This window comes from Peromyscus maniculatus, chromosome 2 (genome assembly GCF_049852395.1).
Source record: "Peromyscus maniculatus bairdii isolate BWxNUB_F1_BW_parent chromosome 2, HU_Pman_BW_mat_3.1, whole genome shotgun sequence".
Taxonomy (NCBI): domain Eukaryota; kingdom Metazoa; phylum Chordata; class Mammalia; order Rodentia; family Cricetidae; genus Peromyscus; species Peromyscus maniculatus.
In genome coordinates, this window is record NC_134853.1 from 36,239,268 (window position 1) to 36,311,356 (window position 72,089).

Below are 72,089 nucleotides of genomic sequence, written 5' to 3' on the forward strand. Positions count from 1 at the left end.
AGCATGCGGCTATCTGACCCTGTAGAGACATGGAACAATCATATTGACTGGGCTGGTCCATGTCAACTTTATCAAGTCCGGAGCTCATAATCATCCAGAGCAGTGAAGTCAGCAGCTGAGGCTTGGAGATGTCTGCCAGCCAAGTCTAGTTTAAGACAAACTTAAAATAGAAACAGAAGTTAAAATTTATGAACTTATTTGGAACCCTTAGGACCATATTCTTAGTAACTGGGAAGAGCAGGAGTCCCAAGACCAAGAGAGAGAAAAAAAAATATCATTCTTAGGACTGGACAAGTGGGGAAATTTTAAATTGTACTTATCTGGGGTCCTTACAATCTCTGTGAAGTGGATCCAAGTTTTATGACTCTTTATCCTCTGAAGCCTATATAAATTATCTTATAAAGTGACATAAAAGTTTTAGATCCATTAGTATTACCAATCTGTGCTGAAATCCATATTGTAGACAAAGCATGTAATGGGTATCTTCAAAACAGCAGAAATGGACTCGTATCTTTGAGTCCCAACAAGAACTACAAATTTGGGTTAAAAGCATGTACATTTTCCTTCTGCCCAGAAATCCAGGTATGAAGTAGACAGAGATTTTTGGCCTGATGAAAAGCACTTATAGGTTTATATTTAGATATATTTAGATGACAACTAAAATAAATCTAAAATGTTGAGCTTATGACTGAACTGTCATTGCTCTACTAGCTTATCAGAACTCCATTAAATCTTAAGCTCTGAACTGATATATTATAGAAGGAGAGAGCAATCTGAAACACTTCTCATATTCTAAATTCTTTATTTATCTCTTTATAACTTACATTTATATCTTAAATCATTTTCTGAGATTCCCAAAGCTTATAAGCTTTCATGTCCTCAGACCTTTCTTAGAGCCATATTTAAACCTTTATGACTTATCTAAACTCTTATATCTTTGAACATTTTCTTTAAAATGAGCTAACAAGTTGGCTATAGGCTTGTGGAAGGTTGTCTGCTGCCAAGCTGACAAAATTATAGCTAGCCTAACCATCAGTACTATCAGAGATCTGAGAAGGATAAATTATATCTTAGTGCAGGCCAAGCAACTTCAGATTCTATAAATGACAGGGACTAGTCCATACCCAGATCTTCATAGTGTTGGAGGCACAAGTATCAGAATGGCATCATCTTCTTTGGCCATCAGGATCATAAGGCAGAGTTTTTCCTATGGAAGAGGGACACAGGGAAGACTGACTAATCTTACTTTGTCTAGACAAAAAAAAGGGGGTGCAATCAATTCCAGTGTCCTGCTGCTTGTCCACAGTCTGGGCTGGATCTTGGTGAAAGGTATTCCATGGGGGCATTTTCCCCTATGGTCAGCATTTCATTATCTAGGTGGAGACCTTGCAGTTCCCTGTGTATAGTCTTCTTTAGAGACCTTGGGTCACTGCTAGGATCTGAGAGTCTGTCTGATATAAAAAGCTTTTAGATCAACATTTTAAATGCCATATTCTGCAGATCTCTGAAGTATAAAGGCTGTCCAGGTATATCTGAATAAATAAACTTTGTTTCTAGTTACTTGTTTTAAGCTCAACCCTGAAAACATATGCAAGGGACTGAGTATATGAAAACATATACAATTATCTCTGTAATTAATTATATCAGTACTTAGAATGACTATAATTAAAGAACTTTATTATTTATAAGATGACTATTTACTTATGTTCCCTAACAGCCTACAATGATTTTAAATTGAAGCTCTTCCAGTATCAAATATGGGTTCAGTAAAGAAACAAAATATCAATATAAAACATTTATATGACTCAGGTTATCCAAATAGCTTAATGTTAACAAATTTAGCAAAGACAAGCAGGCTAGGCATACATTCTTAAGCCTTGCTAGTTCTCAGCTTTCTCAATGCTATTTCATAACTGCAGCTTAGCTATTGTTATGAATCTCAATGCAAATATCTGACATACAGGTGGTCCTAGTTTAACCCTATAAAAAGGTTTTTTCAACCCCTAATGGGTCAAGATTCATGGAGTCAGAAGCTGTTCCAAGCCCTTTGCCTAGTTCATTGTCTTGCTGCATCACAGAAAATGAACATCCCAGTTTTTGGTTAGTATTTGGTGCTTATGGCTATGACCCTAATTTTTAGCCTTTTAAGTCCAAATATTAACAATATAGAGCATTTTATAAACTTAAAATGTCCCATAGCTTTATAAATTTAAATATTTTAAAAATTGTTCTTAAAAGGGTTAAGATCTCTCAAATGTCTTTTTGCAATATTAGCAATAAAGTTCCTTCTTTTATTTTAAGAGGAAGAAAACATGCCATAACCACAATCTGTGTAAAGTAAAACCAAGCTCCAAAGTGCAAACAATCACAAAGTTCAATATCTGGGATTCATTCACAATCCTTTTGGTTCTTTTATTTAGAGGCTTGGATCATTTCTTTGGCCCTACCCTTGGCAGCATATACATAGCCTGCCTTCTAGATCTCAGCCTGCTCCATTACATTGTGGCTGGTGCTTCTGGTAACTATCACCTGGGTGACTTTTAAATTACAAAATGTAGCTGCCAAAGCAAGGTACATTCTAGTATATAAAGGCATTAAGGTGCAGCTTTAATATATTTATTGAATACCTTATTTATCAAACACATGTTGCCATCTATTTTAATTCTCTAAAAGCTTACTGTTGAACACTTAGCAAAGACAAACGTTTTTTTTTTTTTTTTTTTTTTTGGTTTTTTTATTATTATTATTATTATTATTTTACAACACCATTCAGTTCAACATAATAGCCACAGAATCCCCTGTTCTCCCCCTCTCGCCCACCCCTCCCCCCAGCCCACCCCCCATTCCCACCTCCTCCAGATCAAGGTCTCCCCCGAGGACCGGGGCAGACATCCACGGCTGGGCCCCTGGTGGAGCACTGGGAGTCTAATTAGTGAGTATGAAGAGGATTTATATGAGCGAGAATTGTTGAAGCCAAGGTTGGATAAAGCACCGGGATAAATAACCAAATGAATGGAAGCACAGGATCTATGAACCAAAGGCTGAGGGGCCCCCAACTGGATCAGGCCACCTGAACGGGTGAGACAGTCAGTTGGCTTGATCTGTTTGGGAGGCAGCTGTGCATTGGTGCCAGGTCCTGGGCTCGTTGCATGAGTTGGCTGTTTGAATCCTGGGACTTATGCAGGGACACTTGGCTCGGTCTGGGAGGGGGGAATGGACCTGCCTGGACTGAGTCTACCAGGTCAAAGACAAACGTTTTTAGGTGTAAATCTCTAAGTTAGCTTTTGTTAATCTCAGTAGATCTTTATAACCTTAGTAAAAGATGGCTGCCAGTCACATGGTTGCTTACATCATGATGAGGTCACCAGGATGGAGGAAAGCCACATGGTTGCTGTTTAAAACATGTTTTTCTAAATAATAGTTAGTTGCACACATATTCACAGTCAGATCCAAGTTATATACATATACATACAGTTAAAGCTAGCTTACATTCACACATATAGTTAAATCCAGTTCATATTATATATATATATATATATATATATATATATATATATATATATATATATATATAATCTCCCCATTTTTACCAAACAGTTTGCAGAATCATCAACTAATTTTAAAATGACAACCAACCAGAGTTAACTTTTAAATTCAGTATTTGCAGGTATAAGAAATCACAACAACCATAGTTCACATTCCCTCTGACCTTCTACAACCTTCCATGTAAGAAACCAGAACAACCATAGTTCACATCCCCTCTGACCTTCTAGAACATTCTATGTACCCTCAATCCATTCCTTTGATTCCTTAGACATTTATTTTAAATTTGTTTTTCTTTCCTTCTCTTTATTATTTTAGTCTCCTGCTTTCTCTCTTATTTTTTTTTAATGCAGAAACTCTTACCAAAGTCTTTCTCGTAATTCTCCTCAGTAGTCTAGGATATATTGTACGGCCACAATATTTTAAAGAAGAATAGAAATACATGCATATACCATAAGGAGAATAACTCTAAATTTGCATCAACATTGTACCAATGTGAAGCATCTGAAACTAACAGTAGTTTTTTTTTAATGAATAATAATTTATAACCAACCCCTCTAAATGGTGACAAATATTTATAATCTATTGAATCTGACTGATCAAAGCAGCCCAGGCTACAGCATTATAACACAGCCACTGTAGCTTAGCAACCACAGGCAGTGACACTCCACTCCACCCTAGAAGTCAATCCTCCTTCAGATTTGGCTGGCAGCTCCCAGGGCAGGTTGTGGGAACCCCACCATTAGCATGGGTGGGGAAGGCAGGCAGCATGTGGACAAAATATTATTACTAACCCCAGATTTTCAAGTGCACCTGAGCAGCAGACTGGAAGTGACTCCCTGACCCAGTCAGGCCCTCTGCGGGGAGGGGCCCTGCAGGCCACTCTTAGGGTGGTGACCCGGAAAGGCAGTTCTCCACTAGCCCCAGTCCCACAGTGTCCTTGGGTCAGGTGTGCTCTGAGCCTCCTGATACCCCCTGCTGGCCCCGACCTGCTCTGCACTGCAAAGTCTCCACCCTGAAGCTCTCTGCTCAGGGGCCTGGCCTCAAATCTGCTGTGGCCAACCCAGCAGTGCTCATGGTCCAACCCAGTCCAGGCGCTAAATCACCTTGCGTCCCTGCCCCAGCCGCACTTACCTGACATGCAGCACCACAACGGTGCCCTCCCCTGTCTGCTGCATGTGCTCTGGGTCACAGAGCAAGAAGCAAGAGGGGACAGGAGTCCTCTTAGTCTGTCCCAGTGCAACCAAAGGAACCGTCTGTCCCTTCTGCTGGCCATCTGGACCCAAAAACTGTCCACGTACAGTTACTTATCTGGAGTCACAACACATGCATAAGCTCAGACATAAAACACAAGAACTTGTGGCCACATTTCTCATACATTCACACATTCATATAGGCAGGACCTTCCAATAGAAAGGCAAACAAACTTTTTCTAGGGAAACAGTGTCAGCTGAACAACTCAAAAATCCTAAAATAAGAGTCTATAGTTTTCCTCAGTCAGGAAAAGAACAAAATTACAACACACAAGACAATAAAATAGCTCTCCTGGGACCTGGAGACAAAACCAAAAAGAAGACACTGGCCTCATGCCAGTCCCATGAGAGTGACCGTGTCTTCTATACAAATCAAATACAAATCAACCGAAGGGATCCGAACCCATCCAAAGGACCCTCTGCAACTTCTTCAGGTACTTACAAATTTTGGGCCCCTTACAAAAGATATTCAAAAGACCAAAAGGCTCACTTACAAAGCGATATCGCAAAAGCTCATTTACAAAAGGCCACTAGATATTGAGGCCAGAAAATGGTGGTACACATGCCTTTAATCCTCTCACATGGGAGGTAGAGATCCATCCAGATCTCTGTGAATTCAAAGCCACACTGGAAACAGCCAGGCATGGTGACACAGGCCTTTAATCCCAGGAAGTGATGGCAGAAAGCAAAAAGGTTTATAAGGCGTGAGGACCAAGAACTAGAGCTGGTTAAGCTTTTAGACTTTGAACAGCACAGTTCAGCACATTTGGATGAGGACTCAGAAGCTTCCAGTCTGAGGAAACAGGATCAGCTGAAAAATTGGCAGGTGAGGAAGCTGTGGCTTGTTCTGCTTTTCTGATCTTCCAGTGTTGACTCCAAAACCAGCTCCTGGTTTGTTTTTATTAATAAGACCATTTAAGATTGTGTTACACTCAGGTGTGGCAGAGTTTTTTATCATAGCAGAAGTTGGGGTGAGGGGATTTCCAGGGTCCAGAACCCTGATTGGCTGACAATTGTCTGGGGGCATCTGTAAAACAAAAAATAGGTGTGAGCTAGACTCAAGGACATCTGGTCACCTTATCCAATGGTTGGAATGTTTGGGATGTCAGGTACTTCCTCAACGCTGGGTAGATCCCTGGGTGGTATCAGCTTAAGGCTTTTCCTGGATCTGGGTGTTGCCTACCAGTAAGACTGCCAGTAAGAAGCTGTGTCTAGGCCCCTAAGCTTGTCATGGCTGCTGTGTGGTCAAGCTATTTTGGGACCCCTCCCCATATATATATATATGTGTGTGTGTGTGTGTGTGTGTGTGTGTGTGTGTGTAATGTATGTATATATCACAAAAAATACATCAGGTCTTATATTTTACAGTCTGTGATAGAAAATTAATTTATATTAGGTCATTAGAAAACAAAGAAACATTAACTAAGCACACAAAATTTAATCAAATGAAAATAGACAGCAAATGCTTAATCAATGCAAAAGGAGCCCTTGTAAATAGCAAAGCAAATCTGCTAAAGTTACAACCAGCAACTCATTAAAAAGGAGATCTTTAAGAGATCCAATGTGTTACCTTTGAGTGTGTGTGTGTGTGTGTGTGTGTGTGTGTGTGTATTTGATTGCATGTGTGAGAGCTCCCATGTTTTGTTCAGTGTGGTGATATTTTATCTGTGTACCCCAATAAAACTAACCTGGGGATCAGAGGAAAAAGTCAGCCACTATATTAAACATAGAGGTCAGGCAGTGGTAGCACATGCCTTTAATCCTAGTGCTAGTTAACCATAGGGAGGTCTGGACAGACAGACAGGAAGTGATAGAGCTGGGCAGATAGAGGAAGTAATGAAGCTGACTGGAGAGAGAAAGTAAGATGGCAGGGCACAGAAAGGTATATGGGTGTGAGTATACGAAGTAGCTCTCTCTGGAGGCTGAGGAGTTGATAAGGTGAGGTTGGCTGTGGCTTGTTCTAGTCCTCTGATCTCTCAGTCCCGTCCCCCCCCCCCAATATCTAGCTCCAGGTTTTTTATTAATAAGACCACTTAGCAGTTTGTCTTACAGTTCAGAGGTCAGCACTGGACACCTTCCTCTATCCGTCTCCATTTTATTTTTATTTTTTGAGACAGAGGACAGAGTCTGTTGTGGTGGTATTCTAATTGTACTGAAATGTGATTTTGATTGTATGTTAATAAATAAAGTTGCCCAGGGGTCAGAGCTATTAGAGCCATAGACAGAGTGTGGCGGTGGTGGCACACGCCTTTAATCCCATAGATCTCTGTGTGTTCAGAGATACAGCCAGCATTGGAGACATATGCTTTTAAGACCTAGGGGGCTGTACATTCAGACAGTGACGAGGCAGTCACGTGTTTGGGTTTACAACCAATGAGAAGGCAGAATGACTGGAAAATCGACTTACACACAGGAAGTAGCTCTCTTTCGGGAAGCTGGGACCGCAGGAGGAAGGGTGAGATTTTAGCTCTGAGCTCTGACCTCTTTTACATTGTTTCTGTGTTTCTTATTTAATAAGATGGTTGGTTACATCAACAGTCTGTCCTTGAACCTAGAGCTCACTAATTGGCTACATTGGCTGGCCAGTGAGTTCCTGGAATCTGCCTGTCTCTGTTACACACACACACACACACACACTCACACACTCACACACTCACACACACACACACTGTTACAGACCCTTACCATCATGCTCTGCTTTTGTGTGGGCAATGATCTATACTTCTTTTCACGTGGTATTGATATTTAATTGTATCATCATGGTTTGGTCCTCATCTTGGAATAAATTATCAGAAAAGTAGATTGACAACAGAAACATATGTGTCTGCTGTTTCTACTTCAAAATTGTACAGATATAGAAGTGAATCTTTATGTCTACTCGTCTTGCTTTGTGAGACCAAAATGAGCCATATTAGAAATAAGACCAAAATGCTTTCACCCTAAAATTAAGGCCTAAGATTTCTCCTTTTGGGAATAAGCCATTAGTTACTGAAACCAGTCAGTTCAGATTCCAGAAACCAGGAAGTGTAAAAGTACAGAGTCACAAGATAGTCATGAGGTAATGCCTGCCAGACTATGGAATGTCCTCTCCCTGGTTTCCAGGGTAACTGACCACAGAAATGCCCCCACCTGAGGGCAGCCAATGAGAAATGGTGGTGGGCAACCACTCCCTTAGAAGTAATTTCTAGAAGTTCCTAGAAGCGAGCCAATCAGAACTGTACCCATGCTAGCACCCCTAAATGATGTGACCTTGTGATTTTTCCCTTTAAATGCTGAGCTTGCAGATAGGTGGGCACTTCCTCCAGCCTCCACTGCATTGGATGTATTGGACGAAGTCCCTGCCTAGGCTTGTATTGCTTTTGGATATCCAGAATTAAACCTTGCTTTTGCATCTCGTCTTTGGTGGTCTCTCTGTGGGTCACGATCTTGGCACAACAGCTTCTCTGAGGTTTACACTGATAGTTTAAAAAGGGTAAACTGTATTGTCAATATTCTATACCTGTCATAGGTGTAGCCCAAAGGGCAGCATTACACTGTAATCATGGCAGGTAATATTGAGTAGAGTCTGAAACTCAGTGTTTCTGCCACTATGATGCTAATCGGCATGTTCCCTCCTTATAATTACCAAAGAAAGGGTGGTATCTGACCAAGGCCCCTATTGCTTCCCATTAGCATGCATTTTGCCCAGTTGAGAGAACTCTGTGACTTCCAATTTAAATTTAATTGGACAAGGTAAATTAATTGTCACTGTAAATCAAGTGAATATTTTATTGTTGCTCAATAGGAATTCCACCCTACTCAGCCTGAGGTCAAAAGGCTTTCTGCAAAGTGTTGATACTAAATGGCAGCCTTGTTGCTGTTAAAGCTAAGGTCTTCTGTTCATTGGGGGCAGGAACAGGATGACACAGACACTAGGGTAGTGTTGTTGGAAGGCTTCTCTCCAGGTTCCACCAAGCCCCGCAGTCCCATAATCCATGTATCAAATAATCACTCAGATGCTTATATTACTTATAAACTGTATGGCCATGGTAGGCTTCTTGCTAACTGTTCTTATATCTTAAATTAACCCATTTCTATAAATCTATAACTTACCACGTCACTTGTGGCTTACCAGCGTCTTTACATGTTGCTTATCCTGGCAGTGGCTGGCCATGTCTCTCTCTCCTTTTTCCTGTTTTCCCAATTCTCCTCTCTCCTTGTCCTGCCTATACTTCCTGTCTGGTCACTGGCCATCAGTGTTTTATTTATATAGAGCGATATCCACAGCACTTCCCCTTTTCTTCTTTTTTTTAAAAAGGAAGGTTTTAACTTTAACATGGTAAAATTACATATGACAAAACAATTATCGAACAAGAATTACAGTTACAATATTAAAGAAGATGTCCTATCTATCTTATATTTGTGAGTTTAAGGTTTTATACTTAACTTACCTTTTATCATAACTGAGGAAATTACAACTATCTAGTCTTTAACCACATCAAAGACCTGAGAAGGAACATAATGGTACCTAAGAAATGGTAGATGGATGCAAGCAACTTTCGGGAATCTTGCAAGAATAGACCAAGACAGCTGGCAGCCTGGACAGTCACCTAATGTTTCTCAGCATTGTTGTTGCATTCAAATTGGCTACAGGCCTAGAGTATATGACAGACCATTTTTAGAAGCAGGAGTTCTGAAAGACCATCTTACTCTGTCTTGGCAGAGTACAGTGGTGGCTTTCCTTGTGTCCCGCTTGTTCAGGAAGGACAGCATTGCATTCGTACTGTCAGCTCTCAAGTCAAGGGCAGTTCTTTGCCCAGTAGGCCATTTTGTGCCAAGAAGACAAACTTCCAAATGGAAATGTCTTAGAAGCCCAACATTCTCTTGGGATCAAATTGGTGCAGCCAGGAACAATTGTGTCTCATGTCAACAGAATTCTAAGTTATTTAAATGCCATATTCTCTAGGTCTATGAAGTGTTTGAAGATTACCTGTCCATCTGACCTATGTATCTGTAAATCTGGATAACCTAACTAACATAACTATAGAGATGACAGGCATAGGTGACTATGAATCTATAAGTCTTATCTGCCGAAATAAACTAAGGATTAAGGCTTCATGTAAACAAGGTAAACAGTCTATAAGCAAATGTATGGTGAAGAACGATGACTTCAAAATTGTGACAATACACAAGATATTTATAACAGAGGAAGGAATATATAGTGCGATATGCAATATGACAATAATCTTAAATATATATCAATATACCGAATATCCTAAACAGAAGTAGAACATACATAAAGTATGACAGACATAAATTTACATTTGTATCAATATAAAAATATTTCAAAGCCGGGCGTTGGTGGCGCACGCCTTTAATCCCAGCACTCGGGAGGCAGAGCCAGGCGGATCTCTGTGAGTTCGAGGCCAGCCTGGGCTACCAAGTGAGCTCCAGGAAAGGCACAAAGCTACACAGAGAAACCCTGTCTCGAAAAACCAAAAAAAAAAAAAAAAAAAATATTTCAAATAAGAGTAGAAATATATGTACATTATAACAAATATAGTTCTGTATTTGTATCAATATACAAATTACAAATGGTGCCCAACGGCAAGAGTTTCCACCTAAAACCTGAGTAAAAAGATTATAAAATGGAGCTATAAACAGTTCCTAGTTGTCTCTTTCAAGTTAGAGGCAGTGTTCGTGTTTGAGCTACTATCTACTATGGCAGGTTCCTGGTGTGCTCGACCTGCAGTATGGCAGGAATGAGTCCTCTGCAAGTGGCACATTGAGCTGCGTGGTGGATTTAGCCTTTGCTAGTACAAAAAAAAAGAGGTTTCTGGGCTGCATGCTGCTTTGATAGAAGCATAGACCTACCATTTCTGAGAATTGATGGCTCCCAGAGCTGGCAGAAATGTACCACTACCATGTTGGGAAGCTGAAGTGGGCAGCCACAGTGCCATTTCAGGCTTAGAAGGCTGCAGTTTAAAGCAATAGGCTCAAGGTAATATAAAAAATAAGCCACGTAAAGATGGCTACCACACAGAGAATCTGGATTGTGTTCTCTTTGATTTTCGTAACTGAAGAAAAACATTTGATTACAAAAGCTGTTGAGTTATGCCAAAATGTGTATTTTAAAGGTACCTTGACTTCAAAATTTGGATATAAGGATATGTTGCTTTGGAAAAGAGGCTCTGCTTTTCTTTCTACAGAAAGCCAGAGGCTGTGGATTTGTTCCAGATTAAGATACATCAGGTTTGACCAGCCAAGATCCCCTGAAAGGTCTCTGAAGACACCATGGCCCAGATGATCCAACATCCAGAATCATTTCAAGGCAACTGGCTCAGATGATACACCCTCACGGACTACTCCATAATCCTAAATATTTCTTTGTGTCCCCATAAGATACAGCGCCCCCCTCCAGCAGGAAGTAGTAAGAGAAGCTACGCCCAAATTCCCAAATATACCAAGCTGGCTTTGTAGATGTGTAAAAGTTAAAACCTTCCTTTTTGAAGAAAAAAAATAGGGGAAGTACTGTGGGATGGTCTGTATGTCAAATCTGTTGCTCTGATTGGTCAATAAATAAAACACTGATTGGCCAGTGGCCAGGCAGGAGGTATAGGCGGGACTAACAGAGAGGAGAATTGAGAGAACAGGAAGGCAGAGGGAGTCACTGCCAGCTGCTGCCATGACAAGAAGCATGTGAATACACTGGTAAGCCACAAGCCATGTGGCAAGGTATAGATTTATGGAAATGGATTAATTTAAACTATAAGAACAGTTAGCAAGAAGCCTGCCACGGCCATACAGTTTGTAAGCAATATAAGTCTCTGTGTTTACTTGGTTGGGTCTGAGCGGCTGTGGGACTGGCAGGTGGCAAAGATTTGTCCTGACTGTGGGCAAGGCAGGAAAACTCTAGCTACAGGGTAGTGCATCAATGACAATCTGCCTCATCACTGCCAAAGCACCCACAGTTTCCATCTTCCAAGGACAGAGCTTTGTTTGCTGGGTGTCACTCTGACTGGCTGGTCTGAGGCTCATGGAAGAAAGAGAACCCAGGGCAACCAGGGGCGAGGATACATGTTTTTTGTCAAATCATATGTAAAAATGCTTTCCCTTGTGCGCAAAAGTAGATTTCTTCTTATCAAGTGTAATTCAAAGAATTTGTCCAGCCTTCTACAGTATGCTATGTATCTCTTCCTCTCAAATGATAACAAATTAATCAGAAATGAGTTGGCTACACCATTCTTAAATGTGTAAGTTTATGTTGTCTCATCACAGTGCTTTGGTAGAGACTTTGTTGTATCCCAGACTACGGTCCAAGAGGTGTTTGGGAAAGTCACTGTCACCACAGGCTCTCCTCTCCAGTACCTGTCTGCAGGATCACAGAGCACCAGAGCCATCTATGAGCTCCTAAATCAGCTGCTGTATGCTTTCCTCAGAATCAGAAGTCTCCTAACTCAGCAGCGTGTTTATACTCAAATGAACATGGAAAGAATGAGCATTTCTGGAAGAGTAATTATTTATACTTAAATAAGACAATCTCACAGGAAATGAAGTTCTATAATTTCCATGTTTAAAGAACAAATTTCTCATCAGGAAGATTTGTGAAATTGGGGCTTGAGATAATGTCTTCTTCAAAGCCCAAAAAATGTAAAACAAGAACAGAGAGCCACAGTCAGGGGAAAGTCTAAGCTCATGCAGTTTATTTTTAGAAGAGACACTTCTACCTAGAAGAAAAAATGCATATTCAGGTCAGAAGGAAAACAGTCCTCTGAGGAAGTTTTACAGCCAGGTAAATCACGTGTCCTCTGTACCTCTCTGTACTGTGGATTTTCTGTCATTTCTTCTAGAACAAGTATTAATTTCATCTCAACAAGAGAAAGTGCATTTCTGTGCATGCCCCATTTATGTGACAGGCCCAGAGACATCCCTCACTCTCAGATTAGGTGTCAGTGACGCTAGTGACTTGTGAGGAACCACTGAATTTAATCTGAACAGTGAGTTTTTTAAGATGATACTTCTTTTTTCAAACAGGAAGACAGGATCTTGTAGGCTGGGGCTGGGGCCTGACTTTTGGCCTCTTTCATTGGTGAGAAAGAGACAGAGACCACAAGCAAGAAAAGCAGACAAGCACGGCCACAGTGTGGTTTTGGTGGGAGTCTTTACTTCATCTGCTGGGTCTTTTCTAACTACTACAAAAATGTCCATTCTAGAAAAATTCTTAAACCCCACCTATATGTTTTTATAAATTTCAGAACTAGTTTTTAAATGTCTTCTTAAATTTTAATCATTTTTGTTTATTTGACATTTGTCTACTTTCGTCACTTTCCAAAAAGTAACCAGAAAGAAAAAGAGTGCCACTCAAGAAAAGGGGGCCATTATTGTTGGCAGCTGAGCATCAAGGGGTAGCTAAAAATAAATAAATAAATTTAGATTAAAAAAAAAACTTCTTTCATTGTCTGATTCCTGGGTGTAAGAGAAAAAAACATGACTGTGAGATAATCAAATCCATAATTCTGGATACAGGGAATTTTTTTCTTTAAAAATCCTCTACTCAGAATAATGTATCTCAATGAAAGATAATTCTTTAAACCATGTGTTTCTATAGCTCTCATGGAGTCTCTTATCTAGTTAAATGAGCTTAAAATTAAGTAATAAATAATTCTTTTGCCTTTTGTTCAATTCTAAAAGCAATGATAAAACTGTGGGGGTTTTCACTTCTTTTTCTAACATTTTCAACAATAACAGTTTAAAAGTTCACAAGTCCATAAAATTTAGTTTAACAATTAAAAAAGTTCTGTACATTTTCATATGTAAACATACAATCCTCATGAATAGGAATAATTTTAAATTAGTTTTGTTTTAGTCTGGAGAGTTGTTTCTGAAGTCAGGAGCATGTACTGTTGTGGAGGACCTGAGTTTAGTTCCTAGCACCCACACCAGGCTGATCATAACTCCATGTAACTCCAGCTCCAGGGAAATCAGATACCTCTGTCCTCCATGGCCACTCACATGCATGCGTGTGCACACACACACATACACACACACACACACACACACACACACACACACATACACACACACATGATAAAGTAAATCTTTAGGAAAAATGACTTGTTTTTCAAATTAAAATTGAAATAAAATTCTTATGGTAGGGGACTAGAAATAATTAGGAAAGATGTTTCCAACTATGAAAGATTGTTAGCAGAAGTTTTCTGTGATTTTAACATTCTATATATGTTCTTAATCTAAGATGGAGTAAAATCTGATTTCCAAAGATTTCTTCCAAAGCTTTAGCTTAAAGATGCATGGCACTGAATTCTATCAGTGCTAACTGACATAGCCTAGTGCCCTGTTATTGTACTGGGTGCTGGTTGGGTGCTGGCTTACATCGCAGCTGTCCAGCTGTTCTGAGCCCATTAAGTTTAAGCCCTTCTGTCCTCCTCTACGCCAGGGGCATAAGAACAGCTATGTACAGTGGTTGTCATGATGATAAAATGATGTAATGAAATGAATCATATTCTCAACAGGGAAAGTGCTTAATGAATGCTATCAACTACTTGGGGGAAACTCCCTTGTCTGTGTGTTTGTAGATCTCATAACCATTAAGAGATGGTGAAGTTATTTGTTTGTTTCTATCCATGCTGCTGAGAGTTGTTGAGGTTCTAAGTGCCTCCAAATGTTCCTTACAGCCATGGAAATTATGAACAGTTGTTTCTGCCTAAGTTTTACAAATCTCCTCTACTATTGCAGTGCTTAAGTCACAGAAACATGTAATATTTTTCTTTATCCCAAAGGATTAACAACTCATAAGTAGAAACCTCTACACATATGCATGTGTATGTAAAGTTGTGATGTCCCAGATGCTGCATTCACTGCATTGGAGTTCCTGTGTCACTGATGAGGGTGGAGATGAAGGTCACAGTCACACACAATGCCAGTGCAGTCTCTGGAGTAGTATTACACTCCACTCTGCCCTGCTGCTGAGGCTGGCACTGTCCTTCCTCTCTACTCAGTTCCATGGGTCATTTCACTGATCTACAAATACTTATTATTCATTGTGCTGACTTCGCTTATGTATCGGAGAAAAAGATAAATTGAAAAAGAAAGAACAGTGGACTGAAGAGGCTTTTTATTTATGTTTGTTAACTTGAAAACTATTAAGTACTCAGTGGAAAATGCTACAGGTCATCCTTATGGTTTTGTGCATAAATACACACACACACACACACACACACACACACACACACACACACACACATATGCACACAAGTTCCAAGATGACCTGCTGTGCCACACCAGTGGGCCGAGTTGCTGACAGTCAAATGGTAGGTGAGATCCTTAAGGAATCTAGAACAATGTTAGCTTCGTGTTTCAAGCAGGCCTTTCTGACCTGCTGCTGTTGGGGCATCTAATGAACACAGCTGAGTGAGAGTGAGATGACAGCAGGAAGAGGCTAATTAAACACTTCTGAGGTAACAGTACTGAAAACGAGGCCATCTGCTTGATTGGCACAGTGGGCAGCACAGAGTGCTAAAATACTCTGAACACAAGGAAGCCAGGAGGGGAAACAGAAAAAATGTGCTAAGCATGACATCCAACTTTGTCTTCTCACTTGTCAACCAAGCAGAAACATTTCTATTGACCTGAAGATCTTCTTAAGAAGCAGTCAAAGCTCCATGGAAGTCTGTGCTGTGTGTGGTGGAGATCAGCTCTGTAGTGCAGGGGCATCTTTAAAACAGGCCACTGTTCAGGAAGACACTCTCATTGAGGGTGCAATCCAATCCAATGCAATCCAATCTTTCATTTGACTTCAGGACCTTACAGTTCAAAGATTTAGTTGAAATTGTCTATGAACACTAGTTTTCAAGTTTGTCCAGGTCTTGAACAATGTCTCTGATTACAATCAATAAAACTGACTGGCTAACTAAGGGTGAGGGGATGATAACAAAATAGCAGATCAAATAATGAGAAAGACAAGAAAACATCTGTGATGTTAAGCTGTCAAGAGTATATGGAACCCCACAGTGCAGATCGAGCACCCACAAGGACAGCTGCTCTCCTTCATACCCAACTCCTCCAGATGTGGGTTGCAGCTGCAGAAAAATTAATTGGCAATTGGCTTTCACCCCAAAACAGAAATCTCAAGGAGAGCCTCAAGTTTCTCATCTGCACTGCATGTCACATGAAAATTATAATGTTTTCATGATCCTGCGTGGGGGTGTGGGTACTTAAAATTTTCCAGAGACTTCTAAGAAGATGTGGTAGATGGAATACAAGTCATCTAATACAGCAGCCATCTAATCTGTCATACCAAATGAAACTTCTCACGGTAGGTGAAGGGCTCTGTTAAATAATTATCCACCCACAGAGGTGTGAGCCTCAATATCTCCAACAGAAGTTAGCAGGGGTATGGTAAAGTGACAAGTACTTGACATGCATTTCCCTAGCTAATTAGCTACCAAGTCAAAGATTCTAAATTTTGCCAAAAAACTTAATTTGTGTGCTTATCACACACACATGTGTGCTCTCTCCCCCCCCCCCCCCCCCGTCCCCTTCATACATACATACTCACACACATCAAGAACTTCAGCTTCATTATGATAGTAATTGTTGTGGGCTTTTTATGTTAAATGGGTTTATGGTCCTCAAGTATACAAGCTTTCAAAAACGCAAAAGTTAGGGAAAACCCCAAAGCTACAGCTTTTAAAGTTCTAACTCTTCATTATTATTATTATTATTATTATTATTATTTACTATCATTATTATTTTTTGGCTTGTGTTTGTGTGTGTTCCTCATTATATCATGACAATTATCTTTTATTTTCTTTTTGGTTTTTTTCAAGACAGAGTTTCTCTGTATAGTTTTGGTGCCTGTCCTAGATCTCACTCTGTAGACTAGGCTGGCCTCAAACTCAGAAATCCTCCTGGCTCTGCCTGCTGAGTGCTAGGATTAAAGGTATGTGCCACCACTATGTGGCAACTATTATTTTAAATAGAGTTAGACCCTTTTATCAATTGATAATCATTCTGTAAAATTTTATCTGTTGCTTTTCCAAGTCTTTTGTCTTCCAGTTTTGATATTTCTTCAAGATTTACAGTCAACCTCTTAAAAATAATTCTAACAAGGACTTTTAAAATAAATTTTCTTAAAATATTTGCTCTTATGGTTTGTTCTGTATTGTACTTATAAAACTTTAGAACTATTGTCTGAGATATTCTACAGAAGTACAAGTTTTAACAAAAGGACCTAAGCACTATTCTTTGAGATGTTAATGTATCACCAACAGAACAGACAGAATTAAACTTGGGAATGAACTCCAGGTTACTCAACCTAAGGACTTTTAATTACTCTAGTGTGATAAAAAGAGGGTGGGAGATTAGCACTAACTTTTTTGGGAATTGGTAAAAATTATGGCTTGATAATTTCATGAATTTATACAACATATTAAAATCAATTCTTTCCCTTCTAACTCCTCCTGTACCCTACCACCACATTTCCCTTTTAATTTCATGTACACTCTTTGTAGCTGAGTCCTCTTAGTACTGCCTTCAGGTGCATTGGCATAGAGCCAACTGCTGGAACCTGAGCAAACTACCAGGGGCTGAGTCTCCCTGCCCCACTAGCCATCAATTGCCAACAGCAAGTCATCTAGGAGCGGTGTTTCCTGAGCACCTCCCTAGCCCATATCAGATTTTTGGCCGGATTAATATTGTACAGGTCTTGTGCACACTCTACAGATAACAAGTTAATGCATGCAACAGGTCTGTCATGTCTGGAAAACATTTTTTGCAGCATTCATCTATAAGTTTTGACTCTTAGAATCTTTCTTGACTCTTCTTTGTTGACTTATGAGCACTGAAAAAAAGCCATACTGTAGATGAATTTGTAAACAGTCTTAGTAAATAAGAAACATGGAGCCAAATACAGAGGAAATAGCCAAAGAGATCAGAGCAATAGCCGCGACTAACTTTAGTTTACCACCAAAAGTAGCTTCCCCAGAGAAAGAGCTTCTTTCTATCTGACTTGTCTTTTTACTGCCTTTCTGTTCTGCCTTCTCATTGGCTCTAAACCCAACCACATGACTTCCTTGTCACTGCCTGTCTATACAGACCTCCAGGTCTCTATGGTTGGTATTGGAATTAAAGGTTCGTCCTTGACCACAGAGACTGCCTGCCATGTGATCGGATTAAGGGCATGTGCTACCACCTCCTCACTTTGCTTATGGCTTGTTTTGACCTCTGATCTCCAGGCAACTTTATTTATTAACATACAAATAAAATCACATTTCAACACAAATAAAATATCACCATAGTGTATAATATCACCATCCCATTTAAGGCTGAGTAATTCACAGTCCCTTATTCTATGTACTTCTACCAGTTGTGAGTTTCTGTACCAATTGCTATCTACTGCAAAAAGAAATTTCTCCAATGAGGGTTGAATGCTGCACTAATCTATGGAAAGGAATATAAAGTATTTAGAAACTAGTTTGATACTATGTCCACTTAGCAGTATAATAGTAATAGGTTCTTCCCTGAGGCATATGGCCTATCCAACCATGGGTTCTTGGCCAAGGTAACAGTAACATGTGGTGATATATTATGAACCCCAATAAAGCTTACCTGGGGATCAGAGGACAGAGCCAGCCACTAAATTAGTCATAGAGGTCAGGCAGTGGTGGCACACACCTTTAATCCTATCACTCAAGAGGCAGAGATCTGTCTGGATCTCTGTGAGTTCAAGGCCACACTGGGTTACATGAGAGAAACAGAACCAGGCAGTGGTGACACACACCTTTAATCCCAGGAAGTAACATGGCAGGACACAGAAAGGTATATAAGGTGTGGGGAAGTAGGAACTCGCTCTTTTGAGGTTGATGATTTCATACAGGTAAGCTAGTGGCTGGCTGTTCTGCTTCTCTGATCCCCAGGTAAGCTTTACTGGGGTACACAATACATCATCACAGTAATGGGCATGAGTTCTATCTTGTGGAGCAGGCCTATCATCCAATCAGAACTTGGCTGGCTACTCTCCTAACATTCATGCTCTTATTGTACTCCTGTGAATATCTTGCAAGGGTGATCATTATTATAGCTCAGGAGTTCACAGCTGAACTTAAGGACTTTTCTCCTCTAGTAGTGTTCATAGCACCTTCTGGAACTATGAAAACTAGCTAGCAGGGGTGAAGATTTCAGGTCAAGTATGTGTGTCTTCAGCAACAGGGATTTCATCAATTTCTGAAAGGTAACCAAGAGCAATGTTATAGGAGGATCAAAGGAATTTTAACAAGATTTGATGCTGGGATTTTTGTTTAATAGCCTGTGGTGTTTGGTAGAGATTATCCTCCATACAAGGCAAGTGCATTTAATGACATTTTATATATTTTGTATAAATATTCACACATATTTGTATATGAAACTCATAAGATAGGTTTCCATATAAATTTTTCAGAGATCTTTAGTGTCAGTTATCACTTCCATGCCCTATCTACCCTTCCTTCCTATTCTCCACCTCACTTAATTCTTTCTAACTCATCTTTCCTCGTGGTACTGATGTTTTATTATTTCCCTTACCTTAAAACTCCACATGTCTCCTTAACAGTTTCCTAAATTATACTTGTACCCCACCTTAAAGACACATATCTGAAGATTCAAAGTGAGGATACACATACGACATAGACCATGTAGTATTTGTCTATCTGGGTCTATGTTACCTTATTCAGAATTATTATATCTAATACTATCCATTTACCTGTAAATTTTATAATTTCAGTTCTCTTACAGCCAAACAACATGACATTCCATAAATGTACTACAATTTTATTACCCATTCATCATTTGACAAAGATTTAAGGTATTTCCATTTCCTAGATCTCATGAATAGAGCAGCAACGTGCATGGATGAGCAAATATGTCTGTAGTAGGAGAGAGTCCTTTGAGTATGTGCCCAGGAGAAGTTATAGCTGTGTCATATGATATATATACATATATATATTGTATATAAAACTTTTGAAGAACCTCCCTATGGATTTCCAAAATACCAGTAAGTGTTTCCCTTTCCCCATATCTAGGCCAGCATTTCTCATCAGTTTTGCTTAGTCATCCTGACTAGAATAAGACAAAAACTTAAAGTAGTTTTAATTTTTGTTTCCCTGATATTCCCTAGATATTTGTATTTTTTTTGAGAGCTCTTTGTTTAGTAGCTTATTTTTTAATCAAGTGTTTTATTGGTGTTTGATTTCTTGAGTTACTTATTCTAGCATTAATTCTCTATCATATGTATAGAAGAAAAAAGATTTTCTTCCCTTTTGTAGATGCCTCTTCACTTGATTGATAGTGTTCTTTGCTGTACAGAACCAATTTAATTTCATGTGGTCCCATTTGTGAATTGTTCATCTTGATTCCTATGCTACTAAAATCCTATTTAGAAAGTCCTTCCATTTACCTACAAGTTGAAGCAAACATTACTTTTTTCTCTAGCTAGCCAGGGTATTAGGTCCTATGTTGATGTGTTTATACATTTGGAGACAAGTTTTGCACAGAGTAAGGAATAAGTACCTAGTTTCATTCTTCTACATACATGTAGCTATTCAGTTTTTCCAGCACCAGTGGTTGAAGATTCTGTCCTTTCTCTAGTGTATATTTTTGGCCTCTTTGTCAAAATTGCTTTTATTTTTCAGGATTGTTTTGACTATCCTGTGTCTTTTGTGCTTCTATAAGAACTTTAGGGGGCTGGAGAAATGGCTTAGAGGTTAAGAGCACCGATTGCTCTTTCAGAGGTCCTGAGTTCAATTCCCAGCAACCACATGGTGGCTCACAACCATCTGTAATAAGGTCTGGTGCCCTCTTCTGGTCATACATGCTGTATACATAATAAATAAATAAATCTTTTTTAAAAAAAAAGAATTTTAAGACTTTTTTTCAATTTCTGTGCAAAAAAAAATGAGTTCAAATTCTGATAGAACTGTACTAATTTTGCAGATTGATTTTGTTAAGATGGGCATTTTTCAACATTAATCCTACCAATCTATGATTATGAGAGGTCTTCCCACCTTCTAGTATCTTCTTAAATTTCTGTCTTAATGTTTTGAAGTTTTCATTATACAAGCCTTTCACTTTCTTTGTTGACCTGGACCAGTGGGCCATTCTTCAGGGACAAGTTCTTGAGCGGGAGAACTTAGGATGGGGAAAATAAAGAAGACCGGAAAGTAGGGGTATGAGGTTTTACACAAGCTGATGGCTCATGCCAAGCAAGTTTATTAAGAACTATAGCATCATATATACAGTTGTGGAGAGGGGGGCGAATGGGAGAGAGTCAGGAGAGAGCTATCATACAATGGGATAAAGTTAGTAGGAAGTTAATCAATCAATGTTGCACAAAGGGAACACAGGATATCTCATGTATGTCACAGGCTGAGTTATCAGTGGCCTTGAGATTGATAATGCATGTCTCTTCAAGGAGAAAAGTTGAGTTTTTAAAAACAGAAACCTTAACTCTTTGGAGGTCTTAACTCCAGCCACAGATTAGATCTTGTCAAGTTTGTTTTAGTCAAGGACACAGAAATATCATTCCTTTTGTCCTTTAATCAGGGCCTCTGAGAAAGCCTTGGATTGGCCTGTCTCCCAACACTTTGATATGTTTATTCCAAGATATTTAATTAATTTATTTATTTATGTGAGGTTGTTATAAATAAGGATGTGTCTCTGATTTCACCTCAATATGTTTGTCATTGATAACAAAGCTACTGATTTTTTTTTGTGTGTGTGTGTGTTAATTTTGTATTTTACCACCTTGTTGAATGTGTTCTTTAACTCTAAATTTTTGTTGGTAGATTCTTTAGGGTATTTTATGTGTAGATTCATATCACCTACAATGAAGGATATTTTGACCACTTCCTATTTGCATCTCTTTATCTCTTGTATTATTTTTCTGACTAAAACTGAAGGGTTCACAACACGCCCCCACGGTCGCATATACCAGTCAGACACTTCCGCCTAGCCAGTTCCAGGTCAAGATAGCCATTTCCGGGTCAAGGCGTCTCGCGTAACCAGGATCCGTGACGTTTCACGGCCACGTAAGCACGCAACTTGACCATGTGATCTACGCACACGCATGGAGTAGTGATGTGACCTGGCCACACCCAGCCAGTTTTAAAGCAGAGTGCCATGTTTCTGGTTCCTTCTTCTCCACGCACGTGTCTCTCCCACAGGCCTGCACACTCTCTATCCCTTTATCTCTAATAAAACTCCTATAAGCGGATTCTGTGGTGTTTCGTGACATTTCCTTGCAGGGTAAGAACACAACGCAGCTAAATAACTAACAAAAACTGCAATCATTATATTAAACAGGAGTAGAGAGACAAGACATCCTTGTTATATACATCAAAAGTGCCAGGGTTTTCTCTGTTTAACATGATGTTGGCTATGGACTTGCTGTATATTACTGATACTTTTATTATGCTTAGTATGTTGTCTATATTCCTCATCTCTCTGAGTAAGACTTTAGTCATGAAATTATTTTGTCAAAGGCCTTTTCTGCATCTGCTGACTTGATCAAGTGGTCTTGTTATTTGGTACATTATGTGGTAGATAATATTGATTTATGAATGCTGAAACATTACTATAACTCTTGGATAAAGACAAATTGATATTAGTGGGTGATCCTTTTGGTCTTTTCCTTTTGTTTATAGGTACATTATTGAGAACTTTTGCATCTATGTTCATCAGAGAGATTGCTAGATAATTTTTCTGTTCTGTTCTATCTTCATCCAGCATAAGTATCAGTATAATGTTGAATTCATAAAAATAATTTGGAAAAACTATTTTTCTACTTTGTGAAATAGTTTGTTTGACAACTGTCAATTTCAGTTCTTTAAAAGTTTAATAAAATTCTGTGATGAATCCACTTGGAACTGGACTCTTTTGATGGGAAATGTTTTTAGTTTTCATTTGATTTTTGTTTTTGTTTTGCTCTTTTAATATCATTGCCGGTGATGTGTCTGTTTAAATATTTTATCTCTTCTTGTTTTAACTTTGCCAAGTCATATGCATTGATAATCTGTTCATTTCATTCTGGGTTTCCAATTTGGTGGAATAAAGGTTTTAGAAGTACACCATTGCTCTCCTCTGGATTTCACTGGTATTTATTTTTCATCTGTTTCATTTTTCATTTCGAATCATTTGGGTCTTCTTTCTTTTGTTAATTTGGCTAAAATTTGTCAATCTGTTATAATTGTTAATATCAAAGAATGAACTCTTCATTTCATTGATTTATTTTTTCTCATCTCTATTTTGTTCATTTCCTTTTTGATCTTGATTATTTCTTTCCATTTATTCTTTTAGGATCTTGCTATTCCAAGGCCTTAAGACACACCATTAAGTTGTTAATTTGCATTCTCTGTGATTTTTTTAACAGGCATTTAGAGCTATAAACTTTCCTCTTAGGGGTGCCTTCATTATATATCCCATAGATTTTGCTACATTGCATTTTAATATTTATTCAGTACTAGGGATTTTAAAATTTGCTTTTTATTCCTTCAGTGATTCATAACAATTCCATAGTGTGTTGATCAACCTCCATAACTATGTGCATTTTCTTTGGTTTCCTTTGTGGTTGATATCTATCCTTATTCCACTGTGGAAAGATAAAATACTTTCCTGCATTTGTTGAGAAAAGCTTTCTGTCCCTGTGAGACCAAAATGAGCCATCTTAGAAATAAGACCAAAATGCTTTCACCCTAAAATTAAGGCCTAAGATTTCTCCTTTTGGGAATAGGCCAATAGTTACTGAAAGAAGTCAGTCCAGATTCCAGAAACCAGGAAGTGTAAAAGTACAGAGTCACAAGGTAGTCACGAGGTAATGCCTGCTGGACTATGGAATGTCCTCTCCCTGGTTTCCAGGGTAACTGACCACAGAAATGCTCCCACCTGAGGGCAACCAATGAGAAATGGTAGTGGGCAAACACTCCCTTAGAAGTAATTTCTAGAAGTACCTAGAAGCGAGCCAATCAGAATTGTACCTGTACCAGCACCCCTAAATGATGTAACCTTGTGATTTCTCCCTTTAAAAACTGAGCTTACAGACAGGCGGGCACTTCCTCCAGCCTCCACTGCGTTGTATGTATTGGATGAAGTCCCTGCCTAGGCTTGTATACCCAGAATTAAACTTTGCTTTTGCATTCTGGCATGCTAGTCTTTGGTGGTCTCTCTGGGGGTCACGATCTGGGCACAACAGTCCCAATATATGGTCTGTTTAATGAAAGTTCCACAGGCTGCTGAAAAGAATGTGTACTCTGTTGTGTTTTGAAGCGATGTCCTGTAAATATCTATTAGGTCCATTTTTTAGACAATTTCATTTAGCCCTAATATCCCTATGCTGATTTTTGTCTGAATGATTTGTCCATTTGTAAAAGTGGGGCATTGGGGTCACCCACTATAAATGTGTTTGGGCTAATCTGTTGCTTTATATTTAATATTGTCTATCAAGGACTAATGGAGTCCAGCACCTCAATAGCCCTCTCCCAGGGTTCAGGAAGAATCTACAACCAGTTGATAACCTAATCTTTGAAGATATTAAATGAATGTATGTACACGAAACTCTTAGTTCATTCACATTATTTTATTTCTCTCTACATGGCTTCTACTCTGCTCTCTTGGTTCCTTTTTTGCCTGGTTCTCTCTACATCTTTCTATTTCTCTCTAAGGGCTATCTTAATTCCTTCATCTTAGTTCTTCCCTATTTTGGTCTTTCTCATCTCGTTCTTACCCACCTTGTTCTTCCTCATTTGGCTCTTCCTCATCTTCCATCTTGTCCTTCTAGTTCTCTCTCTAACTCTCCAGTAATGTCCTCCCAGTCTCTGAGGTTTACAGTTATATACCCATGCAATAGCAATGCTCTGGCTGAGGCAAGGTCACCAGGCTTTAATTCTTACAGGGTCATCAAGGCAGATAAGAGTTTTCCTCAGGCAGTGACTGTCAGGCTTTCTTTTACAACCCAAAAGGGGAGTGTTTAAAGGAGGAGGTCAAATAAGAACTTAAATCAGTTAATATATCAGAAAAAGGGAATTTATGTGCTCAAACTACATTTCTAGGAGTGGTTAGGTAAAATGTTAGGAGTCTATAATGTTAGTATAAATCATGAGTAAAATAAAGCTGCTTATATTTCTTTAGGGCTCTAACAGTCTCAGTAACTCAGCTATGTCAGGGCAGGGTTATCTAGACAGCTGTGTCACAGCTTGATGTATCTGGTATGCAAAATACCCTTTTGTTCTAAGTTTAAATGCCAAAACGGAAGTTCTAGAGATATTGCTGAGGTTGTAAAGGAAGGTCTGAGCTTAATTTGCACAAGAAACAAAGCTATGTACCTATCACCCCCCTGACCTAGGCAGGGTCTCCATATGGATATTTACCTTACTTCAAGAGATCAGATTTTGATGTGAAAAGCTTACTCTGTCTGTCGTTTGACCTTGGATTCCTGAGAGGTGCTTCAGATAAAATTCACTGTAGATGCTCTTGGAAGCACAAACTGCATGCAAGAAATTCATTGCAGGAACTGGCTAATATATATACAAAAGCTAATTGTCACTATGACTCCTTAAGCTTTGGCTTGACCTCTGGAAAAATCCTTGACCAGGTAGTAGCTTTTGTCATAGTAACTGAATTCCCACTACATAGTCCTGTGGCTTGCAGCAAATGTCCCCATGATGGATCATTCCCCTGATAAGTAAAAAGTGACTTATATCACGTTTGATGGATTTTGTTTTGAAGTCTTTTTTGTAAGATATTAGGATAATGGTACCCACTTGTTTCCTGCTCCATTTGCTTAGAATAGCATTGCCCACCTTTCACTTTTAATGTGGCATTTATCTTCTATGGTGGGTTATACTTCTTGGAAGTAGTAACATAATGAATCTTATTCTTTTAATCCAGTCTGTTCATCTAATCTTTAACTGGGCAGCTGAGACTATTGATATTCAAAGTTATTACTGGAAATACATATTAACTTCTTTGATTTTTTTAATTTCATGATGTATGTTTTCTTAGTCCTCTTTTGTTCAATCACTGATCTAACATTATTGTTATTTTTTTCATTGTTATTACTTGGATACCCTTATCCCTTTCTTGCTTCCTTGCTTCCTTCCTTCCTTCCTTCCTTCCTTCCTTCCTTCCTTCCTTCCTTCCTTCCTTCCATCCTTCCTTCCCTTCTTTTTTTCTTTCTTCTTTCTTTTGGTTTGAAGTATTCATTACAGTTTCCTCTTTGTAGGGCTGTCTTGGTGGTTATAAATTCCATTAGCCTGATTTTATTCACCACAGAAAGTTTATCTTTCTCTTTCAATTATGATGGGTACTTTTCCTGGACATAGTAGCATAATAGTCTGTACTGGCATCTGTGGTCTTGTAGGATTTGTAGTTTATCTGCATAAGCCTCTCTGACTTTTAAGATCTCCATTGAAAACTTAGCTGTTATTCTCATGGGTGCTCAGATAACAGTTGCTTGGTATCATGGAGAATAGGAAGGTATGGCTCCCTTGGGACATGTGTGTAGGTCTTCAGATGTTGGTAAGTGTTTTGCTGACTTAAAAAACTGTTATTTAAACTCCCAATGTGGGATTCAACTAGACCACTTAGGACAGGTTTTATTCCAACAACAAACATTGGTTGAGGCTAAGCTACCAGATGCTTAATACATGATTTTTTTTTCAGAGACAGTTATTTGGAGGAAAGCAGAAAATTTGTCAGAATAAAATGAACTCACATTAGACACTGTGCATGGTTGTAGCTCAGACATGTTAGAGGCTGCAGTAAAGAAATCAATCATTATGATCCATTTTCAGTTTGAGGTGAGCTTAGAGATCATCAGAGAATTACATACGAACAGGAGTCATGAGGCCCCTGTCTTCTCTCCATGGCGCTTGGTGCCTTCATATCTAGGTGCTCTTAGTTCATCCTTGAATTGGAAAGTTACAGGCAGTCTGCTGTGTGACCAAGCCCACAAATTGGAAGAGGACAATTCTCAAGCCCAAGGATGTGTATGATATAAGGCTTTGTGTCTTGAATCAACAGGAAGGGGAACTTGGGGAGGGGGCTGGGAAGATTGTATCTTCTTGAGAAACTCAGCCAATTGGGAATTCCATGGCCAAAGAAATGTGATTAGAAATATAAAAACCACTGTTTTGTGTCAAATCAGCTGCATCTATCTCATTTTTGCTTCTTCGTGCTCTTTTATGAAGTAAACATGTGAGACCAAAATGAGCCATCTTAGAAATGCTTTCACCCAAAAACTAAGGCCTGGCCGGGCGGTGGTGGCGCACGCCTTTAATCCCAGCACTCGGGAGGCAGAGGCAGGCAGATCTCTGTGAGTTCGAGGCCAGCCTGGGCTACCAAGTGAGTTCCAGGAAAGGCGCAAAGCTACACAGAGAAACCCTGTCTCGGAAAAACCAAAAAAAAAAAAAAAAAAAAAAACTAAGGCCTAAGATTTCTCCTTTTGGGAATAGGCCATTAGTTACTGAAACCAGTCAGTTCAGATTCCAGAAACCAGGAAGTGTAAAAGTACAGAGTCACAAGATAGTCACGAGGTAATGCCTGCCAGACTATGGAATGTCCTCTCCCTGGTTTCCAGGGTAACTGATCACAGAAATGCCCCCACCTGAGGGCAGCCAATGAGAAATGGTGGTGGGCAACCACTCCCTTAGAAGTAATTTCTAGAAGTCCCTAGAAGTGAGCCAATCAGAATTGTATCTGTACTAGCACCCCTAAATGATGTAACCTTGTGACTTTTCCCTTTAAAAACTGAGCTTGCAGACAGGTGGGCGCTTCCTCCAGCCTCCACTGCGTTGGATGTATTGGACGAAGTCCCTGCCTAGGCTTGTATTGCTTTTGGATATCCAGAATTAAACCTTGCTTTTGCATTCCAGCATGCTCGTCTTTGGTGGTCTCTCTGGGGGTCACGATCTGGGCATAACAAACATTAATGTTTTCACATGAAAGCAGCCTCCTGAGTTAAAGGCCAGCTTAAGTTATTCAGTATGACTCTGTCACAAAGTCATAGCAAAGTTGGGGTTCTTTGTTCTATACATTCCAACAGTAAAACCAAGATAGTATGGAGAAATGTTTTTATACATGATTCTGTCAGTGACAACAGAAGTCAGAGCAGAGGGAAAGACCCCACTCTGCTACCTGCAGCAGCCTGAGGGTTCTTTTCAGAAAACTCAACCTAGATTAAGCCAGATTCTTGAGTGCACAGCAGAATAGAAAGTCAAGATGAATCACCAAGGTGCAGAGTCAGAGTTTATTGTGGAAATATTTTATTATAGATTTAAGTAAGGGGAATAATTGAAAGGGTGGTAATTTGGAAAAGGACCAGATGTACTAAAGAGTGGGGGAACATTTTTTAAGAGAGGGAGAGCTGAGCTTAAGCATCCTTGCCAGAGCAAAATATTGCAATTTTCTTGACTTCTGAAGTTATATCTCAAAGAATTAATTTTTAAAAAGTATTTTCTTTATTGCCCTACTGCAGCCAGGGTCTGTGTTGATGTCTACGTCTCCTGTTACCATCAAAAGCCATATGGATACTCCGGGTATGGGCAGCCATCTGAGGTCATGTTCATGTCCAAGAGCTGTGCTGCAGTTGGGGTCATATAGATCTAAGTGGCCTACATTGCTACCCAGTGCCATGGTGATGTCTTGGTCAGAGTTGAAGTTGAGGGGCATGTCTGGGTCCATAGCCCTACTGCAGCCAAGGCCTATGTTGATGTCCATGGTTCCTATTATCATCAAAGGCCATGTAGATGCCAATGGTCTGGGTCACCACTATGTTGATGGCCAAGGGCCATGCTGCCACTGAGGCCATGCCAATCTGAATGGCCTGCCCTGTCACTTGAGGCAATGGTGACATCCACATCTGGCTGTTGCCAAGGACCATGTCTGGGTACATGGCCCTATTGTAGCCAGGGCCTAAGTTGAAGTCTGAGGCTCATGTGGCCACCAAAGGCCACACAGAAGCCCGGGGTCTGGGCCACTCAACTGGTGGCCTTATTGGTGTCTAAGAAATGTGCTCCTGCCAGAACCCTGCTGATCTGAGTAGCCTGGGCCATTCAGGCACTAGCTATTGCCATGGGCCAAGTTTGAGACTGTGGTCCTGCAGCTGAGGTCTGTGTTGATGTCTCTGGCCTGTGTTACCACAAGGGGCCATATGAATCATGCAAGATGAAATCACAGGGCCATACAGAGCTGGCCTGACCCATCACTGGCTCTGGGAAAGTGGGTCAAGATACCCACAAGATCTCCATGACTTAGGGCAGTCATGGATATCTGAGAGGAGTTTTGGTGAGGGCTCAGTGATGATGATGTATCAGAAACCAGAGGCCTTGAACCAAACCTATGACTCATTGCAAGGAACATTTGCAAGTAAAGCTGATGGGATGAAAAGGTAGACTGTGTGACACAACCACAATGCCACTGAGATGAATAAAGAGGTGTTGGAGAGGTGGGAAACACAGAGGAGCTAAGAGGTTTATTTATTTTTTTGTTTGTTTGTTTTGGTTTGGTCTTACTTTTTTAAATTTTCTTTTGGGGAGATGCTGCAAGGGTGAAGGGCAGATATGGGGGGACTGGTAAATGAGTGGTATAGGGCCCTGGCTCCCCATATTTGAGTACACTGTTTGCCTCCTTGCTGACCTTGACCAGATGTCCTCCCTATGCTAATTCCCTGCCGGTATCCACCCTCCTGAATGCTTAAGGGAAGTTCCTTGTTTGTGTATCCTGCATATTGGGCGTTATCAGCTTAGATGCAAAAATGTAGAACATTCAGTAGCGAACTTCTGCCCTCTGAAGTTCTCCCATTGTGCTGTAAGCCTGTATTTAAGGTTTCCTCTCTCTTTCAATAAACTGCATTCAGCATTCTGCTGTGGTGAATGACTCGCTGTCTCTTGTCTCTGTTTTTTCCGATCCACAGCCTCTTGCTCAGACATGGTGAACAGGTGGTGGTAGCACAGGCATTATCGCTAAAAGTGGAATTGGAGTGCATGGCATGAAATTCCCAGAGAATCAATAAAGAAATTGCATTAAATTTTTAAAAAATATTTTCTTTTAGTCATTATATTAAATAATCTGATAGTACAGTTGGCTATGATTATAGCTGATAAGTAAGAGAATTAAGACATGGTTTGCAGCTGGGGAATGAGTAAGGCTTAAACATCATGTAGGCTTAGGTCTTCAGCATACTTCACTGCAATTTTAATACTTTTACTTAAATATTTCTATGTAAAAGGAATATTATTTCTATGTGGTAAATTTTGTTAATTGTGCTGAAATCCTTGACTCTCAATTTGTGAGAGGCTTCAATCAGATTCTGGGGTGGGAGATTCTTTTCTCTTCCCATGCTCTTTTCACTTTCCTCATCTTTCTATCCTGCCTTGGTCACCTGGCACTAAGTGCCTACCACGAGAATTCGCTCTGCAGTTGGTACTCAGAGCTATTGAGAGGGAGGCGTCTCCTGATGGAGTCCATCTGGTTAGGTGTTCTCTCGGCAGCTCTCGGGTGTTCTGCTCTATGATGGTGCTACTGCTTTAGGTTTAAGGGTCTAATTGCTTGCTGCCACTTGGACTCTGCAGCCTGTATTGCCTGTCTCCTAGTGTACAAGCTCATCACCTAGAGCCAGATTGGCTAATACCCTCTGTCCCTCAATATTAGGGAATGTTTGGAAATGGAGGGGAATTGCAATTGTCATTTCATAGCTACTTTTGCTAAAATACAGTCATTCCCCAGCTTAGGCCGAGAAGTGACTAAGATGAGGATGGCAGTCTGGCATTTCTGCCCTCATTTTGTGTCTGCAGAGATGAATTACTGTCCTGAACCTTTTTTCTAGAGTCAAGTGAAATTCCAGTAAAAGTAGAAGTTCACTTGATAAGAACTCCCAATTAACATGCATGCACACACACACACACACACACACACACACACACACACACACACGAATGGACAATTATCCATGAAGGTAAGGCTGCACACCTTGAGGACTAACAGATTAACAATTTAACAATTTTTGATACCAACTTCAGAACAGACCTGAGCCCAGTTAGTAAAGAACAGGACTGCACCGTGCTCAAGATTGCTTAACTGGGCATACTTCTTGCCCTTTATTTAAATCTACATCTTATATGCGTCCCTAAGAATGGATATACAAGTCAGTGGACCCTTTTTATTGGTTCCCTCCCCAGGGAGGCAGACTTAATATGTCTCCCTTCTCTGTTTTTCATCATCCCTTGTCTCTTTAACTGTCATGTTGGGGATGTGAAAGAGCACAGACAGCTGAGTCTTCCAGAGTCCAAGATTTTGCCTTAAAAGCTCTGATGATAGGGCTGGGCCTGTGGTGTTCTCCAAGCTCATAAGTTACCAAAGTAATGCACACAAAGGTATGTTGGTTTAGTATCATGCACTTCAAGTGGCAGGGGCAATACATTAAAAGTATTTCTGCAGAGTCCACATAGTCACCTACACTGGATGACTTTGCTGCTTAAATTATATGTCCACAGTGGAGAACACCTGAAAGGGAATAAAAGGGACCCTTTTATTCTTCATATTTCTGTCATAAGTAGTAAGTTGTGGTGTGGTAAGAAAACAGGCTGGGCTCTGGCCCCGCCTCACCCGCCTCCACTGGGGCGGCCTAGGGCCACCGGTTGCTGGAGGACCCTGAGCAAGCTATGGCTTCCAGCGGCCCGCGGGTGCTGATGGTGGGAGGCGGCATCGCTGGACTGGGCGCTGCGCAGAGACTCTGCAGCCATCCGGCTGCTCCACACCTGCGGGTCCTGGAGGCCACTGCCGGCGCTGGGGGCCGCATCCTCTCTGAACGCTGCTTCAGTGATGTAGTGGAGCTGGGTGCACACTGGATCCATGGGCCCTCCCAGGGCAATCCTGTCTTCCAGCTGGCTGAGAAGTTCGGGCTCCTGGGGGAGAAAGAGTTATCAGAGGAGAACCAGCTGGTAGAGACAGGAGGGCACGTGGCCCTGCCTTCTGTGAGCAGCTATACCAGCTCTGGAACATGTGTGATCCCGGAGCTGGCGACAGAGATGGGCAATCTGTACTATGGACTAATAGACAGAACCAGAGAGTTCCTGAATGCTCCTGAGCCCCCGGTGGCCAGCATTGGAGAGTTCCTGAAGAAGGAACTAAGTCAGCAGGTGGCTAACTGGACTGAGAATGAGGACACTAAGAAACTCAAGCTGGCTATCCCGAATGCCTTCTTCAATACAGAGTGTTGCGTGAGCGGCACCCACAGCATGGTCCTGGTGTGGCCCTTGCACCATTCGGGGAGTATACAGTGCTGCTGGGACTGGATTGCACCTTGGCTGGTAGTTACCAAGGACTTACCAACTGCATACTGGCTTCCCTGCCCAAGGATTCGATGGTTTTTGACAAGCCGGTGAAGACCATTCACTGGAATGGGTCCTTCCAGGAAGCTGCTTTTCCAGGGGAGACCTTCCCTGTGTTGGTGGAGTGTGAAGATGGTACCCGCCTGCCTGCCATCATGTCATCGTCACCGTGCCCTTAGGTTTTCTCAAAGAACATCAAGATACCTTCTTTGAGCCACCACTGCCTGCCCAAAAGGCAGAAAATTAGGCTTTGGTACCAACAACAAAATCTTTTTGGAGTTTGAGGAGCCCTTCTAGGAGCCCTACTGCCAGTTCATCCAGGTGGTATGGGCAGACACATCACCCCTACAGGACACAGCCCTCTCACTCCAAGACACCTGGTTCAAGAAACTCATTGGCTTTGTGGTCCTGCCTCCTTTTGAGTATGTATTCATCGGGGAGCTCTAGGGAAGCTCGCACCTGCTTACTCACCTTAGCCTGTTGGAGGACCCAGCTGTGTGTGCTTCGTTACTGGTGTTTCTGAGGGTTTCACTGCAGGAGCGACATGAGCTCCCAAAGTGTTGGTTACGTACTGCAGCCTGGCTCTCTGAGAGACAATGAAAGCCTAGAATGTGTTCTTGGATTCCTGGAATGTCTGTTCTTAAAAAGTATATTGAAATTCTGTAGGAAGTTGTGATTTGTAGATACAAAGATATTTGAAGTATGGATCTGTCTATACCTGGAGAAGTAGTACTTAAGTGGGATGGAAAGACCCTTCTACATAATGGAAGCAGAGACCCACAGTTAACCAGGCATGGTGATATACTCCTGTAATCCTTATACTAGGTAGGCTGAGGCAAGAAGAACATGAGTTTGAGGCTAGTCTGGGCCATATAGTGAAATCCTATCTACAAAAGATAGATAAGACCCACAGATGAAGGTCTCAACTTATGACTTAGCCATCCTATAAAGCAGTGTACATGGACTAGGTACTAATTCAGGAAGTACCACCATGCATGGTCTCGGAAGGGACTGATTCTGATAGCATCAGAACACACTGAACTAATGTCGTGTGGAGGAAGAAGTCCTAATTCCACTTAGAGACCTGGCAGGAAAGGGCCGCGTTCTTAGCCTAAAAGACTAAGTGGCAGGAGGAGCCCACAGCTGCAGAGCAGCCTTCTGCCTGGGAGGGAAGGAAGGAGAGAGGGAGCCATTTCAAAGGAGTGCAACTGACTTTCAAGGAGTGTGGAAACAGGCCGTGGCTGCCATGGACTTAGACTCCGTGTCCCACTAGCATTGAAAAACAACATTTTCTGAAAAATTACATGAATATTATTCCCTTTTTCTTAAAAAAAAAAGAAAGAAAAGAAAACAGGCTGGAAACAGAGTATATCCAGGAAACAGAACATATAAACAGCACATATCACCATGAGAAGGTGTCACTAGGTGAGGTATCACCAAATACTTCACTTGATAGGGAACAGAATTGACATAAACTGGTGTCAGAAGCAGCCTTCTATGATCTGAAAAGTTTTCCAGTTATCATGACACAATATCTGTTTGAATACTATTATCATAAGTTTTGTATACATTTATGTCTTTTTTTCCCTCACATATTCTGCTTCAAAAACTATTATGGAGATGTCAGTCAGTAAAATCTCTGATTTTTCTGCCCGATTTTATCATTTCATCTCATTTTAACATCTCATTTAACATTTGACTGACTCTGGTCTGGTCAGAGGGTAAAGGGGTGAATGTCACACGGACTCTTACAGGAGATATTCACAGTCAAGGATCATCAGTGGGTGACACCAGAACAGCACAGAGACATGAACTGGAACTGAAAATTACTACAGCGTCCTCACAAAGTTAAACTTCTGTGGAACAATAGACCTATTTTATTACATAGAGGATGGAAAAATACAGCTTTGGAGCTAAGGTGATGGTTCTGTGGGTCAACACTTACCATGCAGGCTTGAAGGCCTGAGTTCAGAACCCCAAATGCACATAAACCCGGGAGGAGTAGCACACATCTGTAATCCCAGGCCCCTATGCTATGTGGATCCAGGAGAGTTCATAGAAGCCTATGGGCCAGCTAGTGTGGTGCACACAGCAGTGAACAACAAGACAACCTGCCTCTGTCAAGATGGAAGGCAAAGACTGACACCTAAGATTGTCCTCTGACCTCGATGCATAGACTATGGCATGTATCAGCCTACATTCTCATATGAACATGAACACACACACACACACACACACACACATGTGCATACATACAATATACACATTTACAGAAATGAGTATAGAAGAAAGAAAATCCAGCTATGTTATATGTGTAGTCTTTAGAGAAATAAGTGTTGCATAAAAATGGCTTTAATTTTAGTCATATTTTGTAATGAAATAACTAAATAAATTGCATTCCTAAAACACAGACATGGTCATTTCTACAACAGATTTATGGTGTTTTTGTGACCCATTAAAACTGCTATAGCTCCAAAGTTCATTACTCCAGGCAAAGTCAACCAGAAAACACTCCTCGGGGAGCCAGCCATCCTCTCCAGTCAATGGCTATGAAAACAAACTGCATTATTAGGACTTATTCTCTGGACTTCTAAAAACAGTTTGAGGGCAGAAAGTAAGAAATTTACTGAGTTGTTAGATGTTAAGTCTTGCTGGATGACTTGCAATTTTCCCTAAAGATCTTAAACAAAACCTTAGCACAGTTTCTTTTGAACCATAAGATAGCTGACATTCCTGATAAAAGTTATGCAAGTCTATGTTAATGATCTAAATAAGTAGAAAATAACCTTTAGGAAATCATGAAATTTGTGGTAGTTTGAATGTCATTGGCCCCCATAATGCCATAGATAGTGGCACTATTAGGTGGTGTCGCTTTGTTGGAGTAAGTATAGCTTTGTTAGAGGAAGTGTGTCACTGTGAGGGCAGGCTGTGAGGCTCCCTATGCTCAGGGGATACTGCCCGGTGTTGCAGTTGATTTCCTGTTGCCTGAAAGATGTAGAACTTTCAGCTACTCTTCCAGCACCATGTCTGCCTGCATGCTGCCATGCTCCCTGCCATGATGATTATGTACAGAACCTATGAAACTATAAGTGAGCCACCCCAATTAACTGTTTTCCTTTATAAGAGCTGCCATGGTCATGGTGTCTCCTCACAGCAATAAAAACCTTAACTGAGACAAAATTAAACCTCCTATGTGGAACTTCATTTAGCAGGACATAGAAATCTGTCTTCTATTTGGGGGCATTGATTCTCCTACTTACTTAACAAATATTTAATGAATTCTAGAGTCATATGTGTGCTACATCGGAGTAACAGAGAAGTTTGCAGGTGGGAGACACTGTGTGTGATCTTTACCTCATGCTCTGTTTAAAGGGTATTCACTGTTCTCTAGGGCTACAGGGCTTTCAGGAATCAATATGTTAAATTAATTTTAAGATAACTATTCAGAAGGTAAACAATTGAACATTTAACCATCTACTTGGGGATTGGAGTTGCAGTTTGTTAGTTAACTTGAGGAATGGGTTTAGTGAGGTTTCCTCAGCTGTTCAGCCATGTTTATGAAGGGCATGCTGAGAATGACCTTGAAAATGCCTATTAATCTTTCATCACAGTGGTCACCAAGGTGTCTGTCTAGAAAGGAACTTAACACAGAAATAGAAAGAGACTCCTAGATCTCATTTAGTAGTTCAAAATGCTGAAGAGTGGGGTAACTCTTGAAGGTAAAAACAAATGTGATTATGAAAGGCTAGGTTTTTCAAGTAGTGAAAATATTTGATATTTACTTATATCTTTTAATAAAGAGAATATTTCAATTTCTCGTGTGCATCTTGTTAACAAAATAAAAATCTTTCAAAGAAACTAAAAAGATAGCTTTTTTGTTTGTCTGTTTGTTTTCTGAAGTAAATATGTGTGACCATAGCTCTAAAACACAGACATAGATACAAAGTGCATTGAGTGGCATATTCTACCATGGAGCTTGTTCCATGAACCCTGATACATAAAACAAAAGGAAGTCATGAATCACTGTGTTTATAAAATACATTGGTGGGAACTTTAGGAAGGCAGGCTACAACAGAATGGGGTTTGAAAAATCTGAAAATCTGAGATTTTCAGATGTTAGATTAAATGATTCTTACCTTTCTGGTTAGTGGAGACTGGAGATCTGTCAGTCTAAACACATAATCTAAGGGTTTTATCTTAGAATTAGAAGGACATTAGGTCTGATACAGAGATTGATTATAAAGAGATAATAAAAGGGTCAAAGGCTAAGCCCTGATAACCTTGGTTTTTGATTGGTAATATTCCACCTCCCACAATCGTTGAGTTCTAGTTAGCCTCAATGTCATGAACACATCATGTCAAAAGCATACATGTGTCTTTTTTGTGTGTCTTTCCATGATGTTAGATTTGCTGAATAACAATACATTTATAAGCTATCATAGTTTTGTTGGCATGTTCCCACTTCCTTTCATAGCCAGCTGAGGCAAACACTAGTTCCTTTTTTCTGATCTTAACTACTAGCAGTTCAAGCAGGCTACATCAAGACTGAGTAGAGCTGAAGCCTCTGGGACACTCAGGAATTCTCTGCTTATTGGGTCTTTGATACAAACATTGAGTATTCAGATAACAGGTGGACAGGGCTCTCTCATTTGTGGTGTTAGATGTCCTTCTCTTAGTAGAACCCAAGTGAAGCTTTTGAGTCCTTTCCTCAGTCTAATATATTTGATAAGCTTGTGGATATGGTTTTCCTGAATAAGATTGGTTTCTTTTTATTACATTTATTTGTTTACTTAGAGAGACTGCCTATATATATAAGCATGCTCGTGCATGTACCTTGGAACACATGTGGAGGTCATGGGATAAGGGATAACTTATCCTAATAACTTAAGGAAATTGGTTCTCTCCTTCCATCATGTGCATCCTGGAGATTCAACTTTGGTTCTCTGAGGGCTTAGCAGCAAATTCCTTTACCTACTGAGATGTCTGCTAGCCCTGCAGATCTGCTTTCGATGTGCCCATATGCTCTCATCCTCACAAGTTTACCCTTAAGAGTAAGTTGTTTATCAGTCTGTGTCGTGTGGGTGGTACCAGACAGATGGTGCTGTCTACAAGGTACTGTACCTCCATCCTCAAAACAAAGTCAAATGCTGCTTGAAAAATGGAGACTTTGGGGACAAGGCACAGCCTGAAAAGGCCATGGTTTTATACAATCTGACCCTCAGCAATGGGTCAGGCAATCTGACTGCTCTCTAACAGGTGTGGCTTCTCCACAGAGCTTTGGCTCCTGTGCTTTAAGAACAATGCATTGTTGGTGGTTCCTTTACTATCTGGCATCAACTTTATTTTCTAGACCACTTTGTTTGTAGATGAAACACAAAGAGCAGGGCAGCAATTATCTTTGCTACACTTTCTGGTGAATACCTTCGACAGTTCCCCTCAGCAATCAGTATGTGCTACTAAGGGAAATGTAAATGCCAGGCTTTGTTTACTGAGCATGAAGGTTTATAAATGTTTATTTTGAGTCTTGGCACACCCTTGGTAGCACTGTTTTGTGTATCTAAGAGTCCCCTGTGCATTGTTGAACATTCCTAATGAAATACTTCTATTCTCCACAGAACTGACTCTAGAACTCTTATGCTCTGGTCAGAATGACCACCTCTTACCTGAGAAGTATTCTACATTTGCTTTTGTCTCATGAGTACCCAGAGAACTGTATTAGGTTGATGCATGATGTTATATGTGTATTACATCTTACATCTACTTCCTTTGCAAAGCTCTTAACCATGTTTGTAGCTTGGTTGAAATTCCCTAAAAGATCACACCTTCCTGTGGACTTTTAGAGGAGAGCTCTTGTACCTGCTTGGGACACTACTCATTACCTTTACTCTGGGCTTCTTCCCCTTCCATGCCCTTCTCCCTAATGGTGAAACTGTAGACTAGAAAACTGTGTTCCTCGCATTCACTCCAACAGTAGAAGTACTCCATATATCATCATTGATGTAAGGAGCCAAGACAGGTAATTTCTAAATGAATTGTCAGTTTTAAAACACTTAGGTATTAAAAATCCACACCACATGACAAGTTCATGGATCATGGTATGTGGAAACAGGAGAGGGGCAAGTCATGGTGAAATGAAATAGGGAGATGCTAGAGAGTAAATGCATGGAAAATAACCCACAAACCATTGGAATTTATGTCCATTTTGACCACTTACTGACTCAGAGATAAGTAATGAAGACCAGGCTCATTCACTTTATACAAGGGGAAAAGACAGAGCATTTTGGACAGCAGCGGCTCTCAATGACTTCACTTGAAAATGACTGAGTGTAAAAAAAAAAAAAGGTGATACTAAATAAACACCAGTGTCCTCAGTGTTGAATGTCTCTGCTGAGTTCCACCGGGTCCTTGATGTCACACTGTCTCACTTCTGGATCTGCTAAGAAGAGATCAATTGGCCTTCCTGTTCTCACCATAGAAAAGAGGGACACTTCTAGTTGTCCCTTCACAGTTCATGTACAGAAATCCCCTACTGGATAGAGAAGAAGGAGGTCAGGAAGGAGTAAAGAACAGGCCTTTTCAAGTGGACTTCCTGGGTGTTTTTGTAACTACTGATATGCATCATATTTTGATAGTGATTTTTTTTTTCAGAAATTAGCCTGATTTGAATTTTTCTACCATTCTTTGTGGTATGTTTGCCTCATAAAGGCTGCAAGTAAAGAGGAGGTGAGGTGGAGCTCAGGTAACAATGATAATGTAGGATACAGAGCGGGTTCTCCATGTCTGTGGGTGTCAATTGTGAATCAACTGACCTTGGAATGAAAACACTCAGGAAAAATTGTACCATTGCTGAACACGTACACACTGTTTCCTTTTCAATACAAATGAAACAGTGTAGTATATTTACACAGTACCTCCATTGTACCAGGCAATATGTATAATCCAGATGTGACTGGAAATGTGTGAGAGAATGTACATAGATTATAGTTATATAGTATGGGATTTCAGATGGAGGACTTGAGTACGGGAGAATTTAGTCATCTGGTGGAGTCCTGGAACCAGTCCCTCATGGATAATTGGGGGAGCTTTTTCTATTGTATTTAACAATGGAAAAGATTTCTGTCAATTGATATCCTCCATAAAACAGACTGGGGACTGATGCTACATGTCTGCACAGGACTGTGAACACTGATCAGAGTCTCAGTCATGAAATTTATATTGACATTGTGCTGTTCCTGCTAATCATGTGACTTTGAAGCTCTGACTATTATCTGTTGAGTCGCTTCTCCACTAACAACACCTTTCATGTTGTCACTGCAGAAGTTTTGAGTTATTTGGTGTCTCATCTCCAAATCTTCAAATCTATTCTCCACACAAAATGTCCAGTGAAGTTTTTTGAACATGCATAAAATCATGTAATTATTTGCTTAAGAAAATTGTGTTTTTTTAATTAAGAAAATTTTTTCATTCATTTTACATACCAATCAAAGATCCCCTTCTTCCCTCCTCCCACCCCCTAGGTTTCCCCCAACCCACCCCCACTCCCCCCACAAGAAGGCAATGCCTCCCATGGGGAGGCACATCCAGTAGAGGCAAGTCCAAGCCCTTCCCACTGCCTCAAGGCTGCACGAGGTGTCCCATCATGGGTAGTGGGCTCTAAAAAGCCTGCTCATGCACCAAGGATGGATTCTGATTCTACTTGTCAGGACACCCCCCCCCCCCCCCAGCCAAGCAAATCAAGCTATACAATTGTCTCGCCATGCAGAGGGCCTAGTCCAGGGTAAACGAATTTCTAAATGGTCTTATTAAATAAAAAACAAAGAGCCAGCCAAATATAGGGGTGAAAGCCTTAGAGATCAGGGAAATAGGAAAAGCCATTAGCCAACCTTACCTCATCAACTCTGTAGCTTCCAAATGCGAGCTACTTCTTGTCTTATGCATGCCTTTACATGCCTTGCTTTTCTGCCCTCTTATTGGCTCTTAGCCCAGCTACCTCACTTCTTTGTCACTATCTATCTGTACAGACCTCCAGGTCTCTACGGTTGATACTGGCGTGTGTCACCATGCTTGGCTCTGTTCCCTAGTATGGCCTTGAACACACAGAGACCATGCCTGCTAAGTGATAGGATTAAGGACATGTGTTGCCTGACTTCTAGTTTACTTAAAATGGCTGGCCTTTTCCTCCTGATCTCCAGGCAAGCTTTATTAAAGCACAAGTAAAATATCACTACATTTCAGCACAAATAAAACCACAGTCCAGTCCTATGCAGGCTCCACAACCATTGATTCAACTTCCCTGAGTTCCCACTAGTTTGATTTGGTTGTCTCTGCAGGTTTTCCCATCATGATCCTGATGCACTTGCTCATAGAATCCCTCTTCTCTCTCTTTGACTGGACTCCTGGAGCTCTGCCTAGTGTGTGGCTGTGGATCTCTACATCTGCCTCCATCAGTCATTCAAGAAAAGTTCAGTGATGACAGTTAGGGTATCCACCAATCTGCTTACTGGGGCAAGCCAGTTCAGTTCAGGCACCCTCTCCACTATTTCTAGTAGCCCAAGCTGGGGTCATCCTTGGGGATTCCTGGCAATTCCCTTCTCAAGCTGGAACAGGGATGGAGTGGGAAAGCAATGAGAGAGATACCATGATGGAGGGAGATATCATGGGGATAGAGAGAAAATTGTGTTTTAAAGGCATGTTGACACCTACACTATCAAGTCTTGTTAGTAAAATATAGTTGTAAAGATTACTTAAGAGTTGCAAGCTTGCTGGCATTGGGGATGACAGGTTGAAGAAGGAAGGGGCCAGAAATATTTGAGAACCCAATGCAAATCATTACATTGCACTACTGAGCAACTGCCACCCACATCAGAACTTTCCTCCCGAATAGACTCCACTTCATACTAATCCTGATTCTCATCTGTCCTAAGCCCCCAGCAACCACCAATCTACCATTCCCCCTCTATAAATTTAGTAAATTCTCTCATTCATGCTGGGGGATGTCTTTCTGTATACTGTGAATATATGTTGTTCCCATTGGTTAATAAATAAGCTGCTTTGGCCTATGGCAAGGCAGCTTAGAGGCAGGTGGGAAATCCAAGGAGAGAGACAGGAAAGAGAGAGGCAGAGTCTAGAGAGATACCAGCTGCTGCCAAAGGAGCAACATGCCAGCAGATCAGTAAGCTACGGAACACATGACAAAACATAGATGACAAGAAATGGGTTAATTTAAGATAAGAGAGCTGCTAGCTAGAGGCCTTCATAGACCATACAGTTTGTAAATAATATAAGCTTCTGTGTGTTTACTTGGGTCCAAGTGGCTGCAGGACTGTGGGTGAGGCTGATTTGTCTGGACTGGGGTGGGGGGGGAAGGGGACATGCAGGATCTGAGAAATTTAAGACATTCTTTGCAAACTTCACAGAATAACATACTTTTAAAATAAGCTTTCAGAGTCTAGAAGATTAATATCCACCCAAGGAAAAAAAATAAATTTTACCCAAATTTCAGCAACAGTAACAATGCCAAAATCATTATGAACCCCTCTGTTCTTCTCCATCTACCCTCTCCATCCATCCCAGTAACGCTTTTTCACAGAGACTATGGTAGTGAAAATTGTTTCAATATTTAACAGCCCACACTAAAGAAAGGGCAAATGCCAAGTCTCAGAAAGGAAGGGAGGGGAGAGAGAGAAAAGTAGGCAAAGATCTTTGTTCTGTTTAACTCAAAGTCCCATTGAAATTCAAAATGCAAAATCTCCCTGTAACACTTCAGTAAGAGTGAATCTGTGTTCTGTGTCTATTGCAAAATGTGGCAGCAGAGGCAGTGGCATAGATGGACAAAATCTGTGTGCTTGATCCTGAAATTGCTTGAAGATAAAAGACAACCCAGACATGAAGCAGATGGAGTACCATCACAGGGCTTCCACTTAGCCCTGATGCATGTGGAAAAATAAATTTATTCTTCTGAGTCTGCGTCTCTTTGTTTGTTAGGGAGATCAAAGTACCAACCTCATAAGAGGAATAAACAGGATAGCGAATGGAAATGCCCTAGTGTTTGGGAGGGCATTCCATACCTGTCATTTTTCTGTTCGATGTTTCAATTCATCATTTTCTAGTACAATGAATTGTAAATTTTTATCTGTTTCATGAGCTTATGTAAATGCCTACCTACACTAGCTCTAACCCTAGCCCTGAGCTGTGCCTTATAATTTATTTGTTTTTCTTTCAGGGCCTCACTAGCTCAAGGTGGCTCAGAACACACTGTGTAGTGCAGGCTGACCCCAAACTTAGTTCTCTGTTATCAGTCCCTGAGTGCTGGGATTAGAAGTTCCATCTGGTGTTATGCCTGGATTGCAGTACAATTGTTCTAACAGTATTCACTGAAGTCAGTGTATATCGAGTCTTATTTAACTGTGATTTTATATTTAACAACAAATATATCGTTCTGCCTATATACATATTCAGATATGTATGTAGATGTGTGTATGCATGCATATACAGAGAGAAATAAGAGGGAAAGATATAGGTATACACACACACACACACACACACACACACACATACACACACACACACACACACACACACACACACACACACACACACACACACACACACCAATGCCATTTCCAGAACTTGCCACAGGTGAGCAATATTTCTGAGCAGCTTGTAGTGAGGAAGACACTGAAAACTGCATTTCATGTGGGTAGCAGTAACACCTCCACAGGAAAGAGTTTCAGAGATGCATTAGACTTTCCTGTTGCTGTAGCAGAATACCTGAAATTGATAAGAAACACTCTGCTTTATCTCACAGCCTTGATGGCTGAAAGTCAAGGTCAGGGAGTGGTGTGTTTCTGGTAAAGGCCTTGTGCGGCTACAGCTAGATCAGAACAGCAGCTAGACCTATGAGAAAAGACAACACTGAGGGTCTCTACTCCATAAGAACAAGCTCTGAAGGCAACTTCAGGGTCTTTAGAAAGAGACAGCTCACTGGCTCCTGAGATGGTACCAATCTGTACACAGGGCCTCACGCCATAATGCAAACATTCACCACTAGACCCCAAATCGTGTGCAGAAAGAAACCTCAAAGTGAGCTGCAATCCATGTCTTCATTTGCTTTGTAGATTCTGTTGTTACTGTTTTATTTTGATTTGATTTGATTTTTTGGGGGGAAGGTTGGGGGAGACAAGGTCTTGCTGGCCTTGATATACAGCCAAAGTTAACCGTGTTCTTCTGATCCCCCTGTCTCTCCCTCTATCCTGCAGAGATTGCAGGTACATGCCACTGTGCATGGTTAATGGGCTGGATATCAAGAGCCTCCTGTGTAAAAGTGCATGCTTTATCAACTGGCATATGCTCCCAGTCGATTTTTATTAGTTTAGACGGTATCTTCTGAAGTACCCAGGCTGGCCTGGAATTAGAGATGCCCAGAACCCTGAGTAGCGACATGGCAAGGGGCTGTACTCAACTTGATGGGAGATTTGATGGTAACCAGCCCCATTCAAACTATACCAGCCCAAGCAGGCAAGTGTCTAATCCAGCATCACCTGCCAGATCTACAAAAAGTTTTACTAAAGGGTTGAAAATCGTATTATCCTACTTAACATTTAAAAACCCTTCGAAAATAAAAAGAGGGCACAAAATTGGGAATGGGTAGTGAAAGGATGAACGGCTGGTTGGTCAGCGGAAGAGTCACGGCCGTGGCTACCAGAGTTAGAAAGGGCTTTATTAGAAAGAAGAGGGGAGAGGAGGGAGGAGCCAGGCAGAGGGAACAGAACAGGAACAGAAAGAGGAAACACAGGAAGAGAAGCACACAGAGAGAGAGAGAGCGTGGGGGTCAGTGTCCAGCTTTTTAAGGTGGTTCGTAGTTGCCCGCTGATGAAGTAAGGCGCCAGACAAGATCCTGAGCTGTACATGTACAGAATCCTAACAGGTAGGAGGTTGTATACTCTGGCAGGAGTGAGGGGAAACAGTTGATTGGTTTCTATGATAAAGTACATTGTATAAAATTCTCAAAGAATTAGAAAAACTATTTTAAAATGTTGGAACATCAACAACGAAACCTTTCCATATTGCTTCAGGAAAGGAGTTGGAGGGTTTGGGGATTACAGAGAAAGTGTAGGTGACTCCTATTTCCACTTGGTTGGAATTTCACATATCGTTGAATTTACACCAACTTCATTCAACCGAGGTGTCTCTCTGAACAAATCTTTACCAGAAGGAGGCTCAGACCTAAAATGTTGCTATAAACTGTCATTTCCTGTAAATTCCAGTTTTGCCTTATAAATTCCTGTATGGACGGCTTAGGCTTCTGTGAATGTTCTGACTTAATGAGAACGAAGGAACTCTCTTCATGGGAAAAATACCGGCAAAGCAGTCAGGACGTTGCTTTTGCCTGCTAAAACCTATGCTGTGATAAAGATGATATAAAACAAAGAACAAAAAATAAAACACGAAGATGATTTCACTTTGACAGAATAATGAGTTCCAGGTTAGCATATTTCATAGCTTTTAATTTTCAAAAACAAAGACAGACTCACAGATGTCAGAAGGACAAGGAACCAAGTCTGTGTTCAATATTGGCACATACCACTTACTTGCACACAGCCCTCCAGCAGGGGCTCCCCACTTAGGCTCCCATTACCTCATTTCTTTGTCCACTTGCCTACTTTCCAAATATTCCTTCCATTAACCTTAGAGCATTGACTTATTCTGTTCATGAAGCCAGCTTTTTAACATTCTGTAGAAAGCTGGCTGACGATAAAATGATTTACCAATGTTAACATGTATCCTATTCTTCCTTCTCTCGGCACTCCCCACCTCCTGCCTGCCATATATAATCAGAAATAGGGAATATGAAAAGATGGACAGTTAGTATCACTGCTGTATCACCATAGTGACAGAGGTCAGCTGAAATCCTCACACATTTTCACACTTAAGTACCTGTGACCACATCTGGAATATTCTTTTATCTGAACTGAAACTTAGGGTTTGATCAGTTTTACTACTAATTATCTATGTGAACTTTTATATTCCTTGGTTATCCAAAGCCTCAGATTCTATATTAAAATAATTTTAAATAATTAAACTAATTAAACTAATTAAACCTGACTAGATTAATTTCTTGTACTATCTAATCCTAAAATCTTTTTTTTTTTTTTTTGGTTTTTTGAGACAGGGTTTCTCTGTTTACCTTTGCACCTTTCCTGGGACTCACTTGGTAGCCCAGGCTGGCCTCGAACTCACAGGGTCTGCCTCCCAAGTGCTGGGATTAAAGGCGTGAGCCACCACCGCCCGGCCTAATCCTAAAATCTTACCGAGAGTAGCAACTGTCTACATACATACTTAAAAGTTGATTTGTCACAGTGTGAATTTAGATAAACAGAATTAAGTTCCCCCTAGTTCCTGTCTCCCTCTACAATGGGCTTGTGAGTGGATTTATGGTCAAATAATTTCTAATTCTTTAATATCTGCATTGTGCTTAGCAGCATTAAAACTTACATAGCTTAGTCTCAGCTGAGTGACCTAAATCTGCTCCTTTGTTTTGCGGACTTTCATACTGCAGTGACACATTGGTCTTTTCTCTGCTCTCCGTCATTTCTCTTCCTCTCTTAAAAGCTAATTTTGTGAACTTTCTAATTTGCAAATTTCCCAATGACAATATTAACATTAGTTTACATGTACACACACACATCACACACACACACACACACACACACACACACACACACACACAACAGGCATGCCACAGTGCATGTATGGAACTCAGACGACGACTTGTGGGAGTTGCTACTGTCCTTCTACCATGTGGGGTCCAAGGATTGAACTCAGGTCGTCAGCCTTGGCAGCAAGCACCTTTGCCCACTGAGCCAACTCACAATCCAAAATATAAATATAACTTCAATGTGCAAAATTAGCTAGAGAAATGTGCAATGTTTGGAACAAGTCTTTATTGAGGCTATCAGTTACTGAACTAAAACACTACTGCCAGCTATGGGATAACTCCTTATGAACCATTGGTTATGAGGCCCTAGAGACCCACCAAACAACTTAAATATGTTCTTGCCATTACTCTTGATTGCTCATTAGAGCTATGACTCTTTTTCTGAAGACAACACACTCCTTGGTTGCACACTATAAGGAGATCAAACAGAAACTGTGATAAAGTCTGGGTTTTATGGAAAGGCCAGTTGCTGAGAATAAGTGATAGTTGATACTCATGACTAAACAAGACATGTAAGGCACATTTCCTCCAAGAGGTAAGGTCCCTTATGGAAGAGGGGCAGAACACTGTCAGAAATGGAAGGTAAGAATGAGGAGTATGAAATGCCATCATCTGAATAATACATAGCATTGCAATCATGAACTTCCAATAACCACAAATGATTGCACTAGTAATACTCAGGAAAAGGCCCATAAACAGCCAAACAAGGATTCAAAAGGAACTCAGAGGCCTTATCTCTCACTGCTGAACTGTTCCCTATGGATAGATTCAGGGACCCACTGGTGACCCCCAACATATTCTAATAGATAGTCTCAACAGATATACAGGAATGTCATGAATATAGGAAATAGACAGGTAGAAAGAAGGGATACAGGGGCTGATAAGGGTGAAAGGGAGATAAAAGCAGGTACACAAGAGAGAATAACCAGAATACATTATATACATGTATAAAACTGTCAAAGAACTAACTAATGAAAGAATAATAAGGTAGCTTCACAGAAAGAGACAACGTTTTAGTAATTTGAAGTCTTAATTACTAGAAATAATTGCTTTTTCTCAAAGGATGGGGTCAATTTTCTGCTGTGTTGTAACTCAAGACTTTGTAGCAATAAAACCAGGTGCAATTGGAAAAGGAAAGGAGAAGAGGAAAGGGGTGAGTATAGTAGCTCACAAATATTAAAGGAACATTATAAAGTTACAGTGATTGAAGATGGAGGCTGCAGATACTGCTTGGTGGCAGAACACTCACCCAGCATGTGTGGTGCCCTGGCTCAATCCCCAGCACAACAGGAAAAGAAAAGAATTGCATACGATTTTATACTGGCTTGGGAATGTGCATGCAGAATTGAAATGTGTAGGCATGGTAGGAGCTGAAACAAGGTGGAGAATAGTTTCAAGAATGTATGAGAGTTCATCTGAACCCAGAATCTACCAGTCTATTTCCTGGTCCAGAAGACATCGCTTTAGCAGTCATAGTACCCTACGTCAATCACTAACAATGACAGATCACACTTATTGGGCTCAAGTTCATATGCTCTACATTAAAATAAAGTCTGTGTTGGGCACATTGCCTTTTTGGGTTTTTAATATGATGCCTGAGCTATTATTTCACCTCCCCCAGCACACCATTTATCACTCAGAAGAAACTTAGATCCTGCGAAATATGTAAGTTACAGAAGACTTTTTAAAAATAATTCGTAGTCCTCAGTAGAATTTTCTAAACACATCCTGATTTAAAGATTGGGTGATAGGAGCTTCAAGGACTGTTCTCAAATGCCTGCTTCCTCTCATACTGTTGGAGACAGTGTGTACCTTAGTGTCACTTTGATTTATTACATAAGAGATATTCTTGGTTTCCAGAACTCTAGCATGAGTCAGTCTTGCACAGTTCAAAGCGAACACACTCAAAAGGACTGCTGTGATGCCTGAAAGGCCTTTCTGTAAGATGCTCAGGAGATGGCTGGATGGAAGTTTCCATGAAAAAAAAGGAAAAAATAGTCTATGTGGCTTGGCAGGAAATGCCTGGAAAATATGAAGCAAGGAATGCGGACGCCATGTAAAAGCTGGGCTGTTTGTGAAAATAAAATAAAATTGTGGTACGGCCAAATCTTCCAAACCAATAGACAAAGAACAGAGAATAAAACTGTTCCAATTCCTTTAAATAAATTCTCTGTTTTCTTAACAACCACCTCTCTGAACTATCCACTATGTTTAGTTCTAGATCACCTGCAGCATTTGCACCTCTGAATTATAATATTGTTTTATGGCTTATATTCACAGTTTCATGACAACCTTCTATATTTGCTGCAAGCAACGATTACATCAAACCTGTATTTAACTCTGTGGATGTAAATAAAGTGTATACAAGAGTGCCTGTATTCACAGCCAAGTACTATTTTGGATGGGACAGAAGGAAAAGGAGACAGAAAAATTTAGAAATACTATAAATCTTTTCCCCAAAATGACACATTTTAGACCATACACATTTATTTTGGTTTGCACTTGATGTGATTCAAAAATTCCTGTTGTTACTGACCGTAGAGAGCAGTATTATCTTAGGCATCTGAAAGGTACATTCCACACCCCTGTACAGTACCATTTCTTACCATCACAGTTAACCTTCCCCTGGAAGCTTTCCTTGGCCTGTCTGGTGACTGCTAACTCTAGTCCAGCAGTTCAGAATATCTCTTCCATTTTTTCCTAAACTTCAAGCCTGCCAGCACCTTCCTGCTCATGTAGACAAAAGTTTCTGTCCTGCCTGGTCCCACAGCCATTCTTCCCAAATAAACACACAGAGGCTTATATTAATTACAAACTGTATGGTCTGTGACTCAGGCTTCCTGCTAGCTAGCTCTTACAACTTAAATCAACCCATTCCTACTAATCTATGCTTTGCCATGGGGCTTCCGTGGCTTTGCCTGTTTTCTCAAATCTTGCTTCTCCTGGAGGTGGCTCAAAGTATCTGCCTGACTTTGCCTTTCTTCTCTCTCTATCTCCCCTGTATGCCCCACCTGGCTCCATCCTGCTCTGCCATAGGCCAATGCAGATTTATTTATTAACCAATGGGAGCAACACATAATCACTGCATCAGAAAGACATTCCACAGCATGCCCACCTAATAAAAGCTCAAGAATTCCTTCTCCCTTTCAGCTCACAGTCTTCTTCCTCGGGCTTCTGAGCTTCTCTTTCTCCCTCTGTTACATTGTCTGAATGTTGCAATCATCCACTCACTTTTCCGCCATCTCCACTAGCCCATCTACTTCCCAGGTGCAGCGCATTGTTCACTTTCCTTCTGAGGATAATTTGATACCCCAGAGGGACCAAGAACTAGATTTGCTTGATTCATGGCCATGATCTGATGTGAGTGCTTTGCAGCAGACTGAAAACACTCTCAATATGAGAACTTCACTCAGTTCTCAGAGCACAATCTAATTGAGTCTGGTTTGATTTTGCCCTGGCGGAGTGATTGTCTCAAATCATAAACCCTGTGTCCATTGTGTGGAGAATATTCATCCTTGCCTTGCTTAATCCATTCCTGTGGTTTGGATATGATTTGAATGTTCCCACCAACTGGTCCTGAAATTTAACACTCAGAGAAAGATGTTAGGAAAAGGGACCCAAGTGGCTGTTTAGTCCTGAAGATTCAGCCCCTTGTGTGAATTAGTCTACCCACTGTGTACTGAGTGATGGAGGGAGTAGCTTTATTACTAAAGCAGATTCCCTCCCTCTGTTCTCCTGCACAGCCTGGGGCTCTGCAGAAAGACTTCTCGAGCAAGAAGGTTCTCAGTGGATTCAGAGCCTTGCATTTCAATATGCAGGCTCCAGACTATTGGAAATCATTTTTTCTTTTTTATGTCTCCCAGTATCAACTCTTTAGTTACAGCAACAGAAAGTGGGCCAAGATACCTTACTGGAAACTCTAGATCTTTCCTTTCACCAGAGGAAATGGCACCCCAGAGCAGATCAATGGGTTGTCATACACCTAGGGGAAGGGAATTGCTGCAGTGAAGCTCAGCTGTTTGATGCCAAAACTGGAGCTCTGTGTAATGTCCTCAGGGACAGATCTAATTCCTCAATTTAGCTTAAAAAGGGCTTTCCCAAATGGCTATTTATTTCATAGCCTGGCTTTTCTAGCAGCTTCCTGATCATCAAGTCTGCCCAGTCAATCAAAAATGCTCTCAATTCCTGATGCACAACAGGCCCCCTCCCATGGCTGGTGCACAGGTTGCTCCTGGGCCCAAATTATTTTCTAATTATAAATAAATTGAAATGTGTTCCTCCTCTCTACTATCTAACAATGACAAGGACCAATACAATTCAATAAGTAAACATTTCCAATACAATTCAAGTTATTACCTTGTATTATTCAAGTAATTACCTCTAACATCTCAAGAAGAACCCATCATGTCCTCACATGCCCCACCCTATGCTCATAAACCCCTACTCAGGCAAACCATTACTGTTGAGTTCTCTGCTTGAAAACAATAGACACTAAATTTCAGGTAATCTTGTTTAGTGTATTTTACTCAACTGCCACCTATTCCCACTCACTGTCACCACCTCACTGTCCTCAGATAGAGAACATTATAGAACACAGTAGCTGAATCAGCCATCTTTACCCCTCCTAGGGGACAGGAGCCTTCCTATAGTCCTGTAATGTGAACTTTCTCTTTACATAAGGCACAGTCTTTTATGCACAGGAGCACTGTGCTATTACCCTGCTTGGCCACGGGAAGCAGAAAGGACTGAATCCAGGTTCATAGTCCATAGTCATTCCACCCCGAGTCTGCCTGGTAACACTTAGGAAGTAAATAGAGTTCTGCCTGGTTGGCACTTGGATAGTAGAAACATACACATTTGGGGTGGGGGTTGTTTTTAACTTAGAACTTCTATTCTGGCCTTATGATCTGACCAGAAAATAATCATTGAAAAACATTTTCCCCTAGAGATTTGGAAAAGAGCAAAGGCATGCATACTTGGGTCCAGAGACAGAGTGGATCATTTTTTATGAGTTCTTACAGGAAGAATCTTTTAAAACTTTTATTGAAGTCCATCTAAAACTTTAGCATCACATCTACAAGTGATTTTATAGTTCTTTCAGCATTTAAAAATTTTTTCCTTGTACAACTCCATAAGTTAGAGACAGTTGAAATAATCACAGCTAGTGTTTTACAGATGATTTTAAGGTAATTTGCTTAGAAAGAGTTACGAGCTCCAGCTAATGAACAGTAGATTTGAGCAGGATTTTAGCTGTTCTCATTCCATGCCCTCCAGTCTTTGTTTCTGAACTGGCAGGTAGGACTGACCTACTTTATGAAGCTGATTTTTAATGGAACACACTCTAAGTCACTTGGCAGAGACTCTCTCTTCTTCCTCCAAGGTTTCCTTGAATCCTGTAAGTGCCAAATTACACAGTTCTCCAAAGTGTGAGATCTCAGGCCAATGGCCCCAGTAAGCTGTTCTCCACAGATGGTTCCTGGCACAGTCAGCCTTGGAAGGGAGGATGAAGAGGAAGGAAATCAAGGTCATGAAGGAGGACAAAGTCCTCAACACAAATGCCAACAGATAGAATTTAGCTTTTCTATAACTGGCCCTCATTCAATAACTTGTCATTGTCTATCTATCCCAAGGTGATGAGTGTTTATCGGAATGGACAAGTTGCATCTATGAATGAATGCACTGTGGATGGTTGGGTTAATTTTTAAAAACTCTACCCCCAAAAGAGAAAAGAAAACAGACTGGAAATAAATTTGAAAGCAAGAATTTATCCATCATCAACGAAAAGGCTCTAAATTTAACCAGAAAAGCCAAAATACAGGCAGAAAATTGACTCAGTGTTAACTGGGAAAGTAAAAAGCAAACCTTCTTTCTCCACCCCACTCCTATACACATCATTAGCTCAGCATCCGCTCATTCCCTCCCCAACCAAAGGAAAAATTACTTTGATCAATTGTCTCCAGACATAAAGCATAAAACATTTGGAGGGCTAAATTACTTGAGTGTCTAGCCTTTAGTTCTATACACTGATTTTATTCATCTCTCTATTACATTTCAGAATATTAGAGTTAATATACCAATTTATTTACCATGGTCTCCTATTCCTTGTTCTCCCTCTCTGTTCTTGATCCAGCTGGGATCTCCCGCTCTCTTTCCCTCGACCCTCACCCTTCATTGCTCCCACGCATGTCCAGGTTGTTTATGTAGATCTCAGCCATTTCTCCATCATTGGGTGATCCTCATGTCTTTCTTGGGGTCCTGTTTTCCAGGTAGCCTCACTGGTGATGTGAGTAGCAGTCCAGTCATCCTTGTTCCACATCTAGTATCCTCCTATGAGTGAGTACATACCATATTTGTCTTTCTGAGTCTGGGTTACCTCACTCAGGATGATTTTTTTTAGATCCATCCATTTGCCTGCAAACCTCATGATGACCACATGAGAAAAGGAAAAAACAAAGTGCTAAAGAGGCCCACAGAAATCCACAAAGATACCCCCACAAAAGACTGCTGGCAATGGCCGAGAGACAGCCCGAACTGACCTACTCGGGTGATGGGATGGCCAAACACCCTAATAGTTGTGCCAGAAACCCCATCCAAGGACTGAGGAATCTGGATGCAGAGATCCACAGCTAGGGCCCGGGTGGAGTGCCGGGAGTCTAATTAACGAGAAAGAGGAGGGTTTATATGAGCGAGAATTGTTGAAACCAAGGTTGGATAAAGCACAGGGACAAATAGCCAAATGAATGGAAACACATGAACTATGAACCAAAGGCTGAGAGGCCCCCAACTGGATCAGACCCTCTGAATAGGTGAGACAATTGATTGGCTTGATCTGTTTGGGAAGCATCTAGGCAGTGGTACCAGGTCCTGGGCTCATTGCATGAGTTAGCTGTTTGAAACCTGGGACTTATGCAGGGATGGTTGGCTCAATCTGGGAGGAGGGGACTGGACCTGCCTGGACTGAGTCTATCAGGTCGATCTCAGTCCTCAGGGGAGGCCTTGCTCTGGAGGAGGTGGGAATGGGGGGTCGGCTGGGGGGAAGAGGAGGGGGACAGGAAGGGGGAGAACAAGGGAATCTGTGGCTGTTATGTAGAACTGAATAGTATTGTAAAATAAAATAAAATAATAAAAAATAAAAAATATACGAATTTATAATGAAAGTGGTATGTAGAAGCACACCAAATAAATACAACAGTGTTACCTCACTAGACTCATCTGCTTTTCTTTTGTATTGTTCCAACACAGCTGATTATGACAGACACTTTTTGGTGCAGTGGGGATGAATATGCAAAAGGGAATGTAACATTTACATATTTACCCATTTATCGTGCACATTACCATATATATATGCTTCCAGTTAATGTTGGTGAAACAAAAATGAAAGAACATCCTTTTTTATAGCCTCACAGCCATACTTAGCCTTGGAGGCCCCCACTTAACCCCTTTCAAGAACTTCACCTTCTTTATGGAGTCCATTAAGCAAGCCTAGGTACAGCCTGCTGCCAGCCCTAATGCCTGAATACAAGGCAGCCCCAACTCCCATTCTAGTCCTGGACTCTAGTCTACGATAGGTTTGGCTGAATTAAGCAGCTCTGGGCAATGCCTATTTAGACCCTCAAGAGAATGACAGAGGCTAGCATTTGCCCAGGGAAGAGGGGAGAAGAACACTTCATGTATTTACAATGTGACACTTTATCAGTCGCCCTCAGGTCAGAATGAGAAGAAACTATTCAGGTTGGAAACTTCACCACCTGGAAAGACATTATAACTTTGCTTTATTGTAAAGTGGAAAAGCTGAGGCAGAACTGACATAGCGGGAGTGTGCAAAAACATGTAACTGTAACTGTAAAGCAGCATGCAATGATTCACAGGTTTCTCTTCACACAAAACAAGATCGTGGGCCCACCAGATGGATCAGCAGGTAGGAGTGCTTGTTGACAAGCCTGGTTACCAGAGATGGATCCCGGGAACACACATGGTAGAAGGAGATAACCCAACCCCATAGCACATTGTCTTCTGACCACCACAAATCCATTGTGGCGGGTGTGTGAACTTGTGACCTCACACATACACACATACACCTGAATAAATAAATGTAAAAACTTTAATAAAAATTCAACATTAGTGATCATATTAGCCATAAATCTGCATGATTTCTTTTTACTTAGTAGCTCATGGTGAAGTCAATATTAAAAGATGAAGGGTCAAAGTCAAAACAATTAACCAAATAATGTGGGCCAGAAGATCTCCTATTACAAGTATTCTGATTCTGATGTGCAGTGTTGAACTTCATGTTTGGTCCATATGATTTCTGAGAGATTCTAAATTAACTTCTTTAAACCATACACAAGGCAAATCATCACTTTGCTAACAATTCAGAACATATATGAACATGTCCACTTAAAATAGCAAAATGAGATAAAAATTATCTTTATCTGATACATCTAAAAAATTTACATGTATGGTTCGTATGGTTTATGTCTGTCTACACAGCTTCAGGAAAGGGGAAAGACCCAAGTCAGTGTGGGCTATGGTGTGTCTTCTCTGTATAACCTAAGCTCATCAGATCAATGGTCTACAGAGGCTATTTGGAAAACAATCCAAGCTGTGAAGGAAAAAGAAGTATGCCCACAGTGCAGGTGGGAAGGAGTATGGAGCATCATTACCTAAGCTGTGGCATGTAAATACCTCCAGTGAGCTCTAAAATGGGGCACCTACACCTGGTATACTGCCAGAATCCTGAATTCCATAGTGGGAAGCGGCAAATTGAAGTCCATCAGGTGATTTTATCTGCAGCCTTTCTGAGGCTGCCGAATCCTGTAGGGTCTCCTGCGGTACCCACAGTCTTTGCAGCAAGAGGCCCAGCAGCAATTGCATCTGAGAGAGCAGAGGTCAGAGCTGCCTTCAGCAGGCAATGTCCTCTTGATGCCCATTGTCTGTGTCTGTGAAGGAGGTTTCTCTGATTTTTCCCATCCCCCAGGGTCGTTGGGAGGACCAGGAGATATGCAAAACCAGATAATCACACAGAGGCACTCCCGGCTTCTCACATCCTGGATGAATGCTTCAAACATGCCTCTAAAGAAAATAAAATCAGGCTGGGGAGATGGCTCAGTGGTTAAGATGGTGTAAAAAAATGGTTACGGTGGTGCTGATTTTACAGAGACCCCAGTTTGGTTCCCAGCACCGACATCAGGTGGCTTGCAGTTGCCTGTATCTCCAGTTCCAGGATATACAAATGTCCTCTTCTAGCCTCTGCAGCCACCTACATATACATGGTACAGAAATAAATGTACACAGGCACACACATGTGTACACACAAAAAAATAAATATTTGAAAAAGAAATTGTGTTAAACTAATTTTGTAGCCTTCTACCACTAATGAAAAGAAGGTCTTGCAACAACCCCCATGCCAGCTCTCCACTGCTAATGACTCAGGAAATTATTCCATGACTCAACAGGGAAAGCTCTTCATTTGTCTGTTTGTTGATTTGAGAGGAAGTGGCCAGACTTTCCATGAAAGTCAAGGTGGCATGAACCAACTGTATTCAGGTCTCTTGTTTCTTTCTTCCTTCCTTCCTTCCTTCCTTCTTTCCTTCCTTCCTTCCTTCCTTCCTTCCTTCCTTCTTTCCTTCCTTCCTTCCTTCCTTCCTTCCTTCCTTCCTTCCTTCCTTCCTTCCTTCCTTCCTTTCTTTCTCTCTCTCTCTTTATTTCTTTATTTATTTATCATTTTTCTTTTAATTGAAAATAGATTTCTTTCTCATACAATATATCCTAATTATAATTTCCCTTCCCTCTGCTTTTCTGAGTTCCTCCCCACTTCTCCCCCACTCCAGATCCATTCCCTTTCCTTCTCTCATTAGAAAAGAACAGGCTTCTAAAAGATAACAACCAAACATGACAAAATAAAATATAAGACAAAGCAAAAACTATCATGTTGGACATAGCTACCCACCATGAGGAAAAGAGTCCCAAGAGCAGACACAAGGGTCAGAGATCCACTCATTCTCAAAGTCAGAAGTTGCATAGAAGAAACTCATTATGGAGTTTGCTTTCCTTATGGCAAAAGTTAGCCATTTGGGCAAGAAACTGTTCTTGCCTGGACTGCTTGGCAAAATGTTGTGTCGACTGGACATGCAGGACCAATGGGAAAATGACCACTATATTTTGCCAAAACGAGGGGAGATGGTCCTTCAGATTCCTGCTTCACAGAGGAGACTGTCAGACATTCTGCAGGACACAGGGAGAAGCAACTAATGAACTTTGCCAATAGGTAGGACAATTCTTCAAATTTCCTGCTTTACTAAAAAGTCTGTCAGAGATTCTAGGCCTGAAGGTTAAAAATGGAAGCCCCAACAGTGCTGAGAAACTTTGGGTGACTGTCTAGGCAGCCAGAAGTCTGTCATTTCTAGAACTGTAGAAGTTGCTTACAATGCAATTCCTGTTTATTTAGGTATTATTATGCTTCTTCTGAAGTCTTTGATGGAGATAAAGACAGATAGTTATGATTATAGTCTTCCTTAGTTATGATAAAAGATAAATTAGATAAGAAACTTTAGACTCATAAAAAATAAGGTAGATGATACAGTATTTTCTTTAATTTTGCTAAATACAAGTAGACTAGATATTGTAAATGTAATTCTTCCTTGATAACTGTTTTGTTATATGTAATTTTACTATGTTAAAGTTAAAAACCTTCTTTTTTGATTAGACACAAAAGGGGAAGTGCTATGGGATATCTTTCTATATGCTGTGAATATGTGTTGCTCTGATTTGTTGATAAATAAAGCTGTTTGGCCAATGATGTGACAGAATAAGGTTAGGCGGTCCATTCTAACTGGAGAGGGGAGAAGAAAGGAGAGGAGGACAGATGCTGTAGGCTGCTGCCAGGAGAAGCAAGATATGAAGGTACTGGTAAGCCACAAAGCCATGTGACAATGCATAGATTAATAGAAATGGGGTGAATTTAGTTGTAAGAGCTAGCTAGCAAGAAGTCTGAGCCATTAGGACATACAGTTTGTAAGTGATATAAGCCTCTGTGTGTTTTCCTGTGTCGAAGAGTCTATTGGACCAGGTGAGACACAGGAGAACTTCTGACTACAGTGTTTATTGAATACATTAGTGGGAACCACAGGAAGGCAGGTCATAGCAAAACAGGGGAACTTCTGTTGTGTGTCCCTTTCCCTTTCTACCCTCTAACCCTTCCCATGTACCCCAACCTGTTCTCTCTCAAATTCATGGCCTCTACTCCTTTAATTGTGTGTGTGTGTGTGTGCTTCTAAATATATAAATAATACCTGCTCAGTCCATATAATGTTACTTGTTTGTACTTTATTTCAGGGCTGACCATCTGGTATTTGAGGTATTTGTGATAGTCACTAGGATGTGCTGTATATGGCTTTCAAAAATATTAAAATTGCCCTAGATAATTTGTCTCTGGTCTACAGTGTTAGAAATTTCAATTCATACCCAAGGTAGTATCCTTATCACTTAGAGGAATCACAGGTGATGTTTCCAGATGAGCCTTAAAATGTTCTAATAAAGGAGGAAAGAAGTGAAAGACCATTAACTGGGTACTGGGTTCATGGAGATTTACATTAGTATGTGTTTTTGAAAAATTCAAGAATAAAAGACAAGAAAATATCTGAGTCAGTGGCAACAGTCTATTAACTTGGAGATGGCTGAAGTCTAACCTCTAATGACCTATAACACCTTACACAAATGGTCAGTCACAAGCTAGACAAATTACACTGTCAAATTTATACTTAACAAGATAAAGAAATGTCTACCTGTCCACCCAGATGAAGCTTATAAGATAAGACCGAGTAACTTCCCCTAAATGCAGTTATAGAATTTCCACTCCTTGGAGGCATTATCCCACCTCCAATACCTCTCCCACTGTGGTGTACTTTCATAAATTCTTTATCTGTTGGTAAGGAAATTGATTTTATGACCCACATCACCAGCCTCCCATGTACATTTCACTTAGCAAGGAAATTTATTCAGATAGGGAATCACCAGAGGCAGGTAAAGCTCCTCTGTCTAAATATGTTGGTTACTAAAAATATTTAAAAGAGATAAGATGGGCAGGGATAGTTCTGGTGGTAAAGGATGAGGAGTGAGCAGGACATGTGCCTAGGAATTCTTGAGGAGTTTGCACATACTCTATGACCAAAGCACCCCCTATGTCTGAGAGGTGGTGTGCAGCCACATAGAGCCAAAGCTGAGTGGGTAAAAACTGGCATGACAGAGAAATCTATTAATTTTGATTAATACATAGGAACTTAAAACATTATAGAAACTTAAGTATATTAAAATATATTTGTAGTCAATTACATACAATGTAGAGTCCTTATTTAACACTGAAGAAAGTTAACTTTAACAAAGAATATCAAAGAATATCAAAATAAGATCTAATTGTTGCAAGATTCAAACTCTAGGGACAATGTTAGTCATTGGGGGCTTTGTGCTTGTGTGGAAGAAACGAGTGTGTGAAATATGCCAACTAATATCATTGCTCAAATTTCATGAACCTAAAAAATTCTCTGAAAATAGTGTATATTAAATATATAATCATAGTTCCAGATTATTTCTTCTATATACAGATACTTCCAACTTAAAATGTTTACTGGATTTTTTGTGATATATATTTTTTATTTTACAATATCATTCAGTTCTACATATCAGCCATGGGTTCCCCTATTCTCCCCCCTCCCACGCCCTCCCCTTACCCCCAGCCCACCCTCCATTCCCACCTCCTCCAGGACAAGTCCTCCCCCGAGGACTGTGATCAACTTGGTAGACTCAGTCCAGGGAGGTCCAGTCCCTTCCTCCCAGACTAAGGCAAGTGTCCCTGCATAAGTTCCAGGTTTCAGACAGCCAACTCATGCAATGAGCACAGGACTTGGTCCCACTGCTTAGATGCCTCCCAAACAGATCAAGCCAATCAACTGTCTCACCTATTCAGAGGGCCTGATCCAGCTGGGAGCCCCTCAGCCTTTGGTTCATAGTTCATGTCTTTCCATTCATTTGGCTATTTTTTTTTTTAATAATTGAGTAAAACTGAAATTTATTATATGCCACAGTCGTCCTAGGGACCTCCATGCTATATATATAGCCTCTATGGTTCTATGGGTTGTGGTCTGATTGTTCTTTATTTTATATCTAGAATCCACCAATGAGTGAGTACATACCATAACTGTCTTTCTGGGTTTGGGTTACCTCACTCAGGATGATTTTTTCTAGTTACATCCATTTACCTGCAAATTTGATGCTTTCGTTGTTTTTCTCTGCTGAGTAGTACTCCATTGTGTATATGTACCACATTTTTTTCATCCATTCTTCCATTGATGGGCATCTAGGTTGTTTCCAGGTTCTGGCTATTACAAATAGTGCTGCTATGAACATAGCTGAGCATGTATCTTTATGGTATGAATCAGCATTCCTTGGGTAGATGCCCAAGAGTGGGATGGCTGGGTCTTGAGGTAGTTCGATTCCTAATTTTCTGAGAAACCGCCATACTGATTTCCACAGTGGTTGTACAAGTTTACATTCCCACCAACAGTGGAGGAGTGTTCCCTTTGCTCCACATCCTCTCCAACATTGGTTGTCATTGGTGCTTTTGATCGTAGCCATTCTGACAGGTGTAAGGTGGTATCTCAGAGTCGTTTTGATTTGCATTTCTCTGATGATTAAGGATGTTGAGCATTTCTTTAAATGTCTTTCAGCCATTTGTAGTTCTTGTTTTGTGAATTCTCTGTTTAGCTCTTTAGCCCATTTTTTAATTGGACTGTTCAGTGCTTTGATGTCTAGTTTCTTGAGTTCTTTATATATTGTGGAGATCAATCCTCTGTCAGATGTGGGGTTGGTGAAGATCTTTTCCCAATCTGTTGGCTGTCTTTTTGTCTTACTGACTGTGTCTTTTGCCCTGCAAAAGCTTCTCAGTTTTGAGAGGTCCCATTTATTAATGGTTGTGCTCAGGGTCTGTGCTGTCGGTGTTTTATTTAGGAAATGGTCTCCGGTGCCAATGCGTTCAAGAGTGCTTCCTATTTTCTTTTCTATTAAGTTTAGTGTAACTGGGTTTATGTTTAGGTCTTTGATCCACTTGGACTTGAGTTTTGTGCATGGTGACAGATATGGATCTATTTGTAATCTTTTACATATTGACATCCAGTTATGCCAGCACCATTTGTTGAAGATACTTTCTTTGTTCCATTGTATAGTTTTGGCTCCTTTGTCAAAAACCAGGTGTTCATATGTGCATGGATTAATGTCAGGGTCTTCAATTCGATTCCATTGGTCTGTATGTCGGTTTTTATAACAGTACCAAGCTGTTTTTATTACTATAGCTCTATAGTAGAGTTTGAGGTCCGGGATGGTGATGCCTCCAAGGGTTGCTTTATCGTATAGGATTCTTTTAGCTATCCTGGGTCTTTTGTTTTTCCATATAAAGTTGAGTATTTTTCTTTCCAAGTCTGTGAAGAATTGTGCTGGGATTTTGATGGGGATTGCATTGAAGCTGTAGATTACTTTTGGTAAGATTGCCATTTTTACTATGTTAATCCTACCTATCCATGAGCATGGGAGATCCTTCCATTTTCTGATATCTTCTTCAATTTCTTTCTTTAGAGATTTAAAGTTCTTATCAAAAAGGTCTTTCACTTGTTTAGTTAGTGTTATCCCAAGGTATTTTATATTATTTGTGGCTATTGTAAAGGGTGATGTTTCTCTGACTTCTTTCTCAGCCCTTTTATCATTTGTGTATAGGAGGGCTACTGATTTTTTTGAGTTGATCTTGTATCCTGCCACTTTACTGAAGGAGTTTATCAGCTGTAGAAGTTCCCTGGTAGAGTTTTTGGGGTCACTTATGTATACTATCATATCATCTGCAAATAGTGAAAGTTTGACTTCTTCCTTGCCAATTTGTATCCCTTTAATCTCCTTTTGTTGTCTTATTGTTCTAGCTAAAACTTCTAGTACTATATTGAATAAATATGGGGAGAGTGGACAGCCTTGTCTTGTTCCTGAATTTAGTGGTATCGCTTTGAGTTTCTCTCCATTTAATTTGATGTTTGCTGTTGGCTTGCTATAAATTGCTTTTATTATGTTTAGAAATGTTCCTTGTATTCCTAATCTTTCTAAGACCTTTATCATGAAGGGGTGTTGGATTTTGTCAAAGGCTTTTTCAGCATCTAAGGAGATGATCATGTGGTTTTTTTCTTTCAGTTTGTTTATATGGTGTATTACATTGACTGATTTCTGTATGTTGAACCATCCTTGCATCCCTGGGATGAATCCTATTTGGTCGTGATGGATGATTGTTTTGATGTATTCTTGGATTCGGTTTGCCAATATTTTGTTGAGTATTTTTGCATCAATGTTCATGAGGGAGATTGGTCTGTAGTTCTCTTTCTTTGTTGCATCTTTGTGTGGTTTGGGTATCAGGGTAATTGTAGCCTCATAAAAAGAGTTTGGTAGTGTTCCTTCTGTTTCTATTGTGTGGAACACTTTGAAGAGGATTGGTATTAGTTCTTCTTTGAAAGTCTTGTAGAATTCTGCACTGAAACCATCTGGTCCTGGGCTTTTTTTGGTTGGGAGACTTTTGATGACTGTTTCTATTTCTTTAGGGGTTATTGGTCTATTTAAATGGTTTATCTGGTCTTGATTTAATTTTGGTATGTGGTATTTATCCAGAAAATTGTCCATTTCTTCCTGGTTTTCCATTTTTGTGGAGTACAGGTTTTTGAAGTATGATCTGATGATTCTCTGGATTTCCTCATTGTCTGTTGTTATGTCTCCCTTTTCATTTCTGATTTTGTGAATTTGGGTGCTCTCTCTTTGCCTTTTGGTTAATTTGGCTAGTGGTTTGTCTATCTTGTTGATTTTTTCAAAGAACCAACTCTTTGTTTCTTTGTTTCATTGATTTTTTGTATTGTTCTCTTGTTTTCTATTTCATTGATTTCAGCCCTCAATTTGATTATTTCCTGGCGTCTATTTCTCCTGGGTGAGTTTGTTTCTTTTTGTTCTAGAGCTTTCAGTTGTGCTGTTAATTCGTTGGTATGGGATTGCTCCATCTTCTTTATGTGTGCATTTAGAGCTATGAATTTTCCTGTTAGCACTGCTTTCATAGTGTCCCATAAGTTTGGGTATGTTGTACTTTCATTTTCATTGAATTCTAGGAACTCTTTAATTTCTGTTTTTATTTCTTCCTTGACCCATTGATGTTTCAGGTGGGCATTATTCAGTTTCCATGAGTTTTTGGGTTTTCTATAATTTTTGTTGTTATTGAGTTCTAACTTTAAGGCATGGTGGTCTGATAAGATACAGGAGGTTATTCCAATTTTTTTGTATCTGTTGAGATTTGTTTTGTGTCCAAGCATGTGGTCAGTTTTTGAGAAGGTTCCATGGGGTGCTGAGAAGAAGGTATATTCTTTTGTGTTAGGATGGAATATTCTGTAGATATCTATTAGGTCCATTTGAGTTGGTATTCTTCTCCTTCTTCTATCCCTATTATTCTTAGGTTTGGTCTTTTCATGGTGTCCCAAATTTCCTGGACGTTTTGTGTTAGGACTTTTCTGTCTTTATTGTTTTCTTTGACTGACAAATCTATTTTCTCTATCGTGTCTTCAGCGTCAGAGATTCTCTGTTCCATCTCTTGCAATCGGTTGGTTATGTTTGTTTCTGTAGTTCCTGTTCGTTTAGTCAGGATTTCTATTTCCAGCATTCCCTCAGCATGTGTTTTCTTTATTGTCTCAAATTCATTTTTCAGATCTTGGAATGTTTCTTTCATCTGTTTAATTGCTTTTTCTTGGCTTGATTTGATTTCTTCCCATTTTTTGTTCATTTTTTCTTCCATTTCTTTAAGGGAGTTTTTTATTTCCTCTTTAATGGAGTTTTTCATTTCCTCTTTAAGGGAAGTTTTTATTTCCTCTTTAAGGTAGTTTTTCATTTCCTCTTTAAGGAAAGTTTTTATTTCCTCATTGAGGGAATGTTTTATTTCTTCTTTAAGGGCCTCTATCATCTTCTTAAAGTCATTTTTAGGGTTGATTTCTTCTGTTTCTTCTGTCATGGTATGTTTAGGTCTTGCAGGTGTAGAATCACTAGGTTCTGATGTTGCCATGTAGGTCTTTATGTTGTTGCCTGTATTTTTGCACTGGCATCTACTCATCTCTTCCTCTGTGCGGTGCAGGTGGTGTCTGTGTCTGAGAGTGCCTCTCTTGTTCTAATTTTTAGTCTTGGTTTAGTAGTGGTTCTTGGTTAAATTGGTGCTATTGGGCTATTTCTTCAGGGGCAGCTGATTTTGATCGGTGAATTATATACTTATGATTCTGGTGATCTGGTTTGGTGTCTGGGTAGCGCCTTCTTCTGTGTTCCCAGGTCACGTTTTGTTCATTTGTCAACTCCTCAGCTGATCTTGTTTCTTCAGACTTTAAACTGTAGGCATCTGAATCCTCTCCCAGATGGGTTTCAGCTGAGCAGGGTAGTCTCACCAACACCTCCAAGTTGTTGGGTTTCACAGGATCAGCAGCTGGGCCCTGGGTTGTCCTCAGAAGAAGTGTTCAGATTCGTTCTGGTTCTGACCCACGGAGATAGCTTCTTCCCCAGATGTTGGGGTTAGAGGCGTCCCTGTTCCAAGCTGCGTCTGCTTGTCTCCGTCCCTGGGCCTGTCTACCTCTGTGGTCCGCCGTCGGGCCTATATGTCCCTGTCAGCTGCCGCTGGGTCTGTCTGCCTCTGGGGGCCGCCACCGGGCCTGAATGTCTCTGCCGGCTGCCGCCGGGCCTGAATATCCCTGTCGGCTGCCGCCGCTGGGCCCGTCTACCTCCACGGGCCGCCACCACAGGCCTACCTGCGTCTGCTTGTCTCCACCGCCGGGCCTGTCTACCTCTGTGGGCTGCCGCTGGGCCTGAATGTCTCTGCCGGCTGCCGCCGGGTCTGAATATCCCTGTCGGCTGCCGCCGCTGGGCCCGTCTACCTCCACGGGCAGCCACCACAGGCCTACCTGCGTCTGCTTGTCTCCACCGCCGGGCCTGTCTACCTCTGTGGGCCGCCGCTGGGTCTGAATGTCTCTGCCCTCTCTGTGTAGTTTTGGTGCATTTCCTGGATCTCTGTTTACTGTTTTTAAATGTTAGAATGGTACAAAAATGATACATACTCAGAAGACAACGAATTTCAATTTTTTTTTTTTTGGTTTTAAAAGACAGGTAGGTTTGGAGCCTGTTCTGGAACTCACTCTGTAGACCTGACTCACCTGGAGCTTACAGAGATTCCCCTGCCTCTGCCTCCCAGTGCTGGGATTAAAGGCGTGCGCCATCACTACCGGGTCATTTCAAGTTTTTTAAATTTGGTTTGCTTTCAGGCTACAATATACAGCAGGACACTATCTTGAGGACAATGCTAGGCAGCAGCCTGAGGTCCAAGTCAGCTTTGCAATTATGAAGGGAAAACAATAAACACTCTAGTGTATGCACTGCTAACTTAATTGTACTAAATGCATTTTCAATACTCCATATTTGCAATGGATCCAGTTGACTTAGTTACTTTTCTGTTGCTTTGTTAAAACATCATGACCAAAAGCAACTTGGGGACCAAAGGGCTTATTACATCTTACAATTCTCAGGTCACACTCAACCACTGAGAGAAGTCAGAGTGGAGCTCAAGGCAGGAAGTGAAGCAGAGGCCATAGAGGAATGCTATTTGCCATTTGTTCTATGGTTCGCTCACTTGCTTTCCCATACCAGTCAGGACCTCCTTCCTAGGAGTGGCATCACCCACAGTGCGCTGGGACCTCTCAGATCAATTGTTAGTCAAGAAAATGCCAGACAGAATTGCCCACAGGCAATCTGATGGAGATATTTTCTCTACTGAGAATTCCTATTCCTGATACTCTACTCTAGCTTGTGTCATGTTGCTGTAAAACTAAGACCACAGCTGTGTTTCTCAGAGTATAACCTCATTTTAACCTATTGAGCATCAGTATGCATGTATGACACACATACTATATATATGAGAACGCTCTCTGTCTCATAACAGTTATGTAAAGTGTTAGGAACTTGAGTATTTTATGAATCTTCTCATAAGACTGAATATTGAATTCCAACACTGGGGAGGGAGAAACAGGTGGATCTCTGAGTTTGAGTTCCAGGACAGCTAGGACTACACAGAGAAACCCTGTGTCAAAAATAAACAAACAAACAAGAAAAACAAAACAACAAAACCTGAAGATACCATTGAATATGCTTATGAACATTCACTTCACATACTGATGCTATTTAACTCATGACAAAGTTATTTCCCAATAACCACACAGTAAGTGGAAAATGTACTAAATCAAAGCTGTATTTAATGGCCCTAAATCTACCAAGCATTGCAGCTTAGCAGCCCAATGCAATAGAATGAAGTTGTTTTTCCTCAGATGACAGGGCTGACAGAGACTGTCTCTTGCTTTCCAGCACTTGCTTACTGTGCTGTGTTGTTATTTTTCATCCATTTTGGTGCATTAATATTTGGGAGAATAACTTAGTGTGACACAAGATTTATTTCGGCTCATTTCCCCAGGTTTTTGCTATGGTTCTTAACTATATTGATTTTGAGCCTGTCGTGAGACAGAAGTTCACTAAGGCTGGAGTGTGGCAGATGATACCTCACCTCACACTGGATAAGAAGCAAGAGGGAAGGGAATCAGGTATGCCTTTCACAGATCTTCTTCTCAGTGACCTACCTCCTAATTTTATGTTACTTTCCCAAATAGCACGACTAGCTGGAAACCAAAGAGTCAACTCACAAGCCTGTGTGAGTTCATACTCAAAAACTACACATTCTGGCCCAAACTGCCTGGAGCTGTAATCTCTTGACGAGAGAAACTGCATGGTAAAGGTTTGCTGGAGGAAGGATACACTTCCATTTATTCCATGCCCTAGGATTGCCCTATGCCTTTAAAATTCTGCATATGAACACCAGGGAAATGCTTTCAAATTATTGGTTGGCTTGCAGAATTAAACACAGTTTTCAAAAATTGATTTGACATATACATTTTCCTCTGAGATGAGGTTAAAATGTGTCAACAGCTGAAATTAGACTCTTGCTGAAAAGCTATCCTAAGAATTTAATAATTCAGCATTTCAAATGATCAAACAATGACAGATGTTTGGGAACCATAATATTAGTAATATCTTTGATTGTCTTATCCATGCCAGAGGTGCACTGCCAAGGTCAGAATTGTAAGCCAAAGTGACACCAGAATTTAGGTCACATAAAAGCAGAAGAAATTCACTATATCCTTAATGGATGCCTGTAATTACATGTAACCTGGAAACAATGATAGCTCCATAACCATCCTGCCCACGAGAGCTGGGCATAAGCAATGATTCTCTCCCTTCTTGAGAAAATGTAGTCATAACCCTGGAGGGAAGAAGGGCAGTAATATTTCCAATGGGAAAGCAAAGGTTTTAGAAGGGATTTCTCTATTTAGGAGAATAATTTTAAAACTAAACTTACTTGAACTCTATGTTTGTACTAAAATGGACTGAGAACAAGGCGGAGAAATGTCAATCAAAGGATCCAGAAGTTCAGTTAGGAAGAAGGAACATAATTAACTATCTATTGTACAACATATAAACAGTGACTAGCAATGCACTGTGTTTTCGAGTGCTGAGAAAACAGGGTGTTTTTTTAAGCCACACACGTTTATTTCCTTAATTATAGAGATACAAATCTACATCTTTTACAAATGTATGCATATGTGTCTGTGTGCATATTTCTTTATATATAACAAAAAATACTCTTTATTACCAGAGTTATTAAAACTACAACAGCTCCCTATTTTCCAAGCAAATCTTAGAATTCTAAAAAGAAGCTTTATTAAGAGTGAGAACATATTATTTAGTCATCAGGATGGTTTTCTTACAATAGAACAATGGAAGTAGTGTCTAAAGCACTGATACTGGCTTAATTGTTCCCTCACATTTACTGAGTTCATGCATTGAAATTACACATTCTGGTGTCTAGGTATGTGACTGTAGTTGTAGATAATCTTCACAGTAGTTATGCAGTTAAAATGAGATCATGAGAACAGGTCCTAACACAATGTGATAGTGTCCTCACAAGGGGAGACTTGGAGATAGACATATATACAAGTAAGCCATGTGAACATAGTGGTGGCTTCTGCAAGCCAACACCCCTAGTACACTGATCTTAGGTACCAACCCCTAGAATTGTGAGGCAATAATTCTTGATGTTGAAGCTCTTAGTTTGTATTATGAAAGAACCCTCTTAGACAAACATAAATCAAAGAGCCCATCATGCACCACATCTAAGTTGGCGCATACTCCCAGGATATAGTTTTTGTCTTCTTAGAACTCAGGGGATGTGGCAGCCACAAGAATATATTATAGAGAGTCAGCTGTGTATTAAAGCTATACTTTGACTGGCCAAGGGTCTGTCAAAAGGCAAGCCATTTACTATGAATATTTGTTGTTATCCAACTTTAATATTTCAGCTGTCTTCTGCTATGAAATTCTTGCAAGACCAATTATTCCCAGACCTTTTGGCAAACAGTTCAGCTCCCCAGACCTGCTGAACTTCTAGGTAACTAACTCCTCCTCTGAGCCTAGGAAACAAGCTGGTGGGAGACACATAGCTTTGTTTCTTGTGCAAATGAAGCTCAGACCATACCCTTGCCTTGAGGCCTAGTGGCTCTCCACAGCAATAGACTGAGAACAAAAGAGGTTTTTACATATCAAGGTGGAAGGTAGGGTGGAGGAACATTCCTGAGGAGGCAGACCAGAAGAGACAGGCATTTTCTGTAGAGTGGAGAGAAAAGAACAGCATGACAGGGAGAAGAGAAGAACATAGAGGTAAGAACATAGATGGTAAGGCAGAACTCTTGAGCCAGGAGCAGAGCAAGCAGAGATGCAGGGAGAAGCTGAAGGGTTCACAACATGCCCCCACGGTCGCATATACCAGGCAGACACTTCCACCTAGCCAATTCCAGGTCAGGATAGGCATTTCCGGGTCAGGGCGTCTCGCGTAACCAGGATCTGTGACGTTTCATGGCCACGTAAGCGCGCAACATGACCATGTGATCTACGCACACACGTGGAGTAGTGACGTGACCTGGCCATGCCCCCAGAAGGTTTTAAAGTGGAGCGCCATATTCCCAGTTCCCTCTCTTCCTCTTCTCCATGCACGTGTCTCTCCCACAGGCCTGCACACTCTCTATCCCTTTATCTCTAATAAAACTCTTATAAGTGGATTCTGTCGTGTTTTGTGACACTTCCTTGCATGGTAAGAACACAACGCAGCTAAATAACTAACAGAAGCAACAGAGGACAAAGATGAGACTGGAAGCATAAGAGCTTAGCTGTTAGCAGGACTATGAGATGGCAGTAAATGAGGAGACAAAAGAGAACTGAGTTTCATGATGGATCTGAAGCTATGTAGACAGGATTTCATGCCAGGGAAATAAAGTAGATGGATAAAGAGCTTGGTGTATCTAGATTTATTCTTGTCCTGAATGCCTGATGGAGCTGTGGCTGTATAGATAGAATTTTGTCTTAAAGTAATAAAGTTAACAGACATAAGAGCATAGTGTATATAGTTATTTTTCCCTCAGATATTCCACACTGGATGTAGTAAAATCCCCAGACCCGGGGTAATCCATAAGTGGAGATGATACCATGCAAAAGTTTGCATAACAAACTTGGGTTAGATTTTCTGGAAACAAAGAATTATGATGGTACTTTGAGGTTGTGGGGGATTTGTTCTCATTCTTTGCTAAACATCTTTGTTCTGTTGTGCTAGGCACGTGTAAGTTAATTGGCGGTGCTGTGCTCTTACCCTGCAATGAAATGTCATGAAAAATGACAGATCCGCTAATAAGAGTTTTATTAAAGATAAAGGGACAGAGAGTGTGCAGGCCTGTGGGAGAGATATGTGTGTGGAGAAGAAGAAGAACCAGGAACATGGCGCCGGATTTTAAAAGCTGGGCGTGAACAGGTTGACGTCACTACTCCATGCATGCGTGTAGATCACGTGGCTATGCTGCGCGTTCTTATGTAGCCATGCAATGTCACGGATCCTGGTCATGCGAGACGCCTTGACCCGGAAATGGCTATCTTGACCTGTAACTGGCTAGGCAGAAGTGTCCGCTGGGCATATGCAAACATGCCCAACCATGGGGGCATGTTGTGAACCCTTCATCCCTGACTCTTTCCTTTTAAAAAAAATAAAAAAAAATTGTCCTTGAGTGGGTATGGGGGCAACGTTTCTCTCAAAGACTGCTTCCAGCTGAATAGTGGGCGTTGGTTGGCTCTTGTGGGGGGATGAGAGGTATCTTGTGAAGTCCTGGGATGATGATGGGGAGGTCCTGGAATGACGTTCTGCCATCCCCTTGTTCTGCAGCTGTCCATCCAAGCTGTGGCTGGGAACCTTCCGTGCTGTGGCTGGGAACCTTCTGTTTGACAAGATACTGTTGACATAGAAACAGCTTAGAGAGAATGAATCATTATTATTTTATTTTGGAGTTGGCATTTGTCTGAGGTAGATTTGGCCTGCCCAGATAGAGACATGTGACATTTACCTGAGGTAGATCTGGCCTTAGTACTCTGCTTAATTTTTATCTGAGACAAGCCTTATTAGAGGTAGTTTATTTAAGGCACTTTTTCCCATATAAGGTTAGCATTTAGGAAATGCAGGTGATCAGTTGCTGAGTATTGAACAATGGTAGATTATTGTATTACATTATTCCTTACCGCCTGGATATTTTTGATGGTCCTTTTTGCCTCTGGCTCTGTGTGGCCCTGGTTGGGAAATGAAAGGGTGATACCTTATTCCTCTGGAATTGGTGACAAGGCAGTAGATCCTGATGTCCTCTGGAGCTTGAGAGTGAGAGGCCCTGTTTGTTTCACTGTATATGAAGAGAGATTTTTCTGGGATGGAGGTGAGATAAAAAGTGTTAGATGAGACAGGAGGACCCAGTGAGGAAAGCCCTCGAGTTTAGCAGCTGTGGGGGTTACAAGAATTACCTTGAAGGGTCCCTGCCACTTAGGGAAAAGGGGTAAAGGGTGCTGCCTTGGAGGGAAGAGAAGAAGCTGATCCCCAATGTGTATTGGGGTGGACAATTATTGTCACACGGCTGAGGTAATGAACAGTCTGCATAGCTCCATAGGATAGACCTTAGGTGACATAAAAGAGGAGTTAACAGGCTATCTGGAACAGTTGGAGGCTTGGATAAAAGACCTAGTGTTAGAACTGGCCTTCCATACATTAGTTCAAATGGAGAGATTGAAAGAGGCTTTTTAGGGAGAGCCCTGAGCCTGAGGAGAGCTAGAGGCAATAATCTTACCCAGTCGAGATGAAGTTCATTTAACATCTTAGTAAGAATAGTTTCTAAAGACCGGTTGGTACACTCCACCTTTCCTGAGGATTGAGAACGGTATGGGATATGAAAATGCCAAGGAATGTTAAGCACCTTAGCTAGTGTCTGAGAAATCTGAGAAGTGAACTCTGAACATTGTCAGACTGGAGAGAAGCAGGAACCTCAATCTGAGGAATAATTTCTCAGAGAAGAAGGTCTGCAACTGTCTGAGCCTGCTTATTAGAAACCGGATATGGCTCCACCCAATTTGAAAATGAGTCTACCATCATGAGGAGATATTTAACTTTCCTGATGGTGGGCATATGGGTAAAATTGAGCTGCCAGTCATTCCCTGGAAGGGAACCTCTAGCCTGGTGGGTGGGAAAAGGCTGACTCCTGTACTTGGTATTGGGATCTATTTTTGGCAGATCTCACAAGAGGCAGTAATAGTTCTTAAGAACTGTAAATCCTCAGAGGTGGGCTGATGATGAGTTTTTACAAATTGAGACAGAGCAAGATTATTAGGATGAAAGAGCTGGTGTAGATAGGAAAGAATTTGTCTAGTGTCTGGAATTCCCTGTGAGGGTGTAGGCTGTACTGTATGGATTCCCTGTGGTGGGTGAGGTGAGACTTGGCCCTGGAGGGCCGCTGTTCTGGCTGCCTAGTCAGCCCAGTTGTTTCCCCTAAAGATGATGGAGCTATTGGTCTGATGAGACTGGCAGTGGACAATTCCTACAGCCCTGGGGAGGTGGGAAGCCTCCTGCATGGCCATTATTTGGCCTGAGTTAGATATGGATCCCCCTTTTGCTGTGAGAAGGCCACACTCCCTCCAAATAGCAGCATGGGACAGGAGGATATGAAAAGCATATTTGGAGTCTGTGTAAACATTTAGAGATTGTCCCTGTGCCAATTGGAAGGCACAGGTGAGAGCTATCAGCTCAGCCTCTTGGTTAGTGGTGTGTGTGGGTAATGCCTGTGCCTCTATTATCTCAGTATCTGGCACTATGGCATAACCCACTTTATAGGTCCCTTCATATAAGAAAGAGCTGCCATCTGTGTACCAGGTATAAGTAGCCTGAGGCAATGTGCCCTCCTGTATGTGTGAAGGGTGAGGTAAAGCTCTTCTAAGGTTTCAGTGCAGGAATGAGAAGGAGAATAGTCATCATTAGGTTGAGGGAGGAAGCTTGAAATATTAAGAGGTGGACAGGCCCAGAAAGTAAGTGTGGCATCCTCTAGTAATGCCACCTGGAGAGAAAGAACTCGGGAAGGAGGTAAAGTTTGTAAGCCTTTATAAGTTAAAAGATAGGACAGATTATGGTGAGAGAAAACAGTAATGGATGACCCAAAACTTAGCTTCTTTGATTCCTGAATAAGGAGCTCTGCAGATGCTAAGGCACGGATGCAAGGTGCCCAGCCCTGACTGGTAAGGTCTAGCTTCTTTGACAGATAGGCTACAAGTGCAAAGGAGGGTCCCAGCTGATGCCCTAGAGTTCCCAGGGCAAATCCCTCTTTCTTTGCTACATAGAGGGAGAAGGTACAGGTTAAGTCTGGGAGATGGAGCACTGGAGCCTGAAGAAGAACCTGCTGGAGCTTTTGGAAAGGTTTAGTGACAGGATGAAGGAGGGGCTCGTGCGGCGAGCCCTGAGCTGCCTCATATAAGGGGCAAGCAAGGAGAGAAAAAGATGGAGCCCAAGACCATAGGAAGCAAGCTATTCCTAGGAAAGACAGAATCTCCTATTTAGTAGAAGGGACTGTGAGGAACTGGATTAGACACTTTCTGTCCACAGTAATAGCCTTGTGAGTTGGAGTAATGGATAGACCTAAATAGGTGACCTGGGGAGTTGGCAGCTGAACTTTAGAAGGAGATACCCTGTAACCC

General features: G+C 40.9%; 1 pseudogene; it reads left to right on the top strand.

The window, feature by feature from the left end:
• The first annotated feature begins 31,477 nt into the window (after positions 1-31,477).
• Positions 31,478-32,709, top strand: LOC102918024 (peroxisomal N(1)-acetyl-spermine/spermidine oxidase pseudogene; annotated as a pseudogene).
• The last annotated feature ends 39,380 nt before the right edge of the window (positions 32,710-72,089 follow it).